Genomic DNA, 51,185 nt, shown 5'->3' with positions numbered 1-51,185 from the left:
GTTTTACCCCTGAATGACGTCACATTTTCAATCTCTATGGTAAAACTTGTTTTGGAGATGAAGTATCAGAATTTCAGGAGCAGGACCTCCAAACATGCTCCTTCCAGTTCTCATCTTTTTTGTTCCCCAGTTCTACAAGCTGTTTGTTCTCATTCACGTGCCCCACCCTCCCTCCACTTATCAATTGTTTAATTTCTTCACTTGTATTTATAACACGGGGATCTGCCAGGCCCGGGAGCCCCTTCGAGGCCTTCCCCAAACCGCAGCTCAGTTCACATCCAAGCCTTTCAGCTTACCTACTAAAACGCTGTCAAACCTAAAGTGAGGACGTGAAGTGTTCAGATGAACAGATATGTTTTAAAGAGCTTGGAGAGCGTATGAGAAGTCTCAGCTTTGCTGTTCATCCTTTCAGCAAATATGTACATTTTCCAAAACCTTTTCCCTGAAGTCATAAAATGCTACATAAGATTACAAATATTTCTTCCCACTGTAGCCGAAAAAGTGCTTTGTTTGCTGTTTTTCAAGAGGACATCCAGAGATAAAACAGAAGTGCGTAACAACCGCTAGAGCAGCCCACTTGAAACTCTGGCCACAAAGTGAACACAGATGGACGCTGGATTGCCATCAAACTCAACCAGACCAGGTGGATTACAGTGAGGCATCAGTAAGTTTGGGGGGAAACGCGGTATCGTTTGGATGTGGTGGAAAAATGGGGGCAAATGTAGCCTCAGAGTTTGCTTGGACGGCGTCGTCGAATGATGTTGAGATGATAATGTGTTTGCTGTATGTTGAAACGCAGTGTGAACTCTGTATGGCGTAAAAACAGGTGTGGATACATTTCCATATGTCACAGTAAACATGTCTGTAAGTACTATAAAATAAAAAGGGGAGGGGCTTAATAGAGAAATCATGTGATAACTAAAGCAGTGAGAACCATCAGCTGTGGGTCCTTTCACTTAAGCCTTTGTGTAACATGTAGCAGCTGTTTTACACCTTCATGCACTTATCATCAGGAAATAAAGGTAAGACACATCCAGAGTGGAATGTTTCCACGTTTGTGTTGCCGAGCTTGACCTCGGGACATTACTCGCAGCTCTTATCTGTGGCATTTGTGCAGAACCCCTCCTCAGACATGCTTTCCCTTTATCACAACAAACAGAAACTTGTCAGTTGTTGCTTACCTCATACGTCTCTTATTTCACCATTAGACATGCTTGAAGGGCATAAATCTTTGGGTTTTTCCAGTGCTGGTATTGGCCCAGTTACCACTACATTGTTTCCTTATGGATCTCTAAGCTTAATTGTTGCAGTCTGATAGGATAAAAGCCAAGCAGTTTAATGTCAAAGACTGTGAAGTAGCTCAGAAGTTGAGAAAGCTCTTTCTTTCTTTCTTTCTTTCTCTTCTCGTTGTCTTGACAGGCTCAAAATATCTTTAGCTGTCAAAATAAATAAAGTTTTCCACTTCAAAGTCTTTTCCTGAAAGTCTCATGTTGAGGAAAAACAGGTTCTGTCGCTCAAATAAACATCTAGAGGAATTTCGAACAGACAGCAGCTGCGGCTCAGACCTTTGACGTTTCTGACTCAAAGTTCAGTTTATAGAAAAACGATAAGAAAGCTCAAACAACTGTTACATTTTCAGTAGTTTTATTGAAAAATGCCTCTTTCGTTTCAGAAATAAATAAGAAAATAAGGCTGTGTGGAATTCACAAAATGTGCAGTTAAAACATGAAAATAGCAATCCTATGTCCATAGTCTTGCAACCAAATTGAAACTGCATCGATAGGAAATGACAACTATATTCTGCCTTAGAAATCCTCAGTAAATATACAGCACAATTATGCAATTCCACCTTTGGTAAGAAAACAAAATATTTAAAAAGAAATGCTGCTTGTTACAAAGAGTCAGAATATCAGCGGGTTTACAAATTGGTCACAATGTCACAGGGGCGATGTTTTTTTAACTGAAACGGCAGTACTTACTGAAAACGACATGGGTAGATGGAAAGTGTTCAAAAACATACACGATGTACATCTCTGGACGGGATTTTACACGATTAGTGCACTGAAGCCCGATTAACACTTGCGGTTATATTACAAGCAGACACTTGGCAAGCACACAGGTTTGTAACATGTACATTTGTATTCATCTTCCTAAAGTTTGTCACATCAAAAAAAATATATATGTTCATTATAGCCAGGGGTATCAAACCCATATAAGTACTAGTTTTGCTCTGGATATCGCTTCATCCTCACTTAAGTGTTCCTGTAAGTTATTCAATAGTAGACTTTCTGACCGCTCCTTAACGTAGCTATGATGCTAGTGTTTCTGTATTGTCCTGTGGTAGCGATCGCTTTCCTCTGGGGTTTCGTGTCTCAAACTCTCCAGCTGGCTCCACAGGTATATTCACTACTTCGGGTTCAGGTGGGTACCGGTTGGCTAGAAACATATTGAGGATGGCCAATCAAAAAACGGGCTGCTTCTGCAACTTTTCACATGCACAATTTTAAATTATATTGCACTGTGGACTTTAAAAAATGCCCTGTGTCAAACTGCTTCTCTCTAAAGTAACAAAAAGAAGTTTTAAAAGCTGTGATGACATTTACAATAAAACCCAACAAGATATTGAATAAAAAAGACATAGTAACATAACCAGCTGATACTATAAAAGACAAATGGAAATAGCAGGAAAGCAACATTTAGCACCATTTTCACCAATGTACACAAAGAGCACGATGATTAAAAAGTACAAATGAAACATGCTTCAGTCTGGACTAGAGCTGTTTAGGGCACTCAGGCGTCATAAACAGGGGTTATGCTGATGTAAGTAAGCAGAGGGTTACAAGGCACGAGCTCAATACAGATGTTAACTTGATTTTTAGTGAAATGTCTCGTTTCATACAATCATTTACAAGGCAAAACATTAGTTTTATTTACACGTGTCACCTCTACATTAACGCTCCTCTATGTTAGTACTTGTTTTGGGTGGTATTTGTACATGCTCCTTCCTCTGTAGAAGTGCTCAGTCTCTGCTTTCTATCTCCCAACGGTTTGTGGTTCAAGATGCAAACAGACCAGCAGGTTGCCATCACCGTAGCTTGTAGCTGTGAGATGATGTTAGTCCGCTCCATTCGTGTTTTTTTTTTTTTTTTTTCTTTTTAAATGTTCAATAATCATGTCCGTGGCGATTTATCCTTACATGCCCCATAGCAAACGGCCAAACATCTCAGAAACGGGACTTCAAAGTGTAAGCAGCACAGTTGACTTAGAATGTTTACTATGCAAAACCTGAAAATAGTTCAAACAAGGTGTGAGTTTTCTGTGGAACAAAGTAAAAAGCATCTCATTTGACCAATAGCTAGAATGCTTTACATGCCAGTTTCAAACCTGGACATTAAATGTATGGAGGTATTTAAATATACAAGTTCCAAATTATTTGACCGCTTCTTCAAAAGTTGCTATTTTTGAAAATTTGTCACACGCAAACCAACAAAGCTCAACAGAGCAGCATGAGTAACTGAAAACGAATCCCAGGGAACAAAACTAATAGTTTTATTCCGATATCAACACTCTGCTGCATTCATACCTCCATCCATTGAATTTGTCCAATGAGCTGCCAGTCTAATAATCGTGCATACACTTGGAGTTTCCTCTGATGTAGCACCATGCAGGACCTACAGCGCATCAAGCGTACCTGTGTAACCTTGTCCGTTGTAAGGAATGCCAACACACTGAGAGGAGTCGCAGTAGCCAGGTGGTCCCGGTGGTCCCCTCACGCCTGGAGTGCCCTGACGACCTGGAGGGCCACGAGGCCCAGCGGAGCCAGAAGGCCCCGGGGATCCGGTTCGTGACTCTCCGGGTGGCCCTGCAAATGGGAGCGAGAAGGCGAGTGAAGCCAACCTGAGCAGGGAGTCTCTACAGCTAAGCACAAAACCCCACTGACATCATCCGCAACCCGTCTGTGGAAACGGTGGGGGTTCACAGGGCAGCAGAACTGTAATTTCAACTTTTCAGTGGCTCAATTAAAGAGAGGGATGCAGTCTGGGCTGTTTGGAATCACCCCGGCCCCATCTGTCTAGACAGCAAAACTCACGGTGGAATTTTCCCCCCTCTTTTTTCTCTCCTTTAAGTGAGCCCATGTGTTGTCAATGAAGCCACTAAAGAAAGCTCATTGTACAACAATCTGACCCCCCCCACTCACACCCACACACATACACAGTGCGTGTGAGTCATCAGCGTGGACTTCCTAGTTGTTTCTCACTTCATTCACAGAAACAGAGATGTCAGTGTTCGGTGTGGGGTAGACATCAATAGGAGGTTCCTGTTGTTGAGGAATCACTTCCCAAGGGAACGGAAACTTTCTCGAGCACTTTTATAAGCCGCACACCAGATCTCATTTTCACCTAAAGAAAACTACAAGCTCATTCAAACTAATGACATTTTCTCTTTTTCTTGAACTGCAACACGGTCTAAAGACGTCCTGGGTGCTGTCTGAACATCACATGTGGAAATTCTTTTTCCATTTACCGTGGATGTCTTTGTAGATGTCTAATATGCACACATCACATAAATCTTTAAGAAAGGAAAGAATTGGGAAAATGTTTGGGGCCTCTCCAAAAAATTTATGTAGCGCAGCTGCCCAAACCAAAGATCCTGAGCCACAGTTACTGTAGGTAAATTTCAGCCTCTTGCTGAAATGTGTCGTTTTAATGGGGCCAGTGGGAGTACTCTGTCCTAGAAAGGTCCACCAAGAAGGTTGGAAAAGGCTGTCACGGCGAAACTGTGTTAGAGTCAGGATCGAGTTGTAAATTTGAACAGTGGGAGAGCAGCAGACTGTCTGCAGCTGCTGGAGAACAATGTTCAACAGAAAACAAGCTTAAAGCAGCTCGTTTTCTTCTCGCTATGGCCTACTTCACTTCAAAAAGATGAATTGTGTTACCTGGTGGTCCACTTGGACCTCTTTGTCCTCTGATACCGGTTCCTGGAGCCCCTCGCTCTCCTTTATCTCCTGGCAAACCTACAGAAACATTCAAGAGGAGAACTCACTTTCAAACAAATGAAAACAAGTTCTCATATCTGGCAAAAAGGAGAAATGTTCAGGGTGTCTATGAAACACAACTGAGGTGACTCTTGATTAAAGTGTTTGCTTGGAATTGTGGATAAACCACAGAGTTGGTATCGCACCTCTTTCTCCTTGATTTCCAGGTAAACCAGGGTTTCCAGTGAAACCAGTTCGGCCAGGCTGTCCGGGCTCTCCGCGGGATCCCGTGTTGCCAGGAGGGCCCGGAGGCCCGGGTGGTCCAGGAGTGTTGCTTCGATATCCGGAAGGAATCTGGTTGAGCAGCATGTCGACTCTGCTCATCTGACCTTCAAACAAAGAGGACGCATCAAAGAGATTTAGGACAGAAATATCATTTAAGATAAATTCCCAGAGTTATATGAAACATTTGACTCACTGTTCACAAGCTGTTCACAAACTTGTCGGGCAATGGAGCGCATCATGTTCTGGGATGCAAAATCTCCCTGGAAAACAAAGATGTTGTCATGAAGCGATTGTTTCCTAAAGCGTTACAAAACAGCGATGAGAAGATGATACGCACCCTCTCTCCTTTCTCTCCTTTAAGGCCAACAGGTCCCTGTTAATGAGAGGAACAACATGAGAACAAGCGTACCACGTCCTGGACCCCTATATTTGTGCCACGTTATTCAGTACGTACTGGACTTCCTGGATCTCCTGGTTTTCCTGGTTTTCCTGTTATTCCTGGAACACCTGGATTTCCAGGATTTCCCTAAAAAAAAAGGAGAATTTTCAGAGAATAGCGGTTTTTATTTGAAATGACTGCACAGTAAATGTAATCGTAACATTTAACTTCTGCTCCCTGTTAATAGCTGCATAACAAGCTTTAGGTAGGGAGCTATACTTTAGCATCTGCAGCGGGTTAGGGGGGTGTAGGGGCACGTGGCACAAGCTGCCAAGAACAGATTGAAACACACACATGCACAGCAGCATGTGCACACACACATGCACACAAACACACTCGCCAGCCGGTGCTAATGGCTCTTGGAGCACTCAGGATGGTATAGTACGTGTGCGTTCTATACTGGCTGGCATGGCGGCTGGATTAAGTGGATTCAGACCTCCTTAAACCACAGAAAAAGGAAATGAGATGCACGCACGAGCCTGGTAACAGTGGAGGAAGCTACAGACTACAGCCTGCTTTTCATGTGCCGTGGAGCCAGAGGAGTAATTGTTGCAGATATATCAGGAAATAAAGCACACTCCACTGAATATTTATTTGGCTCCTTTCAACACAAACAATTCCACACTCACCATGGGTCCTGGTGGGCCTCTGGGTCCAGATGGTCCCTCCTTTCCTGGTGGCCCCTAAGCAGAAACAACATACAATCACACATGGATAACAACACACTGGAGACCCCTGCAATACATCAGCCTGTGTGTGTGTTTTTACATTAGGCTTATAGGCAGTGGCTCAATGGTTCTGGCTGACGTAAGTGAGAACATGGAGGCAACATCAAACATGGGGCTGTGTATAAGTGGCTGATCGCATGTAAAACATGTGCTTGAGTATTTCTAGGCTTTGAACACAGTGTGAATACAACGCATGTCCAAAGATCGATCTTACCCGCGCTCCGCTCGGTCCAACGGGGCCCAGAGGACCGCGCTGTCCAGCAGGACCCTGGGAAAAAGGCAGACACACTTCATCAAATGTGAATGATCAAGAACAGGACGTTTATAGAGCTCCCCAGTGGCCCCGCTGACCTAGAATTAACAGAAAAATCCTGCATTTTCCTCAGTGTCGAGCCAAAAACAGTACATATTTTGGTAGGAAAACCTCTCTCTTGTCTCTTGACGTAGGACATCTTGTAGAAATGTACATTGGCTGTTATAATAAGCTGTATTACGTAAGCAACGATCACAATGCTGCCAACAAGCTCTGGGACTTTCTCTCATGTCTGAATTTGCTTATTCAAGGACCAGAATGGCCAATAGTGAGGTTCTCTCCAACTGAACGGTGGGAGTTGGCTGGATGAGCGAAGCGATGATGGCTACGCAATACCAAGCCTCTCAAATCCAGAAAATTCCTAACTATTATATAAAATGGATTTGGCCTAACTTCAGATTTGCTTCTGACAGTCAAAAAAATCCGTGCAACCTCAAAGAACTCCCAAGAGTCTGCTTTTATTTGACCTTCATTTTCATCCACAAGCTCAGCAGGATGTCTTCTGCCATAAGTCAAAGATGCTCAAACTTCAGACAGAGTGTAAGTCTTTACCACGTCCCAATCATCTTCAGTTACAAGGCTGGAGAAGAACATGTTCCATTCCCCATTTCCCCTTTGGTAACATGAGCCTGCACTTCATAATAATTTAACTGCATCAGCGGCCTTCTACCGTTTGTCAATCAGTGGGCTGATCTGAGAGTGTGGGACTCCCTGAGGATGGCATGGTAAACCTCCCACTCTGAGTGTGGTTTTCATCCAGCCATATGGACTAAATCCAGGCTCCAGTAGCAACACCGCTCTCTGTGGATAGTCTCCCGTTTCCTGCTCACAAACCACAAAATAAAGAGAAGTACGTACTTGCAGACCGGGCATGCCTGGGTCTCCGGAATCTCCCTTCGGTCCTGGGCGACCCTGAAGATGGAGGATGAGAAAAGACAAGCTTGCTTTAGTCTTTGGGGTTGTTTTCTTTCGGTGAACCTGTGATTGTGATTGATTTTGTGTTTTCACAAGAATATCTGCAGGTAAAAAAAAATCCTAAGCGAGCCCCCTGGTCTTTCTTCACGTCGAGGGGAGTGTGATGTGTTTTGACATTAGTTATAAATCCAACTCACTGGCAAAATGTAAACTACATCAGCTATTCATCAACTTTCACACAAACTTCACTTATCAGCACATGTGAACGGTAATTTAAAGAAAAAACAGTGATAGTGTGGAAACGTACATCTACTCAGAGGATTTCTTTGGAGCGTGGATGAACTTACTGGTTCTCCAGGCAGAGAGAGTCCGTTAGGGCCTTGTGGACCTGGTGGTCCCATCGAACCTGGAAGTCCTTGCTCACCACGTGGACCCATCGAACCCTAAAGCATTAACCGAAACATACAACGAAATGTTACACAGCCTCTGGCAACCTAAAGCAAACCTTTAACTGCACATATAGACAATGATTGCCTCGGGAAACGAGCCTTTAGGTTACCTAACATAGGCCCCTCTAACTGTAGCTGTGGAAAAACATACAGTCGATAACTGACTTCAGATGTGTGCAATTTGCAATAGCTTGCGAAATACCATGGCATCGCGAAGCATATTTATCACATATCTAACTTTACTTTAGGAGCCTCATAAAATCAAAGCCTACAGTGATGTCAAGTTTAACTTACAGGCTTGCCAGGATCTCCTCTGTCTCCTCGAGGTCCTTTGGTGCCCGGGCTTCCCTAGAAAAGTGAGGAGCCAGAAATCCGAGTGAGTGTAACAACAGGAGCAAGTTCCAAAACCCCTAAAGCCCCAAAGCCAGCGAAATCCTTGCATTGGCTTAGTGAGGTTACCAAGCCCACATATTCCAGACCTCTCCTCAAGACGTCTGTACTGCCGTTTTTCCGACAGGCATTTATCTTTTGACACTTTTCCCCAAGCCCACTTTTTTTTTTTCACATGTGCCACTTGTCTCATCCTCAAATGCTCTTTCCAGAGATTAAAAAAACCATCCTCAGTGTGTTTGAGTACAAATGTGAAGCTGTATGGTCACTGTAACAGAGAACGGTCTGGCTTTATCATCATCATCTCTGAAATATTTCTGTCTTCTGAGAAAACTGCTTTATCAGGTGAAGACACACAGAGGAAGAGGAAGTGAAGGCAGATTAAGGGATGATGGAGGGAGTTTCTGTACCAAAGGTCCAGGAGGTCCCTGGGGGCCGATGCTGTCCTGCGTGCACGTGCAAGAGTGAGGAAGGGATGGACACTTGGCCTCATCTCTCTGAAAAGGACCAAAGTTGAGCAGAAACACACATTATTATTGCATATTTAACACCAACTGACAATCGAAGGCTTGTCTTTGAAATCTGTAGCATACAATTACACAATTAGGCAACAGTATCCCAACAAACTCTGGTCATCGTGAAGCTTCAGGACCAAACGCTGTCCACGTATGGAAATGATTGGTTGATGTGATGTGTTATATAAGACTGCAATCATTGACATGATGGATTAATATGTGATGCAAATTATACAAGAATTACTTGTAATTGCCTAAATGTGCATGCATCCGGTTTTTACCATAATGCATCAAAGTAAATGTGATTTAGTGAGTGCTTGGTGATCTAAAGGAGCGTTTGTTTTCATGTAATCGGGAGGTCATGATGGCAATAGTGCGATTAGCACAATTACACAGGATACAAGGTTCCATTGAGGCCAGCTGAGGCGCTTTCTTTTCAAACAGCACTATAGCGTTTTGCTTAATGACCACATACCGGCAAACGTATACTTTGGGCTGTAAACCCAGGATAGTGTATAGAGTCACAGTGGACCTCTGGAGATGTGTTACAGCTAACAGCAAAGATTAAAGGCTTCAGAGAGAACATGGGAAGCAAATGTGGCAGAATAGCCGAGCAGTGCGCATGTATGTCAGCGGCCTTCTGGCTTGTTTACGACACGATTCTAAATTGTTCTTACTGTTGCAGGCAGGTCGCAGCATCTGTCTCGGCTGATCCAGCTCAAACTGCAGACGATATCGAACATCTGGAGCTGGAACTACACAACAGAAGAAGCGATGCTGTTAACAAATGGCTCCTACGGTGTTAAAAGCCAGACTCATTCGGTGGGAGCAGTTAAAAGTGAATTGTGCATCTATGGACAAGAAGTTTTGGATGTTCTTTCTTTGGAAATTTAAGAGATGATCTTCCAAAAGCGTTTTTCCAAACTTTTGCAGTTTTAATGAGTCCCAGCTCGTTTTTTTGACTTACTGTAGCAGACTGCCTCCTTCCACCTCCAGACTTGACCATCTTGCCAAGCACTTCATAGCCATCCAGTGTGATGTTGTTGGCCTCTTTGATGGGCTTCTCTGCCACCTCTTGGCAGTCAATGTTGAGCTTGACTTTCTCTGGAGAGACGGTGATGTGGAGCTGCAGGAGGGACGGATGAAGAGAGGGCACCATTAACATCTTTGTCTCCTCAGCTGCCAAGTTGGTTGCAACAATTATTTGGCAAATATTTCTAAGAACATTGGCGCTTCTGAAAAGCTGGTTTGGCATTTAAATCTCTTTGGCTGCCGTTTAAATATTAATCTTTTCTTTATAAGAAAGTGAAACCATGAGACTAGAAATGTTTAGTCTTTGAGCTGCTGTTTGATGCCTCCACAGATAAATGGACCGTAAAGTGGGAATATACAACACTGGCATTTCCATGTGGTATTAAAGTGCTAGTCAGTGATTGTATAACAGCACAGAGTGACAAAGTGCCAGTTTCTGAAGTTTCCTATTCAGAGGACCCGGCTCCACATCTTGAAATAATATCTTTTGCGGTGTGCCATCAAAAGTCCTACACTTTCCATAGTTTCCCTTCAGAGTTGCACATTTTCCTCTGCCTATCAGTCAGACAAGCTTTCTTTATGTCAGGAAAAGCAAGCTACCAATTCTTTCTACAAAGCTATACCAACCACAGACTAGGCCATAGTTCTTGGCAATCAATCTTAAAATTATAGTTTACTTCCTTGGAAACAGAACAAACTATCTGGTGAGACCACAAAGAGAGAGGGCTGCCGTTTATCTCCAGGTCCTGGCGTGCATATAATTCGCCACGATGCTCCTGAGGGCTTACCAAAACATGGTTGGATGGTATACTGTACACATTACCTCACTGACCAGTAAGTAAACACAGTAAAAAAAAACAAAAAAACAAAAAACAAAAAACCACAGTGTCACTGGAAATTGAGGCTTCAGGAAAAATAATGACCAGCGCTCCCTCAGCTGATGGTTGCTGTTAAATGATTTTGTCCAAATGCAGCAAAGCGTTGACAGACGAACAACTTTCATTCATCAATTGTTAACACAGAGGGTTTCACTGTGCTCTGCTGTGTCAACACTCCACAGTCACAGCACATATGGTGAGATTTCAAGCTGACACCGTCGCCGCTCCAATGCACATGACATCCGAGATTTATATCATATCACATTTTGTTGCTCTAGGCTCCGTCCTCAGTCTTCCTCCATTTTTTTCCCCCAATCCTGAACCTCAAAAGACTCAAAGCCCTGTTAATAAGCAGGCGTAAGTCTTCTCTATGAAAAAAAAAAACTGAATTATCTTTAACTTTGTCGACTTTTTTGTCAGAAATGAAGATTATAAACAATTTGGCATTGGGCAAAGAGCGGTACACTGGCACCGCCTTCATGAATAAAGACAACGCAAACTAAAATGTACTTTTCACTATTACAACAACTTACATGATCAAACTTTAAGCAGTGAACACGCGATTGGTCATCATGACATATGGAAAAAATCTTTGGTTACCAGCAAGGTTCCCATCAGTCAAATGTGGTGGGGGGGCGGGAATTCCCCAGTGGGGCTAGTGAGTGGTTAGCATCTGCTATAGCCATCTCAGAGAGTGATCCCACATGTTTAAGTAGCAGTTGACCACGACCTCCCCAGCTTGGGTTACTCTTTATTAACTAGCCTGAAGGACACAGAAAATACTCTAGAAGCGAGTCAAAAACCTGATTACAAGACACAAAGTGCTTTCTGTCTAACATTCATGCACATCCAGACTCCACTGAAAGCATCGGGACTGGCTTGCAGACAGAGATTGATTCAGTTCCAGTTAGCAGATGATATCCTCTACCAGCTGATCCAATGAAAGCTGAGGTGTAAGGTTAGAAAGTAAGTCTTCACTAAATCTGTATTCACTCCGTATTTCAGATCTCACTGCGTTTCGCTTTTCTGCACACACACAAAAAACCCAACTATCATTTGTGACAGTCTCATCAGTGGTCACTCTGGCTGAGCCTGCGCACACTCATGCTGAGGTCAGTCTGTAATAGCCACAAAGTGTTGGAAAACCACTGACAACATGTAAACACACTGCACCGCAGCAGTCAGCAGCGGCATTTACTCAGCAGACCAGCAAATAAGCAGCTAGGTAGACCGCTGCAGACTCGCCAGCTCATGCAACAGCAACTATTGCACCACAAACCGACTACTCAGTGCTCACCCAGTCCGAGAGAACGCACATGCACGCGCAATCGCACGCACCGAAGACTCGACCGACTGTGATGCAATTAAAATCCAATCCTGACCCAACATTTTCCAGGGTCGCATTCATTCATGAAGTCACCCTGCAATTAGCTGTGTAGATGCTAAACGGTCAAACTAAAAAGTAATTTGCTGCAGGCTCTGATCTCTGGGCCAGTACATCACGCTGAGCTCTTTCATGTCAGGAAGTGGGGTGGCAAACTTTGATGTTCAGATAAGATGTCTGTATGTCGAAAAGGGTCGTTTACTTCGATGACCTTAGAATAAACGTACAAGTGTACTAAATACGGAGGACGCTGTCTAGAAATAGCAAATGCAATTGGTTGTGACTTGGAGTACACCGAAACCAGCCGCTTTCCCCCCGGTGATCAATTTAGCATCGTAAATCTTTCCAGGTTTGTAAAATATACCGTCTTACTGTGCTGAAACAGAACAGGGGATGTTTTGAAGTCACTGATGCTTTGCACTGGCCACAAAGACAGTCCATGTCTCTATTTACCGCTTTCTGTAGCCCAGAGAAAAAGCATACGATACAAATGGTGTTTATCACAGTAGTAAGCCCGGCATATGTTCCTAATATAGCGGCTAAACCGACGAAGGGAAAGAAACAGCCTGAAACACAATATCGCCGCTGTTGTTGATATTCTGTGTAAGAGGAGAGGTTTTGGCCGATTGTTTGAAGAGTTGATGTTCACGAATCTTTAAATACGTGCCACTTTAGGAGTTCTGGCTTAATTTCTCACAGGAAATCTGGAGCAGATGATGGTCATCAAGACAGTTGCAAACATCTGGATCCTGGAGCCTTAAATCCACCGCTCACTGTCCTTGCAGCGTTCAGCCAATAATGTGTTTCCTTGCTTTCACAATGAGAAAAGTACACATTCCAGCCCAAATCTCCACCGATCGCACAAGCAAATTTCAGCCGATTCATCACGGGGGCTACTGATTTTTATATCTTCAGCGTTAACTTAAACTCGTCCTGAAATTTCAGCTTTTAGTTTGAAAACCGAGAACATTTAGCAGACGGGGAGGTCGGGTGAAAGACGCTTTTTCATGCACCTGCAGGAATGTCTTTTGGGGAATTAAATGAAGATGTTTCGTGTTGTTTGTGGAAAAAATGCAAGCAAGTCAACTGAACCCACATAAAAATTGATACAGCGAGGAGCAGATTGGTTTGGAATTCATCTAACAACTACCAGGAAAGCTTAGAGTCTTGATGTGGTCAGACCGCCATGATTCACTCTAACAGTCTGCAGCAGAATTTCCCTCCAGCCAAAGTTTTTAAAACTTATTTATAGCCTCCACAGCCCATTTGTCATATTCACTGGCCGTGGCTTAAATTAAAGAAATATATATATATATTTGTGTGTAAAAAGGGGCCAGGTCGCCACTTTGAGATTGATAGCAGGAACCTTTTGATACGGCTACATGACCCTGAATGTTTTGTCACATCTTCGCATTAAAAGGTAATTCAGCCAAAAGAAAGGAGGCATAGAAGCCACAGAGTGTGAAAGGATGTAAAAACAGACGTGAAAAGACTGAAAACACAAAAGCCTTCAGAAAGGAGAAGCAGCGCTCAACTCACAAACAAAAGACTCCCAGTCTTTCGCATTAAAGCCAAAATGTCACTTTGCTCCTCTCTTTAAGAATCACGCCCGATGTTTACCTTGTGGAAGCTGCCGTGGAAAACCCGCCTCACTTGCTGCTCGTTAAATGTGGCTCTCTGGATCTCTCCTCGGGTGTCCTTGTTGTAGAACGTGACTGTTTTGCTGGAAGCTGAAAAGAGAAGAGCCTTTGATGAATCCCTGACAGTGTGTTACAGCGCAGTGGCACGCAAAGCACAGACTATAGAGAACACATGCTCGCAGAGAGAGCAGGATAAAGGGAAGGATAAAGGGAAGGCTCGGAGGGATTAGGACAATTCCTGTGGTTATGTGCATGCACATGGTTTGAACAAGGTGCTGTTTTAAGAGTTAAAGAGTTAAAGCTCCCAGCGAAACAACAAAAAAGTCCAATTGTATTTCAAGCAGTATGTCCTGAAGCTTTGCAACTAGCACCTTTAGTGATTTATACAAAAAAACAAAGTACGATTTTAAAGAGTGTACAGCTCAGGGTAAGAATATTCAGCAGGGAGACTTACGGTTGACCGTGACCCCGACTTCAGGGTTGTTGTTTTTGTCGGCAATCTGCCAGATATCAAAAGCTTCAGAGGGCGTGTCGGGCAAGAGGCGGAAGAGCAGGATGATGGTGTAAGAAGGGGGAAGACCATCCGGATGGATCTCCCTGTAATTGTGAAAAATCACACCCTGTGATCAGATGCTGTGCGCTCGTTACTGTAGCAGATTAATAATGATATGCATAACAAATGGTCTACTGTGTGACACAGCCGGCACATGTTTTTCCCATGGCCTTGATTAAATTGTGCACATGTTGAAAGGATTTTCTGTCTTCTTTCAGGTTGAAAGTGTTTCCACTTGTGTGCATAAGACAAATGCTGCACTCACGCACACTAAAGTCGCATCATTATAAACATATTAAGACGACTTTTGGACACTACAGCTGTTGTGCAAGTGTTTAACAACGCCTAAATGGTGCCCAATAAAGAGACAAAGCACTTGACTCAGCGGTGATTTGTTTTCTCCTTGTAAGAAAAAGGTGGGAGGGTGGGGGTCCTGGGGATTAAAACGCTACACCCAAAATGTTCCTGCTAACCCCTCATTCTATGAGCTGCAGCAATAAAGAGGCCTGAGCATCGGGGAGACCTCTGTGACTGCAGAGGCTGCTGAACTTTATTACGAATAATGAAGCGTGCAGGCGATAAGGCCAGTAACCTGCGATTATGCACACCCTCAGCTCTTACTTGGTGGGCTGGTTCAGGAAGGAATCTTTGTGCAGCCTGTAGGCGATGTAGCTGTTAAAGGAGCCCGGCTCCATGGACACACCGTTCATGGCAGCGAAGGTCTTGTCTGTGATATTGAACGCCTCGAGCATCCTGAAGCCTGGAGGGGAAGAACAACGAGAGAAACCTCCTAGTGTACCACATAACAGCATTTAGCAATGTCAACAAACTCTGCAGGGATTATCTGCTGTGTACACTGCATGGTGATGTTGTGTGCTTACCAGGCGTGGTGAATCCATTGATGTAGATCAGAGGGCAAGCTGAGACACAACGAAAAGATACAAGGAGTTGGAAAAACAGATTACGGCAGAAAGAATGTGATTTATATCCCTTTATATATTTCCCCAGGCAAAGGAGCGCGCGACAAAGGGAGAGCTTCCCCTTAACTCCGCCGTTCACTAATCAACCCGTCTAATAAAGTTTTTGTCTGCGCCTGCGAGTGAAACTAAACTTTAGTTGTTGTTTTCTGATACATGAAACTTACTGGAAGTGGCTGTTTCACAAATGAAGGTGATCAGGTTGTCCTGGATTTTGGCAAAAGCGTCGTAGTCGTCTACCACAAACACGTGTCTCTCGCTGGGCTTGCTGCCGATGCTTCTCAGCTCGGTCATATCCACGTCGGCCACTCCGACCACAAACACGCTGTAGCCTGTCGGCACAAAACACAAACACACAAAAACAAACAAAGACCATTGTTAAGTCTGCAACAAAAACCCGCTGCGGGGATTAATACAAGAGTTTATTAAACAGGCCAGAAAGTCTGGTTCAGATGAACTAAATCGACGTTCAGGAGCAAATGCTTCCCCTGTTTTACTTCTTCTATAGCACAAATGCAAACACATGAGCCAGCGATTCATATTTCCACACATACCAGAATGCTGCAGCTTCTCTGCACTCTTCTTGACCTCATCCTGGGAGCGTCCGTCCGTGACGACCACCAGCACCTTCGGGACGTTCCTCCTCATGCCGTTGTCTGAGGTGAACACCTTCTCATAGACGTGCTTCAAAGCAATGCCTGGACGAAGAAGAAAACGGGAGAAGAAGACCATCGAACCTCAAACGTTCACTACAGTCAGAACTTTAAGTTTGCAGCTTTTTTTCCCCAGAGCTTCACCTGTCTTGGTGTTGCCTCCTCTGTAGCGGACGCCCTGCAGAGCTGAGATCACGATGCCTTTGTCGTGGTAGGTGTTCAGTTTGAACTCGGTCCTGGCGTCATCGCTGTACTGCACAAATGAAACCTGTTCACCGAGAACAAAAATAAGAGGATGGTGACGACGGTGAACACAGATATTAGGAAATATGTGCATGATTTATTTTTTTTAAGAAGCCACCGAAACATCAGCTGACCTGCATGCCTTTAGGGCTGATGACATCGAAGGCTGCAGTCATGCTTGTAACAAACTGGAGGACTTTATTGAAGCTGTCGTCTCCAATACTCCAGGAACCATCGATCAGGAAGACCAGGTCGGCCTTGGCACCTTTGCACACTGCGATGCAGGTAAAGCAACGTTAGAGGCTGATCGCGCCTGGACAAAGTAAATACATTGATTAAAGCTATCCTTACCATCTAACGCAGGTGGGACTGTTGCTGGAGGAGGAGGAGTGGGAGCCTTTGTTGGCACTGGGGTGGGTTTAACCACTGCAACGCAAGAAAGAATCGCATGTATGAATTCATCATAGCTGGTAAAATGACATCTTTGTAACATCAAAGAAACAGGAAGTTCCAGCAGCAGCCGTTTCCTTACACGTCCTCTCTTTGATACTGACTCCAGGTCCCTCGAGATTGGGCGTTTGCGTGTACACGGTGGCATTGTAAAGAGTGTCGGGGGTTAAGCCGTCAAAGCAGTAACTGTTCTCTGAGCCTCTGACGGTGATCTCCTGAGCCCCGCTCCTGGAGGCTAAAGGAGAGGAAAGAGGAGAGCGACTTAGCAACTGATTCTAAAACGTTACTGTGACGTGTAACCGGGTGAACTGAACTTACTATCAAAAGGATTGACTTTGAGTCTGTAAGAGGTGGCCGCTCTGTGAGGGGCCCATCGGAGGCAGAAGGAGTCGTAGCCAACGTTGTAGGTGTTCAAGTCCGTCACATTCAGATACACTAAAGACAAGCAAACGCAGCTCATTACAAATCCATCCGATCCAGACATCAACCATCAGGTAGCAGCGTACTTACAGGTGGTGCCTTGACCGACCAAAGGTGCACTGTCACCCGTGTTGTACTGTGCCAACACCTTCAGGTCATAGGTGGTTCCAGGTTTCAGGTTATGGAGCTGGTGGGAGGTTACGTCTCCAACAGACACCTCCATGGACTCATCCGAGCCTGAAAAGCAACATTAATATGACTTACATGTAAGCAATGAGGCTTTTTGTCTAGTAACAACTCATACAACTAGAAAAACAACAACAACGATATATAGTTTTTGATCCAATGCTAAAGCATGTCCGTACCCTCAGGTTGGTAGATAATCTTGTATCCGTTAACCCTGGAGGGGGCGGGGTCCCAGGACACCCTGAAGCGGGTGTACCACTCATCAGAAACACGCAGATTCCTGGGGCCGAGCATTCCCACTGCAGGAAGCAAAGACAGAGCGGCGCAGTCAACACAGGATAAGGTTCACTGTAATGGGATGCACAGGATCTGAGTTTTGGTGATCCATCAGCAGCTGGGTAATTTCTGCATCTGACTTCACTGCTCATAATAACATTGAGTGAAATATTCTAATGTGCGATTAGCGGGATGATAAATTCCAGCACATGAAAGAAAGTTAAAAAAAAAATCATAATAAGAATAATAATCTGCCTGAAGGAGCGGAGCGGCATTACGATACGCAATAGTGTTTCTTTTGTTTGAGAAGCAAAGTTAGGCAAGACTCTGGCCAGCACTACGAGGATACGATCTCCTTCACTGGAGTGCAGGCAGCTTTTCTGCCAAAGGCATTTTGTGCTTTTGGCATTCTTTAAAAGTCAACAATATCACTTATTCCACGTTTGGTATAATGTTCAGTTCCTCAGGAACCTCATTAGTGAATCAATCCGTTCGGATTTTCTGCTCGCCGCTGATCAATAACACTCGCTTATTGAATAAAAACTCTCACAGGGTCGCACAGATGGAACAGCTTGTACCTGTGCGTCCGTCACCATCCACCTCTCCTCCTGCTCCATCAGCATAGATGGCGGTCACTTTGATGTTATACGGCGTGTCCGGGTCCAGGTTCTGCAGGATCACGTTGTTTCGGTTTCCTGGCACTGTAGTCTACAAGCAGAAGAATTGGATGCATAAACAAGTGCCTTTGTTATTTATGGCCACAAAAACATCGCTGTCGAATTATAAATATGCTCACATATCCCTCAATCGGGTCTCCTGTGATCTGGGCGTAGGTGATGCGGTACTCCATGACAGGACCATCTGCATGGTCCCAGCTGACAGAGAGGGTAGTGGTGGTGGGGTCGTATACGCGCAGGTTCCTCGGGGCACTTCGGGGCACTGAGCACAGAAACGGGAAGAAGAATATGGTTTTGCATTTTTGTTGAAAACACCTGCGCGTCTCAGAGCTGCTAACAAAACACACTGGCCCGGGTTCTTACATGTCTTTCCTGCATCCATGATAGCAGGTCCTTCGCCATCGCTGTACAGAGCAACAACTCCCACATTGTAATCAGTGTTTGGAAGCAGCTGCTGCAACAAGGCTGTGGTGGTTGACCCTGGTACCAGAATCTGTGCAGAGACACAAAATAAGTGAGCTTTTATGCACACATGCACCAAAGGGCCAAATCCAACATTCACGCAGCCACAGACTCTGCCCCTCTCGTCTGGCAGCTGCTTGTTTTCTACACCTGCCTTTTACTGAATGGCTCCTTGTTGTCAGCAGCAGTGAAAGGAAGAGCCAAACAGTCCTTTGATGTTTAGAGGTGTGATAGTGGTTTAAAAAAGGACCGAAAGGGGGCTAGGTGGGTGACAGCCAGCACTGATGGAGGTGACAGCTGATCGTGTGTCCTTAGCCTCAGAGCGGTTATCTGGACAGGCTAAGGTCAGCGCTCTGGCCTGGTGGAGATTCAAACATGTTTGTGGGTGTCTGAATCATGCCACAGTGTCTCCTGGTCAAACTTAGGCTTAGGACTCAGCAGCCAATGATGATGAAGCTAAAAAGCTACGTTGGCGTTGGATTTGGTGGTGCTGGCTGAAACAGGCTACATTACCACTGACCCGCATAATTAGCTCTGGCCATGCAAAGGGCACGATCCTGTCCTAAACGTGCTGACCAAAGGGGGGGAAAAGAAAGCTGAGTGCATGTCTTTATCAATACGCTGGAATTTCTATCACCTTCTTAAAGACACTGTCGTTAGCGACCCAGTGAAGAAACTAGTGGTGCAGTCCATCTGGCATGGATGTTGAAGAAAGCTGATGCAAAGAGACGCTTTAAAAGTTTTTATGGATTCTTTGAGCTGCCCAGAAATCTTTAACATATGAAGATGTGGGCACTCTGATGCCAGATGGCACGCAGCACGGAGAGAGCGGGAGCTGCAGCTAAAGAATTTCTGCTTTAATGAACGTGTTTGAAACTCAAGCACTTATTTACACAAAACAATCCAAATGGCAGAAAGTGCACACATGCAAACACGCTCGCACCAATGCGTTTGGTGAGCAGGCCGAGTGCTTTTAAAAGTAATTGCACGGTAAACTGCAAATGCTCCCACTTCCAGCTCCATGTGGTGATCCTCAATATTTGTGCGCATTCTGTATGATTGAAGGCATTAGAAATAAACCTGCTCTCAGTTAGTTTTCTCAAGTATAATCTAATAATATAATTTACGTATCAGCCATTCCCACACAGCAGTTGGAAACTCACTGATTCTGAAGGCTTGGCACCGTTCAGAGGAGAGTAGACCACCCGGTACTGCTGGACTGGACCTGTGGCAGCTTCCCAGCGAACGTTCAAAGTGTTGGTGGTGGGGTTGTAAACCTGGATGTTTCTGACGGGGCTGCGCTCCACTGCAGGGACAGGAATATTGTTTGGTAAGAAGGAATTAAAGAGGGGCAAGAGAACGAGGACGAATGGAAAGGAAAGGCTGACAACTGCAAAAATGGCAATAAATTAAGGCTAAAAAACCAACAATTAAACAAAACCCATAAGAATGAAGCACAAATGCATAGCTGGGGTTCCAGTACTGGTAAACCTTTTCATCTGGAGTATTTACGAGTATCTAAATAACACCTCTGTGAATCTCCTGTAGTCCTGTCATCCTCCCTTTGTCTCAGTTTATAAATCATGGTCTGGACTCATTTTATGGCCAGAACAGGACAACATGAGAACTCTCCAGTAAAACTCCCCCAGCAGCCAACAGAGACGAGTTTAGGATGCTATTTAACAATACAGCTATCAACAGGGCACTTCCTGTCAGTGCCCTGAAGGTTAATGAAAAGGATACAGAAAGGCCTATGTGCAGCTCTGTGTGAAGCTAGACTTCTAAAAAACCAAAGCAGATGTTTGGAGGTTTTGTGCTGCTCTCAATTATAACCCCATAAACGCAGGAGAAAAAAAAAGTAAGCAAGCTTCCGTACTTTAAATGTTTTACAGACCAACGCTTGTTACTTTTAAGATGCTGTGAATGCTCGCCGAGCAGCTTGTTAGCTCAAACGGTTGAATCAGACGAGAGCCGATTCAAGGCCTGACGTTAATGAACATAAATATATGTACACAGGCAGCGTGAGCTTTGACTTGTCCACTGAAAAGCCACTGAACATGATGAACTATTGCTACAGAAGGGAAAATGGGGGTAACAGTAGCTGGCACGGCGCATGACCCCAGCAAAGCAGGCTGAGAGCAATTATACATATAATGCTCTCTATTCATTTCAAAGCCCCTGTTTCTTTTTCCCAGAGAGGAGCCAAATACCCCAGCCCCGCCATTACCCTGACCGCTAGCCTTCACTCAACCTATAAATGGACAATGTTACAGTAAAGAGAGAGGAGACACCATTATAGTGCTGCCAGGCCAGAGGAATTCCTTCCTGCGCAATCACCCCACAAAATGCTGACTAATTCCCAGCAGAGTTCGGTGGTTCAGCTGTGGGAGAAACTGGAAAACCGATGTTCACTCAAACTAAGCTGACTGAGCTCAATGCTGTCATTTATTTTAAGCTTTAAGTTCCAGTTTGCAGGTAAGGTTTAAAGCTCTGTCCCAGCGAGTCAGCTGAATGCTCTCTCTGATGGACCTTTTTCGTACCCGGGACGTCGGGTAATTGCGGGTACCCCGGTTCAGACTTATTCAGGTATTTTTTCACTTCTGGAGAAGGAGATGGGATTTGAGCTGGCTGGATTGCAGATTTTCAGAGGATTTGGATGATATATTTGAAACAAATCAGTTACAACTGGCTGCCTTATTGAAGGTTTCTGACCCAGCAGGCCAGCAGCCGAGGCCACTCGGTTCATTCCGGATAGACGGGAATTGATTCCTGACACTGGAAAATAAATCCCACTGCCACGTCACGGCATCTCATTCACAGGTCTTCTTCTTGGTCTGCGTGGGCTTTTCTATACCCTGATGACACAGAGGTGGCTGTCGCTGCCTAACGACCTCGCGTGGATCTACAGTGGATCTCGTTACCTACAGCAGCAGTTGCATGCGTGCAGTGCTTACATGTTTTGCCGTTCTCAGACATGCGCAGTCCTTCTCCAGCAGCATATATGGGAACCACAGACACAGTGTACACAGTATCAGAATCCAGGTTCTTCAGGACGGTACTGTAGGTACTGCCTGATACCTGCACCTGTGCAGAAATACAACACAGCATACATCATGTCGGGGTAGTTCCACTGGAGATGGCTGAATGTCGCTGTTAATGTCTTGCTTACCATGTCTTCCACTCCTCCAGCTGCAGGCATATAGAAGATCCTGTACTGACGGACGCTACCCTCAGCAGGCTCCCACTGGACGGTCAGGGTGCTGGTGGTGGGGTCAGTTACCCGCAGGTTCCTAACACCACCCAGAGGCTCTGGAATAACATAAAGATATGATAACGTTGCATCCATCAACAAGGCTGAACACCATGTGTGAGCTTTTTTAAACTGAGAGACTTTCCATGAGTGTGATGTATTCACATATCCAAGACTTGGCTGTCATATTTGTTCACAACTCACTGGTCTTTCCGATGCCCTCCAGCGGTCCGCTAGCTCCTTTGGCATAGACTGCCACCACGCTGATGGCGTACTCTGTGTCAGGCGTCAGCTTAGGAAGCAGGACTGTAGTCTTCTTTCCTCCAACCTGGGTCTAGTTAGGGAACAACAAATGAAACATAGTTCACTAGTTTAGTCAATTTCACTTGGCTTTTCAGTCCTTAAAATATTTCTGCATTTCCTGTCTCTTTTGCTGTAGCTTTAAAAACAACTCTGCAGCTCTTTTATGTGCTGAGGAGGAGGTATTTCCTCTGTTTTAGATGGAATAAAGTATCCTCTGCGGGGTTTCTCAGATTGATAACCTGATGGAAATAATTCTACCTGAAAGCTTCCAGCAGGAATGCTCTGAGTGTTTTTGGACAAGGTTAGCATACAGTACAGTGGCCAAGGTAAATATGTCCGCTAATGGTGGAAACAGTCAGATGTCTTGTTGTGACTAATGATGGATTTACTGCAACGCTGTTGGCTTTTGCTATAAGGAGTAAATATTCTTAGAGAGTGTGTGTCTGTTTGCATTTGCTGGATTTGTTTTATCACTGCGTTTTGGGTCAAGACGGCACTTATTATTTTTATTATTTGGCACTGCGGCAGTTTTTTCTTCTTTAAGTACAAAATGTGTGCAGCCCATTTCCAAAAAACACACTTATTTAACTCAGGGTTACTCATGCACGTCGAAATCCGGACACTGAACCAACACGACCTGGGTAAGCGTCCGCTTTTCCATCAGCACAATTACATTTCATCAAGAACCAAAAGAAGAAACCTCACCGAGCCGTATTTTAAACATACAAACAGTTTGATGAACTTCCAGTCTTAGTCACCTAAAATGACAAATTCTGGATGGCACCTGTTAAAAGGTGGCTATAAGGACCAGTGCACGGCAGCACTTTAAACTTGATCTGCAGGATAATATCTGACACCAGTGACCGGACTCTGCCTCTTCAAACATCTCAACTTTTTATGACGTTCAAGTTTGATCTCTTTTAATCTCATAAATAAACGATCAGACGCTTCGCATCAGCGTGAAATCTCGTGTGTAGATATTTGCTCGTCCTCAGGCTTCTGGTTCTCGTTTTAATTCTTGCTCGTGGAAGCTCTGAGAAACGTCTGACAGAAAATTGAAACCAAAAATTCAGCTGTCATCCAGAAAGACTTTTGAAAATTCAGCGAGACGGCCAAAAATGCACGACCAGCGGGAGACAGTCTGCAGCGTCAGGAAATACTGAGGAAAGAGTAGGAAAGGTTTTGTCCACACTAATGCCGCTGTATCCAAACAACAGATTATGAGATTTGACTCGGAATAAACTCAAATAATTGAACACCGATGCCACAGCTGTATAGATTTCTTGGAAGCAAAGTCGCTGTGGAGGAAGAAACAAATCCACCGACTGAGTTAAAGCCATAAACTATAAACCGCAGTTGTCTGGATTATTAAAGCGAGACTGAGAAGGAGATGAAAAGAAAGGAGACACTAGCTAAAATATTAAAGCCTGTCACTGCTGCTAAACACTGACAAACACGAGCTAACTGTTGTGTGACTTACAGTCTGAATCCTGCCTCCAGATGTGGGGACGTAAGAGATCTTGTAGTTCTGGACACGGCCCGTCGGTGGAGTCCACATGGCGTTCAGAGTGGTGGTGGTTTCATTGTACACAACCAGGTTGGTGGGTGCTGGAAGAGGCACTGCACAGTGCAACAGGCAAGCACATATGACAGTTAAAGCTACGCCAACAGCAGTTATATGGTTTCCTTTGAAAGCGTTTCTGATATCACTGAAATATCTTTTAAAGACACAGTCCTTGAGATTATTGGCTGATTTGAGTTCAGATGCCAGTTAATTTTCTGCCTTTTGTTTATGGTTGAAAGAAAATCGAGCAATGAGCGTTAAACAGGACTGCAGCTTTAAAAAAAGAAAAGACAGTCGCTCTTCGTCTTTTCTCAAGCAGGTGTCTCTTGACGGACAATAGATGGAGGAGGATGATGATGATATGATGATGATGATGAATGACAAATGCATGGATGAATGAATGAACATGGATGGATGAATGAATGAACTGATGGTGGCTGATGGAACGGGCTTTGAAAACAGGGATTGAAATCCTTGTTTTGCCAGGCATGCATGGTGGAACTCCATCCAGCCATTTCATGTAACCGAGTAAGGACATGAAGAAGCCGTGGGATGATGGCGCGGACAAACGCAGACAAGCAAACACGTAAGAATAAAACCGGGCTGTGACAGCATCAGCACCACTGGAGCGATGGATGGGTTAAGGGTCTTGCTTGATGATGAAATAACAACGGTTCTGATGACTGGTTGCAACAATAAAACATGCTTTTGTCACTTGAAAGAAAAAGCATCCCTTTGGTTTGCTATGAACACACTTACGTGGGGAACCATTTTGACGGCGCACTATAGAGGCAGAAATAGAAAGGCATAATGGGCAAACCCTTGATCGAACACTTCACACAGCACCAAAATGCAAAATTAACACCAAAAGAAGAGAAACTGTGACAAATAATTTAAGCATACAGTGTTAACTAGAGTTATTACTGAGTCGTCATCACTGTGTGCGTCTTACATGTCCTCTCGGTGCCTAGCAGGTCCTCGCTCTCCGACTCATCCGGGTAGATCGCAGAGATGGACACGTCGTAGGGCGTGTCTGACTCCAAGTTCTCCAGCAGGTGGATCGTCTCATCATTGTTCAGAATGGCCTGATGAGGAAAACACAAAGATAGCTTAGCCAATAAAAACCAAATGTAAGCCATGTAAAATTCATCGTCTGTTTTTTAGATGTTCTCCCTGCCTCCACCGGAGGTCTTTCCTAAGCAACGCCAAACGCCTACTGTGGGACTCATCGTGAAATACCTGCATGATTTATTCCTAATATAAACATCCCGGACATCTGGTTTTCTCTTACGTATTGGGTGTTGGCATCTCCCTTCTTAACCCAGCCAATGCGGTACAGAGCCACGTCAGGCGCTCCATGCTCCCAGTGAGCTACAAAGCTGGTATGCGTGACTTCTGTGAATCGCAGGTTCTTTGGTGCTGGAACCACATCTTTAGAGCGGAGGAAAGAAAATGCAATTATGATCTCCATCTCGGTCAGAAGCAGCAAACGGGGCCGGCGCCATGGTAACGATTCTGACCTGTGATGGCCTCTCCCAGCATCGGCTGTCCGGGACCTTCGTCGTAGACTGGAGTAACAGCTAAAGCGTACTCGGTCTGAGAGATCAGGTTATCCAACTGTCTGCTGGTCACGCGTCCTCCCACTTCCAGCTGTAGAACAATAAAACACAGTTGTTAAATGTTATTATACAGTATCAATAAAGAATATATAGCGCTTAAGAATCACTTTGCGCGTTTGGAAAAGTGTAAGGCTTCGTTCTCAGGGCAGGTTTCCTGGAATTCTGGTGACCTCACTAATCTGCACCTCATAAAACCGGTAGCAGTGTGACCAGCAGGTATAACACTAAAGCAAACAGGAAGAAACTAAACACACGAAATACTTTGTGCTCTTGGTTTCACTCGTTAGCTGAAAGTTAAGATGTTGTTAGTGGCGCCATGTCTCTGTGTTGCATCACATATCTTCAGCTCAGTGTGTTTCCACCTTTAGAGCACCTTAATCTTCACTTCCTGCAGAATGTGCTGCTGTAGCCCAACAACTCCCACATGGGGACATGCAACCATAAAGTATTCCTCCAGTCCCCAGTACCAGAACCAGCCTGTAAGCCTTGCAAAATCACATTCAGGGAGTTTCATAATATTTCTTTAGACTCCAGAAAATCCCCTGATGTCCACTCAAACAGCTGCAATCTCCACAATGTGATAACGGATCAGTCGAGAAATATCCAACAACTGAATCGTCATAAATCCTAATGACTATAACAGACAGGAGGTTCTGCAATAGCAGGAAGGGACTGGTCATAACAGTGGTTGTAATACCATGAAAGGAAAGACGAACTCACTTCTTTTGCATCTCCACTCTCAGGCTTATAGGTGATGAGGTACTTGCGAACGGGACCGGGAGCAGCATCCCAGTCAAGCGTCATGGTGCTGTGAGTAATATCCCGAACCCTCAGTTCTCCCGCAGGTGGCATGGGCACTGCACATGAGTTAAAAGCTCTGTTAGTTTATCAAAAATGACTCTGAATTTGTGCTGAAACATTGAAATGATAGGCTGGTTACGAACATGTGACTCCCTGCTTGGTCAGTGGTTCGCTGGCTGATTCTCCATGGAGGGCAAATAGGGAAAGCGTGTAGGCCGTGTTGGGGAGCAACTTCACCAGCTGGACGTCGGTTGTGTCGCCGCCCACTCTGATCTGGAAGCGGACCAAACCAAACAAACAACACAGGTTGAGAGGGGAAGCAGATGAGGGGGACTCCTCGCTGGCTGGGAAATATGGTGAGGAGAAATACTGGAGCACATCTGCTGCATCTGGGTTTGCCCCACTGGGGTTGACACCTCATGAAGAAATGATGATGATGTTCCCTTGGCAGAGTGAGCTCATGGTTCAGCCACCCCTCTGTGGCTGACAATGTTTCTTTGTATTTTTTCCTGTTGCCTTGCTGCTGAGTGACGAGGCAAACACTGGTGTCTTTGTAAAAAGTTATTTCAATGTGTGACATCTGCACTCAGTCAGAAATGCTGACAGCAGGTCACTTTGTGCTTTTAGCGAGGCGCTGCGTGTGTTTGGTGCTCGTGTATGCGAGCAGGCATTCGTGTTATGAACCTACAAACACATGTGAATGTGTCCATTTCAGTTCTATCCACAGCTGATTGGCTGGATGCCTTCTGGTTTCCCAGAATGGATCTTACCTCCTGCTCTGTAGTGGGCTGCGTAGCATTGATGGCGCTGTAGAGCAGCATGTAGCCTGTGGCTCCCGGTGCCCTTTCCCATCTCACTCTCATGGTGGTGACCTGCTGATCGTAAATCTCCATCCTCCTCACGGCACTCAGGGGAACTGGAAAACCAGGAAACAGCAAATACTTGTTAACCACTGCATTTGTATAGCCACAATTATAATTAATTCTTTGATTGCATAAAGTTTGCATTTACACAATATAATCTTTCTTTCAAATTTGGACCTAAAACCAAATTTAATCTCTTAATTTGCATGTAATCAAGATTTGGTACTTTCATCTTTTTGCAGCCACATATGGTTTCATAAACAAGGTGCGTATATATGTGTATATATATATATATCCTTTGAACCTTTTATTAATGGAGACCACACACGAATTACAGTCTCTGAGTTGCATTACGTTTGTGTTACGCAACCGTGCCGGAGAGATTGCATGATGGCGGCTGACTCAAAGGGCAACTGCTCGTAAAGCAAAGACTCAGGGTTCGTGAGAGCACCAGAGTCTGCTCGAATTGAAACCGTAGCTCTCTCAGAGCCCCATTTATCTGGCTTTCCTAATAGCGCGAAAGGTCTGTTTGAGTTAGACTCTAAATGATAACCACTTAAGAGCGTGCAATAAAATACGGTCACATCTGCAGTTCATCATCACGTACCGATTTAGCTCATTTTTACTAGTGTCATATGCAGCGCTGTTTACAAAGTTAGGTTTGCATTAACGTTGTGTGTGGAGTTTTAGTCACTCAGTCTCTTTCAGTGAGCTGAGGTGGGACATACGTGTGGTCTCTTTTCCATCCAAAGCATCACTGCTCTCCTCTCCCACCACGGAGTAGACGCTGACCAGGTACTGTGTGAGAGGGTTCAGCCTCTGGAGCACCACAGTGGTCTGACTGCCGTCCACGATCACCTAATAACAGACAGGAGGATCAGAGGATTGATGAAGTTTTACTAATGTGCACCAGAACTGTGAATATCTTCACAGACATTTCCAATCAATCCCAGAAAACAATCTGTAAATTTTTACCAGGCTAAAGGTCAGCCTCACTATCTATAAACAAATCCACAATGTTCACTATTCAAGCAAACCCTGGGAGCTGCAGAAAAACAAACTTCTGCATATTTGTTTCAGACTCCAAAAACACATCCACGCCGTGGAGCCGAGACGCTGCCGGCCAGCGGGGCCATCTCTCATTCAAAGTCACGAGATTTTCTTACTAATCTCTGAAACTGAGACGGCTGTTTTTGTTTCCTTGGCCTGTGTCGAGCTGCAGTGTAATCAGACACCCAAACAGCAAGAAGCCAACACAAACAGGTGGCTGGAAATAGAAGTTGTTTCCCAGTAGCATCAGGGCAGCATTAACACTCACATACTGCACTAGAATTACTTGCGTGTGATTGAAGCAGAGCAAGTTTTTTGGTGTTTTTGGCAAATACCTGTTGTGGGGCTCCCGATAAAGTCCTGTACTCCACACGGTACTTTTCTGGTTGGTCGTCGGGGCCGTCCCAGGTGACTCTGAAGGACCGGTGAGTCACCTCTGATGTCACCAGATTAGTGGGTGCATCTGGAGCGCCTCCTGTTAAGATGCAAGCATAGAAAGCTTGAAACCGCTGCGTATAATTAACTCTAAATCACTGATTTAGGGTGAATTATATGTAGTGAAAAACTCTGAAACTGGCCAACTTTCTCATTTCATAGCTTCATAGCTTTTCCACGTATGAGGGAGTAAATGATGCTCATGCAGGGGTCGTTCTTTGCATCTAATGTGGCTTTTTCACGAGGATCCTGGATGCTGTCCACTATAATTATACTGCTTATCAAACACCTTGGACTTCACACACCTGGCCCTTTGACACTGTTACACAGGTTGTCAGAAACTCGGTCCACAATGTCCAGCAGGAAGGAGAAATCGGCCACGTTGTACATGTGAATGTCATTCGGCTCAGAGGCGATGGACCTCAGCTCGTTCTCGTCTGCATTCTTAATACCTAAATAACAATGATATAAAGGTCAAGGGTCAGCAGCAGCTTTTTAGATGCAGGAAAAGCACAAGTTAACTGCACCACTCTTTGCTTACCGATGGCATAGAGCTCAATGCCCTGATTGCGCAAGTTTTGAGAGTTGGCAATGACATCATCCTGCGATTTTCCGTCAGTGATCAAGACGCCAATCTTTCGAGCGCTGGGACGCATCCCGACGTCCTCTTTGAAATTGTTCTGGAGGATGTAGTTCAAAGCCAGACCTGCCACGAAGAAGGCACAGAGTAATGCGAAATGCTCGTTTGCGTCTACAAAAGCAAAAAGATCAGAAACGAAGCGAATCACCTGTCATGGTGTTTCCTCCCTTGTAGGGCAGGTTGGACACAGCATCCAGGAGAGACTCTCGGGTTCGGTGAGCATTCAAGTGCCATTCGGTCTTTGGGTCTCCGCTGTACTGAGCAAGCCCTAAAGAAGCCGCCAAATCTTAGTTAGAGCACCTCAAAGAAAACCTTTGCTGTATTAACAAATACATACTTTATCATTCTTATTTTGATTCAACGCACCGATTTGGACCCGATCAGGGCCGATGTCAAAGACGCCCACCATACGTGCAATGAAGGCACGAATAGTCTTGAAGTTCAGACGTCCGATACTCCAGGAGCCGTCCACCAGAAGCACAATGTCAGCCTGAGCATTGGTCCTACACATCGTATCTGACAGGGCAGAGGTTCACGTGTCACGAAGGATCCCAGGTGAACGTTACAAATGAGTTTCAAATATAATCAAAAATGCTCTAGTGTAATGGTGGAAGAGCTTTCAAGGACGTGTGAGAAGAAAAGGAGGGAGGAAAGAAGAGCTGACGGCAATAAATTTCCACAAAAATCCAAACAATTTCCTGAATGCTTAACAAACAATCTCTACATGCACGCAACAAAGAATTCTGCTCTTTCTTCCATCCCTCTGTGGATAACAATTATTTTCCAGGTGGTATAATTATGATCTTCTTCACTCGGCAGCATGTGGAGGCAGTAATTCTTTCAGTGGTTTTCCCATCCACGGGGTACTCCCAGGAGAATGTGCCCTTTATATTAAAGGCCTCCGCTGAGGAGATTATTGTGCCCTGCAGAGCAGCGAGGAAACATTCACATCCTGTTTTCCAAACACCTGTGTGATGAAAAGGAAGTCATCCGATCCTTTGTACCTAAAAGAGAACTGCAGATGTCGCACTAACTGCTGCTGTCTGCAACTGAAAACAGGTTACATGATTTTACACATTAGAAGTACACACAACATCTCCAATCTGTGGGCAAAAAGCCCAAGAAGTGGTATGTGGAGGTAAAATATGATTTTCTAAAGTCATTTGAAATAGTTTGTAACAATAAAGATCCAGGAATAAGTGCCTTTAATGTGCAGACACTAACTCGGTAGATGTACAAGGAAACGCTGATTATGTCACCTCACCGAGTCTACATCTGCCTCCTTTTTAGGAGAGGACTTGCAGCTAACTGGTCACGCTGACCTTTTCTCGCAGCAAACACAACTTCTTTCCTCGTCTCACACTTGTTGCCTGCCACGCTCTGACTCACTGGATAGTAAAACGTTTTATAAGTGCAAACAGATTATACACGCACGGCTTGTATCTCCGCTGGCTGGACTGGAAATAAAAAGCGGAAGCCCAAAGTGACACGGCGAAGAAAGCAGGGAAAGGGCAGGCAGATGGAGTTGCCATTACATCTGTTATTTCGTGAGACAATTCGCTTTAAAGAAAGGTATTCAGCTTTTATGTGGCTTAGATTTACAGAGGGGTTTTTCCCCAAACAAAAATGTAATATGTGACACACTCTCCGATGTTTGACAGAGAAACAAAACATACTGGAGACACTGACTTAAACAGGACGACAGATACAGTAACAGAATGACTAAGACTTTTTCATTTGTTTTTGCATAGAACGTGCTCTGCGCCTTCTCTTATTCTTACAATGACCGTGTGCAATGTACATCACATATATGTGGGTAATATTACTTGGCGTGTCAAAATTTGGAGGATCAGGTGCGTCAGAGTAGGTGGTGTACTCCTCTCCAGCCAACGGCATGCTCTCCCCTCCTTCAAACATACCGAACACACTCACTGTGTATTTGGTACCAGCTCTGTCAACCCAAAAAACAACTTTCATTACAAAATATGCAGGAGAACATAGTCCAAAGTCCAAACGAGTCTGATAATAAACCGTAAAAACACGAAAAAGTGGGACAAACCTGAGTTCTTCCAGCACCACAGTGTTATCATAGGGACTAACCACAAGTTGCCCCAGGTCGATGTCATCCTCCACTGGGTGGTAAGTGACTTTGTAGCCCCTAACGTCACCGGGAGCATGGTCCCAGGTTACACGGAAACTGGTCTTGGTGGGCTCTGAAGTCTGGAGGTTCCTCGGGCCTTTGTAAGGTGTTACTGGAGGGGAAGGAATACACAGACTGATCGGGGCAGATGTGGAGGGTCTTTAACGACTTTATAATAGCCTGGATTTACAGTGTCATGATGTGTAGTGAACAGCGGGCCAACCTACATGTAGTTCCTTCCCCTTGCCTTGCTTTGCCTTCTCCGGACCGATAAACGGGCACCACAGTGATGTCATAAGTGGTGAGAGGGGTAAGGCGTCTCAGCACAGTGGTGGTAGTGCCACCGGGCACTTTGGCCGCCAGCTGGCGCCCTCCTGCCTGTGGTTTGTAAGTGACGCGGTAGTTGACGACGTTTCCAGGTGCCGGCTGCCATGTCACCTTCATGGACTTCTCCGTCTCCTCTGAGACGACGATCGATCTGCCAGCAGCTGAAACTGCAACGAAGGAACAAATATCAGAGAGAAACGACGGATAGATGGCCCCGGGGGAATAAAATCACCAAGGCTTTCCTGCTGCTAAGGAAACGGCGCAGTCAGCTACCTCGCAGTAGCTTTCATCGGCTCATTTTCCACGCGTCTGAATACAAACCTACTCACTTTAAACAGATGCAAAGTTACATGATTGATTGTGTTTATTAGGAGGTTTTGGGCGCCAAACTTTGATGTCTTGCCGTGACATCTTGAGGAAATTCTTTGTGTGTCTGTTGAGTGCTTCTTACTTTCCCTGCAGGAAGGGCAAGTGTGAATTGTCAGAGGATTTGAAATGGGCTGAGGAAAATATTCAGAGGCCTCTGCATCGGTGGGAGCACGTTTATTAATGGAAAAGGGAAGCACATCCAAGTTAGCTGCGTGTCGCTTCGGCCCAGGGAGGTTCTAGATAGGATGGTTGTATTTGGTGGGTATGCCCCCTCTCCTGCTTGCCAGAATCAATAAACAATAATAGCGTTTGGAAATCTTTTTCCTTGAAATCTTTTTTTACTAACTCTTGAACTAAAATCCTCCCAACTGGTGCAGGTTTCTGCTCAATATGCATGAGTGAGGCCTATCTGCTCTGGATCTCCCATGAGAGTGCGTGCAGGTGTCCTGGACATGACATGACCTCTGCACACATATATAACATACATGCACAGCCTCGAAGACGTGCGTGTGAAGTCTCCAGATTCGTTACTGCTCAGGCGAATGGCATCAGCTATGACGTTATCTCTGAGCTCAACAGAATGAACTGAGCAGTAAGCGCTGATGACAGCTCCCTTTTTCTACAGCTTACAAAATACCACTTTCAACACTATTTTTTCCTGGACCACTTTTAAGCCTGCGTCACTGACCCAGAAAGCTCAGTGATGATGCTCCTGGACCGTATTTGGAGTTTAACAGATGCAAGAAGCCCTAAGGCTTTGTTTGTGTTTTAGGTGGGGGGAAATATCTGAAGGTCCCTTTCTGTGGTTTTATGGCTGTACGGTGACATCACACATACTTAGCTTCACACTTTCTAGGCATGACCGAGATGAAGTCTTCAGACTTCACACAGAAAGCCTATGAAGAAAGCGAAACAGACCAAGAAAAAAGAAGAGTAACTTACCATCTGTGGTTTCTTCTCCAACCAATGCCTGGCCCGTTCCATGGCCGTAGACGGCAAACACAGACACCTCGTAGCGTGTCTCTGGGGTGAGACCCTGCAAAACTGTGGTGGTGCTGCTTCCTGGTATTACTGCTTCCCCAGACTCCGTAGTGAACAGAGACTTGTACGTGACCCTGTACTGACGAACGTTACCCGGGGCCGCGGTCCAAGACACGGCAAAACTGGTGTCTGTGACGTCACTGGTCACCAAGTCTCTGGGTGAGCCGAGCTCTGGGGGATGGATTCAAAGGCAGAAGTAGATCAGACATAGAAGTTTGTTTTGAGTTGGTTCAGTACTTTATATTTGGGCTGAGATGCTGTTAGTACTGCTAATGCAGACATATAAAGATCTGAGGAAAGGGACGGAATGAACAATGGCAGTGATAAACCACCAGACATCACTCATCTGTCTCCACCTTAACCCCTGAGGATGTGTTTGAGCACCCACAGTTTTCTCCCTTCATAATAAGAGACGGTTGGAAAAACTTCTGCAGAACTAATCACATATCCTCAGCACCTCTCCTGACAGCTCTTTAATTTTCCATTGAAGCAGAGGAAACCCGATCCAGAAATGTGCGCTCGCTACAATTGCAGATGCTGTGCTCGCCGTTTTTCTCCTTCACTCTCTTTTCCTAGGAGACTGTCATGAGAGGAGAAAGCTGCAGAAAAGGCAGGGAAGGGAACTTTGCGGTGGCGTCTCGCAACGCGCGGCCAGCGCACGCCTGGCTGAGAGGGACGCTCGTGTTGAGACGGCTCTTCAATCTGGCCGCCATATAGAGGAGCTGGATATCTCACAGGAGGATGAGGATGAGCTGCCACGCACAGCCTCCCACACAACCTCCGGGATCCTGATCCTCATTCAAACACCTAACCCACTGCGGGCGAGCAGAGCAGAGCTGACCAGCTGGGTGGTCCCACTCAAACCTCATCTATCAAACCTCACCAAATGAGATTTAATAAAAGCAAAAATGCAGTTGAAAAGAATGTAATGGAACAGAAAAGTCCTAGAAATGAAATGCATGATGATTTCAGGCCCTGCGACTCATCCAGTCTGGCTGAATTGGAAAGCGAACGGAAGTAACGGCACCGGGCATGCCTGCCAAGCAGAAATCTGCACCTTGAGAGCAAAGAGAGGAGGCACTTGTCAAGCGCAACGGCCACGGCCACAAATTAATGAAGAGTTCCAGATTTATGGATACCATGAAAACAGCGTGGGCCGCTTATAAATACCCAGATTGTTCCATCAAAAGAATTATCTTTGCCAAGCAGATGAACTTGACTGACTTTACCGGCTGTGCGTGAACCAACGGTGGAGAAAAAAAAAAATAAAAAAAAAAAATCACAACATAATGGTTTCTGCAGACAGCGGCTCACTTTTCATCAGCACTTGCAGACAAGCTATAGAGAAGGGGAAACACATGCTCCAGTCCAAGCAAAACCTCTACAGCAATGCAAAAAAACAAGTTTCACTTCTTTTCTGCACAGTTTGTAGTTCAGTGCTTGGTTACAAAACACATGTTTAGATCTTGTTGCATTGTTTACAGTGCCACCTATCAAAATAGAACAATTATAGCCGCCTCTATATAACACCCCACCCGCCTCCTGAGCATCCTACCCATCAAGGCGAGGAACTCTCAAATTAAGATCTGGAACGAGGGTGGCTCACAAAATAACAGTAAGGCCTCACCCATGTCTAGAAAACCGCATATGACACAACCGAAGATCATCTGAGAGATTTCCTGCAGGGCATGTGCCGACATAACCTTCACATCTGCAGCCAACGACGTCTAAAGCTCGAAAATATAAATGACTGCAGACGGCACTTGAAAGAAATCAGTCGTGCCAGCAGGCAAGAGAAATTCAGAGGAAACACGACTAACCTGCCAGCACTGTCCTAATCATTTTACGCAGCTACATAGACTCAGGTGGGTCACTGTATATATTACCTGACTAGACTGAGCACGCTTGCTTTCTCTGCAAACTCCTTCAAAATCACATCGGGAAATACATTGTGCCATCTCAGCACTGGCAGCCGGGTTCAAGCTTCCTTCGCTTTATTGCTCTTGGTCAGCTAAGACGTACACGTGGGCCACGAAGATCAAGCCTTCAGTGTCTGTCAGCCAGGGTTGCCTGTCCCTAGTCTTTTTACCTCAAAGGACCTTTTACAGTGGTGGAAAAAAATATGTGGCACGCCAAAGAGTCTGGCACTGCACAAAATTCATTAAAGGGATAGGTTAGAGGAAACCGAGCCAAAGCGCTACAACCTCACCTGGTGCCGAGCTTTTGTGCAAGTCAAAGCTCGAAAGTCCTTCATGGCATAAACACATCAGAGGTGTCATGCAGGTAGTTAAGCATTTGATAAATGAGGGGTTGAACGTTTGACCTCTTAGGGAAGAAACAGCCCTTTATCCCACCAGGTCACCCTGAGGCATTGTGGTTCACATTTTCAAGTACCCTGTTTTCCCTCTGCCTTTCTCTCTGCCCCTGCCTGTCCTTTGCCCCACCCTGGAGGAAGATGAACAGACGGCTCTCCCTGAGACGAGACAGACAGCTCACCCAGCTTTCAGGGTCCTCTTAGGTAACATCTTCCACATGCCGACTAACACTCCCACTCCTTAAGTAAATAGTTAGTGTATAATATCCACATTTAACACATTGATGTAAGCATTCTGTGTCACACCTTCTCTCTGCTCCCACTCGTTTCAGGATGATTTAATTCTGCTCTGCTCAAGGCTTCTGTATTGTCTACCATCCTCTGTTGGCCGTGAGAGAGGCCTTTGTGCGAGCCACTTTCTTCCAGTTCTTGCCTACATGGACTTCACAGAGTGGGTCACTCAAAAAGAGTGGCACACAATGAGATCAGTGTTTAGGCATGCTGATATCATGACAGCTTAATAAAAAATGCCTAAACAGAGTGCTTTGTCATGGAGCTTTTTCCTGTGGGGGTGTGGGGCTGACTGCACAGATTTGACCTGTGGAGACGGCTTTAATCCAGACTGGGCTCTCCAGTCAGTGTGGGAACAGCAAGAAATAAAGACGAGACCACTTTTCATCCACATTTTTATGGTCACCGAAATTTACACAAAAATGCTTTGTTGAAGATGTAAATTCAAGACGGAAATTTAGTTAATTTTTTGCACTCGAGTCTTCTTATTCAACCTGCACTGGGAAGCCTATTAAAAGCAGATATATCCAGCACGCAGGACCTCGCCAGTGGTTTCAATGTAACAACATAATTGTAAAGACCAAGAAATGTACTCTTTAATATGTCCAAGGGCTTAAACTGCTTTCAGAGAAGACTCTGATTCAAATGAGGCACAACTTAGATGTGATGAAAAACAGCCACCGTGCCATTTTCATCTTGGCACTCGACAAGATGAAGAAAACACAGTCCCACTTTTTCTATTACTGCAAAATTCATTCTCTGATCTTTAACTACCCAAAAAGGACTCATAAGTGAAATTGGCCAAGTCTACTTTCTTTTTTGCCCTTTTATTAACAGTTTGGCCAAAACAACAGCAGACTTTATCTCTTCACACATTATTGAGATTCAAATTATTGTCTGTTTAAACCACAATTTGGGCCAGAACAGCTAGCTCCCCAATAAAACTGAATGCACAACTAATAAAATTCCTGATTTTATAAACAGAATTTGCAATCAGTAGCAATTACTGACAGAGAGACAGCCCCGCTGAGCGACTAACACAATCATTCGTGTGTCATAGAGATGCAAAGGTCTCAGCAGGCGAGCATATGCCTCTCAAAGTCAGTTCCAAGTCATTCCATAGGTTTACAAGCATTCCACACCCACTCATTTCCATCTTACTGCCTTCATGGGTGGCAAAGTCACCCCGAGCTAGGAGTCCAGCCCGTTCTCACTCCTGAGGCGTAATATGCTGATGCTTTGTCAAGTCCTGAGGCGTTCCTGAGGAACACGAAAGGTGACCGCCCGCGTTCTTATGCTACGCGCCGGGTTACGGATGAAATCCAGTAGAATGACACTCCCGCGGTATTCCAGCCCTAACCTTAACCCTAACCAGCACTTTAATGACGTTTTAAACAGATTTAAGTAAAATGAACATACATGTGTAGATTGATTCCAAACGGTTCTCATGTTTCCTCATTTTTCAGATCTCGTAACATAGAGACGTGTTGGGTGCTCGGAAGCGTAATATATCGATGATTTGGCACGTAGCGTGAAATATTACACTTTAGGAGTGAGGACGTGTCGGGGAGTCTGTGGTAAAAGAACGCTTACACATTCCATATTTTTCACACCAACCTTCCAAACTACTACACAACTTTCACTTTATTGGTGCAGGGACCTTTAGAGGACAGGAAACAAGTTCCCAAATGCGTGTAGTTTCACAATAGGGGGCCTGTTAAGCTGGAAATACTAAGCACATCTAAAAAGCATGCTGCAAACACTGGAAATAAACATGATCCGACTGTGCTTCAAAGGCTTTAAAGTACCAATATGGCAGCGTCTCTTACCTTCTAAGGTGGTTCCGGTGCCCAGGAGAGGATCGCCCAAACCAGAAGAATAGCGAGCGCTGACAAACAGCTCATACTCAGTGGCTGGCTGGAGGTTCTTCAGTACAGCCTGGGTGGTGTCTCCTTTGACAGAGATCTCCTTCCTCTCACCTCCCTCAGCAGGTTTGAAGGCAATGCGGTATTGAAGAACATTGCCAGGAGCAGCCCTCCACGCCAGTTTCATCGTAGATATTGTTTCATCGAAGACACGCAGGTCACGGGGAGAGCCGCGGACTGAAAACAGATCAAAATGCATCATTTCTCAAAATTCACATTTCTCAAAACTTCAGTTTGACAATAGTGTCAGCAGTTGTCCTCGCTCACCCTCCTTGGTGGTTCCATCCACCTGCATCTCGCTTCCAAGGCCGGAGGCGTACTCAGCAGACACAGACACACGGTAGGTAGTGATGGGGAAGAGCTCCTGGAGGACTATGGTGGTCTCTGGGCCAAGGGTCTGAGCCTCCAGTATCTCTCCTGTGCCGCTCAGCGGGACGTAGGACAGGCGGTATCTGATCACTGAACCCGGCGCGGCTTGCCACGACACCTTGAAACTGTTGGTTGTTTCTTCTGTCACTCGTAGATTTCTTACAGCTCCTTGTTCTGAGAAGAAAAACGCAACTCTTAGATGCTCAGTGTTTTTATTTTGATTACATTCTGTTAAATTCAGGTAAATCTCTTACCTTCGAGAGTCGTCTCTTCACCCGTCAAAGGGAAACTGTCTCCTTTATCATACTGAGCAAAGACATTGACTTCATAGGTGGTGAGGGGATAAAGATGGGGAAGGACAGCTGTGTTGGTATCGCCGGGCAAAGCCAGGGAAATGTAGTCTCCGGTGACATCTTCCGCCTTGCGGAAACGTAGCAGGTAAGACAAGACATTGGCAAGAGGAGGTACCCAGGTGGCACGGAAGCTTCGGGAGGTAATTTCAGAAAAGCGCAAATCGCTCGGTGGAAGCAAACCTGAAAATCAAAGAGGTAGTCAGGTAGTTAGAGCCTCACCTGCACGTGACTTTTATAAAGCTACTGTAGTTTAACAAATATGGATTTCAAAAGTTGAGATCTTGAAGCACTGGACAGCACACTGGCTGATTGTCGAGTGTTTTGGGCTGCAGCTCTCGGTATCACTCGAGCTCATTCAAGAGGCACGTCCGTGGTTTTTGTGGTATGTTTATTGGCAACTCTGATGAAATGATTCAATTTTGCCATGTCTGACAGCAATTTACAAAATATGTTTCTCTGTTTAGCTTTTCCATGACTGCTCTGGCTATTTGCCACTACGTCAGCGGCTAAAAATGCAGTCACATTTCAGGGTCTAATATCCTGTGGACCAGTGTGAAGGTGCTAACACATGGAAACCATCAGAAAGAAAAGTAAATCTAAGCTCCAGATCATAGTAAAGGAGTTGATCTTCTTCTACTTACTTCTCTTTTTGATGTTGAGCAGCTCCTGTTCAATCCTCAGACAGATGGACTGAGTCAGCTCCTTAGAGATCCTCTGAAAAGCATCAAAGTCCTCCACCTCATACACATGGGTGTCAGCCGGTGGATTAGCGATGGCCTCCAGCTCTGATCTCACCGCATCCTTCACGCCAACAGCAAATATTTCCACATCAATATTCCTCAGTTTGGTGGCCGCATCCCTAAAAGAGTCTGACGACTTTCCGTCTGTGATCAGGACCATGACGCGGGGGACGTTCTGTCTCGCTCCACGAGCTGGGACGAAGATCTTCTCCCTGACGTAAGTCATGGCCCTGCCGGTGTTAGTGGAACCGCCGCGGTAGGGGAAGGTGCGCACAGCTCTGACGACAGCGTTAATGTCATGGTGAGTGTTGAGGGCAAACTCGGTGTATGTGTCGCGACTGTACTGGACCAAGCTAATCTGGATTTTGTTTGGTCCGATGTCAAAGGAGTTGACCAGAACCTCCAGGAAGGCACGGACTTTTGCAAAGTTTTGTAATCCGATACTGTACGAGCCATCGACCAGCAGGACTACATCGGCCTGCACATCCACTCCCAGTGAGCACTCTTGAAAAAGACAGGAAACCAAGTCACATGACTGCCTGTGATTCATTCACGAGTACATCAAACTTAAAAGCTGACCACACGTGACAGCAAACCACCTCACCTGTTGACACCTTGACAGGCTGCGTCTTCTCCAGTTCAACGATGGGTTCACTGGGAGTCAGACCTTTGAGTGCGTACAGGCTGATTTCATACTCGGTCTCGGGGGAAAGGTCACGGACGTTGACGGATGTCTGTCCAGCCCCAATGTACAGCTCTTGGCGTTTCATGCCGGGCAGCATGGGATTTAGGGTTAGCTTGTAGCCCGTGATATCACCCAGAGACGGGGCCCACGTCACCCTCATTGACTTGGATGAAACTTCTGTGACCTCCAAGTTGGAGGCTGGCTCCACCACTGTGGGAGGCATCAAAGTAAACAAGATGCTGCACATCAGTATACTGTAACAGCATTTTAGATGAATCCTGCATGGGCATGTATTAAATATCACTTGACTCACTCTCCTCTCCGCTGACCAGAATGTTCAGCTGCTCGTCAACACCGGAGCACACTTGTGTTATGATCTCTTTCTGGACCTCCTGGATCATGTCAAAGTTGGGCACATTGTACACGTGTTTGCTGTGAGGCGTGGAGGCTATTTCCCTGAGCTCATCCTCATCTGCTCCTTTGATACCTGTGAAGGAAAAACAGTAACTCATGTGTTAGGACTGTCTGCTTTACAGATGTGATTTAGGGCATTGCTTATGTTAGGCAATACAACAGTTTGACTTTTACTGGGGCAAAACTGCATCTTAAAACGAGCCATCGATGGAAAATCAAATGGTTTCTGAGAACAGGCAGACTTTCACATGGGAAAGCACAAATCAGAAAGGAAAAAAAACACTGAATAATAAACCATACCTAGGACAAATATTTCCACTCCAATGTTCCTAAGTCTTCTAGCATGCGCCTCCACTGGGTCTTGGGATTTTCCATCAGTGATGATCATGGCTACCTTTGGAAAAGCTTTCCTGGATCCAGCTGCCTCAGTGAAAATGTTTCTCACCAGGTACTCTATGGCATCGCCTTTAAAAAGAAGTTCATGTGTATTTTTAAGTCCTCGCTCGCAATCAGGTTAAAAAACGCGATTCAAAGCCTCCTGATAAACATCGTACCTGTCATGGTATTTCCTCCTTTATACGGAAGTGAGTTGATAGCTTGGAGCAGGTCTCCTCTCCTGGTGTAACGAGTGAGGGGGAACTCTGTACGAGTGTCTGAGCTGTACTGAACCACCGCCACCCGGGTTTTGTCCTCGCCAATGTCAAAGGCCCCTGCCAGCGAGCCGATAAAGCTCCGGATGTGTTTGAAGTTTTCTCTTCCTACACTCCAAGAGCCGTCCACCAGGAAAACCAAGTCGGCTATCGCACTGACCGAACACTCTGAGGACAGACGGCGGACAGGAAAGACCGTCAATCAGGAGAACAGTCGATGAGAGAATGAATAAACACACTTTAACTGATTCGTATTAGGAATGGATTGGCTTTCAACCTTTGGTGAACGATGGGGTTAAAATCTCAGAAAGCAGAAAACTACATTCTTTACATCTCACGGTGATATTTTAAATCATGGCATTTCTTCTGTCCGTCTGAATAAAATAAAATCTTTGACAGGTAGTTGGACGACTGAGAGATGTGCATTCTTGCATCAAAGGAACTCTGAGCCATTGCCAAAAGTGGGCTGGTGCAGTTATTCCAGCAGACTGAGGCAAAAATGTGCCTTTGTAGACTAAATATTCAGCAGAAGTTCCACTGGTAATATCTACTTTTAAACACTGAGATCCTCAAGCTTTTAAATCACAGATGCAACAGAACATTTAAGTTGAAATGCTAATTGGCAGGGCTTATGTGGATGGACTTTAATCCTCGCTCCCTGCACTCTCATTGACTCTAAATGCGATTCCTCCTGTCTCACATGAAACATTCAGAAAAAGGCATCTTCAGTCAAAATGCTCTGACTTAATGTTTCAGAGGATCTGCACTCATGGTTGCAGTTTCCAATCATCATATGAGGGAAAAGTGAGCACGTCTGCCCATCAGTCACCACGGACAGTTTGAATAAGCTGAGGAAAGTTTGCAATGGCGACGCTTGATCAAAGCTGAACTCGTACCTCAGACCTGCCTCCTGCTCCTTTCCCCTCCAAAATCGTTCTCCTTAAGGGTTGAAGCTGAGAGCTCAAGGGAGCTTTTCTCTTGCAGCTTCAAGCCTTCCTTTACTTTTTTTTTTCTTCTTAATTCTAACCAGGCTGCTGGTTAGAATTAAAGGAACCAATGTGCCTTTCCACTCGCTGCCAAAACCCTGTCTGTCTACCCAGTTAGAACCCAGTAAGATGCCTGACCAAATTATTCCATGGGAAAAATATTATGATGACAGTCAAAAAGGAAAAAATACATTTTAAAAGTTCGGAAAGCCCTGCGAAGGGTCGGGTGTGTTTGGATTTTGGCCGACACTGCAGTAAGCATACTCACTGATTGCATCTGCCTGTGGCCTCCTGACTCGTCCGCTGCTGTTACTGGACTGGACTGAAACACAGGAAACACTCGGTGAGTTAGCGCCGCACATTGAAGCCTCACTGTGTACTTTTTCACAGCGGAAAAAGGCAAGAAAATCAACACATCATAAAAGCAGCTCCGTACGCACACAAACGCTGCATTAACTACAAACAGCGAGCAATTCAAGAGTCGGTAAACAGATGTGATTTTTCCCTTTCCTAGATTTTTTATGGCTGGATGGAAATGCTATTACTTGACTTTTACTAGCATATTATATGATTAAATTCTCTCCGTGTTGCCGAGGAAGTAAATGCTTTGTATCAGTGAACATAATTCAGAGGTTTCAATAGCCAGCAAGGAAAAGTGATTTCCTGATGTCCTGAATTCACATCAGGACACAATAAGAACATTATAGAGCGGAAAAACATACACTTACTTTTTAAAAACCTGTTTTCCACTGAAAAATATGTTTATAAAGCATAATCAACTCACTGGTCAGTTGTCCAAAGATGGGGATGCTCTCCTCTGAGCCATAATAGGAGCTTATTGACACAGAGTAGTCCAAGTCAGGGGTCAGGTCAGTGAGCGATGTCATAGTGGCAGATGCATCTAGGGTAAAGTCTCTGGTCGGTTCATCTATGAGGAGCAAAGCAGGAAGTTAGAAAGCTGCTGGGGTTTCAAAGCGTTTGTAGTGTCAGCACACCAACACACGCACTGACCTCCATCCGGCACTTGCACTTGTATTTTGAAGCCCTCTATCGTTGCCGAGGGTCTCATCCACGACATTTCCACTGTATTCTCATTTAGAATGTGAAATTTCAAGTTTGAGGGCGGCTCCACTGCAAATAAGAGACGAAGCGCTGTTAAAACACAAGACGCGTGTGACCGTGGGCGTATTTCTGATCAAATGAAATAAAAGGGCATCTTTGATTAAACATTCACATTAATCCCAACGACAAACACTTCGTGGCTGAAGCGGACTTGTTCGTTGTTGGGGCCAAACACACAACACGTCCCTCTGTGAGGGTGACAGGTGAGCAACACGTGACAATGGAAAAGTGTGAGAAGCCATTTTGGAGCAAAATGGCGCTTGTTTGAGTTGCCCAGCCGAGACGGCCCGGCAACTCAAGCACTGGCATACACGTCAGTCTGTGCACGAATCCACGCAAACGCCACTAAAGTGCAGACACTGAGTGAACCATCCAACACATGCTAAGTGCAGTTACAACGCATGCCCCACATATTAAACTGCCTTTATGATGGAGCCGAGCTCAGAGTAACAAACACAACAGTGACTTCATTCTTAAGTTACCGATTATACAATGGAATCAACGATGCCATGTAGCTGTTGGAGTGACAAAATGAACACCATATGTTATATACACAACGTATATAAACATATCTGAGGGACAAAAAAAATACTTTGTTGTTTATTTGCTTACGACTCTTTACAAAAGCGTGTGGCACACATCCATTGCAAACCTTTCAAAAAGAATACACAATTCGTCACCGGCGACTCTTGTGTACTTTTTCAGCAGCAGCATAAATGCACAAGAAGGTGTGAGAGAACAAGACTTCCTCAGACAACCAAATGTGCTTTTACAGAGAAAGGTGTACATGTAAAATAAATACGAGAAGACATATACAGTGTGAGAAGACCGCAGGCCTTTACATGGAGCTGACTTGATGACAACATCATGCAGTGTGTACATGAGAAAGTTGTTTGACTCAACAACTTTGACCGGCTGGACATTAGTTTCCATGTACAGAGACAGAGATGACAAACATATTTTAGAATGATATTCTTTCTTACGTCTTTAGGCTGCAGGCAGGCAGAGTGTTAACGTTTGAGTACGTGAGTACCACGCATGCATTAAAGCCACATCAGAGTATTTCAGGAACTAGCAGCAAACTTCTGACTGCGCTTCTGTCAACCAGGTTAACCACTGTTAGAGTCGGGTCACGGTATGGGTGTTAGTTCATATTTTGTGAGCTCATCTTTCAGTTACTTCTCATGTAATCATGCAGCTCTGAAAGTCTTTTCACTCAGTAAATTAGTGTCAACAACACAAAACTCGAGCAATTAATCAAATTAAATTGTCGTGAGGTTAATGAGGTTAGCGCAACCAATCTTACGTGGTCCTCTGGTGCGGGTCCTCGTTTATCCGTGTAGTGGCGGGGACGCGAACATGCATGAGATGCCACGGCATGCAGTACTGGGTGCATGCTTCATAAGAATATCATTGTAAAATATACTATGAGGAGGAAGCCATAGCTTGGGACACACTGAGTGCACAGGCAGATGACAAAGAGGAGCCCACCAAATATTTAAAAAGTGGCATTGGAGGATCACCAACCTGGCATCTCAACTCAAGGAGCCCCGGTGGACCATGTTGCCCCTGATTTCTCCACGAGTACTCATCTCCAACACCAAAACGGTACGGGTGTATAGTGTGTGTTGGTACTTGGGTGTGGATGAGTTGGGGAGGGGTAGTGAGTAGCACAGCGTGGACGATGAGTGGAAAATTCAGCTGCAGGATGCGCCTGCCGCTCCCACGTTTGTTCATGGCGAGCTTGTCTGAGCATCTTGTTTTGATTTGCTACAATTCCTTTCACCGCATGTCTGTCTGCTCTAAAAAAAATGTAGCTGAGGAACCAATGTGGTTTTGTCAAAATAATCGCGGGTAGGTTATTTGGACTTTGCGGTTGTGTTTGTTATATGGACGTCTGTCCCATCAGCTCATAATAAAGGACACTTCTGTCTTCCAGGGGCCAGAATCTGGCTCCCGTTGTGTTACCTCAGTCTCCAGCAGTCAGCCAGCCAACCAGCTATCCTGACCTGAGCTGCTGCCAATAGGAGAGACCAAGAGGAGGAAAGAACACTGACTCTCCCAAAGAGGCAGGACAGATGCCAAAGTAATTCCACAGCCTGTGCTGACATTAAACATTACTGCATATTAACTTTCCATATGTCCTGCAACTCAGCATTTTCACAAATGCCCGCAAAGAAGCTCGAGAAAGGCTCTTTGTCTTTGAGCTGTCTGAGGATTAATTGGCTATTCTCCTATTTCATCTTTCCACTCGGTTAGCGGAGATACCCGAGCGCAGACTCCTCTGCCGTGCGAGAGCAGGATTTCATACCCCCTCTCTATGTGTCATTATTTTGGACTGAGATGTTTGAATATTTAATTACATTAAGTCATTTTCTGTCAGAACTACTCCTGCTACAACCGATTCCTAACCGTTGATGACGTTTTACATCATGTCACATGTGGAGCAAAATCATTTAGTTTCTACTGAAACTGTAACGTAGAAGCGTGAAATCAGTGTTGGGAAGGAAAAAGCCAGACACTCGAGTTTTAATCACTTGCATTTTTCTTGCACAGATCCACTTCTGTCCACTAAATGACTCTGCTCCAGTACTGATGCACTTTTCACATTTCTATTTATTATTAAAACTGAAATGACTGTATTCTACTTTATCTTTTGTGCTTTTGCTGTCATGCACAATAATCTAATGTTTTAACAGCTGTTAGAACCACTGCAAAAGAAATTTGCATATGTTTTAGGATCTTTCTGCACCTTTAGTGTAATGATGATAACATTTATGTAAGCCAGATTAATCGGAGCGTAACTACCTGGTTTGGGCCATCTTCCCATTTTTGCGTTGGAAAAAGTGTAAAACTGAAATAGCAAAAACTGTGCTAAAACATTTATAGGGAAACATTAACCACAAAATGCCTTTTGTTACACTTGTAGTCTGTGCCTCGCTGTTTAATACATTCAGTTAGAAACTGGAAATTAAATAAACTTTCGTGTGCACGGTTTCTCACATGTGCCAAATGTGGACGAGAAACTTGCTCGTGCATTATTGGTTTAAAACTCCTAAATTACAGTTTAATTCCAAGTGAGTGGGATCTGGATTTGGAGTTCACATCAAAGCAAACAATGAGTCCTGATAGATACATTGGGAAAATATGCCACTACTGAGGAATAAAAGCATGACAGACATCAAGGAATCAGTCACATAGTCAACATATCATACATATGAAATAAGATTAACTTTATTCAGTCAGTACAAACAGTTCATGTTTGGTTGTGATGAATCGCTCACATTAATTCCAGTAGCTTCAATAAGGAGTGGAGATAAGAGGTAAATATAGAAAAGGAGGAGATAATGACTGGACAGAGTTGAATAGTGTGTGTGGGGAGAGTGAGGCCAGATGCTTTGTATTTACCTTGAGCATCTATGGAGGACAACAGGGCCGCCAGGAAGGCAGCCGTGGCCAGAGACAGCCCTATCTTCATGTTTGGCTCTAAAGGGTCAGCAGCGCATCAAAAAGTCTGCAGACAACAACAAAAAAGGACATTTGCACATCTCAGCTCACTTTTACACTGTGGTGTAAAGGCATCAGCTTTACACCTAACGTAGAGCTGCGTCTAAAGCGTGACCTGAGAGCCTTTACAATTAGACAGCGTGCACGCAGTTCTCCCTGGATCGTGTTTCTTTGAATATAAATCTAGATAAATAACTTTAATTAGTCAGTCATCGCTTTCAGTCCCGACACAAAAAACTGCTGGATCCACCTAGACTCCTTTACACAACCAACCACACCTTGCTGCCTTCAGTTGACTCCCATGGCCTGAGGGAGCACTTTTCTTACCACTGAATGAAGCTCTGCAGTTATTCAGTAATAAGAGAATGAAAGAAATATCCAACACATGCAATTCAGTTTTGATTTTCCAGTGCATAAACTGGAAAATGGATGCGTTTCTGGTTGTTTGCTGACTTTGGCAGCTTGCTGTGCGGATCATTACATCCAGCATAGACTCGCTGGTTCTCATTCACATAACACCTACGGGATGAAGACTGGATGATTAATTTTAAATCATGCTTTTTATTTGTTTTTGTTTCTAATGTCTCTGTAAAGCACTTTGAATCACCTTGTTGTTGAATTGTGCTATACAAATAAACTTGCCTTGCCTTGGAGGACCTCATAGTATCACTAAGTCTGTGATATCACGGGCTACTCTGTGATGATTCATTTTCATGTATATGAAAATATATTACTCCTCTATCCTTCCCTAAATCTTCACTATGATCCTAAGGGTTCCCTTGGGAAAAGAGAAAAAAAAAATCACAGAAGCAAAAAATTGTTTTTAATACATTCATTTCCTGTTGCAGATTTACTTGGATGTGATTAATTTGCATTTTTGACATTATTTTATTATTATAGACTCATGAGTCGCCCTCACACGGGACACTTCAGGCTGAACTCGAGTTCTTTAAACTTAACCGCAGGCTGTGCGCTCCGCCTGGTGCACATGTGAGGACACTGCAGCCCTGGATCCAATCGGATATCTTGGATCATATAAAACACAAATATTAGGCTAAATCTAAGTTACTACAGGCTTACCTGCCTCTCGCGGTGGCTGCATTTAAATCTGTTCAGCTCAACAACAAAAAAAAAATCGAGCTCTTATCTTAAATCTTCTAATCTCAGATCAACAACTCATTTCAAACTTCTATAATTTGCTTTAAGTGCATTCAGCTTGGTTTGGTGATCAAAGCGCATTCAATTGAAAAAGTGTGAATAAAAAATTTAAATATCGTAGCAAAATTTTGTGAGGAAAAATAAAAGTTGATCTTTATAACGTAATTGTTAGAAATAAAAGTTTGTCTACTCACCTACTGAAGTTCCCCCAAAATTCTGAACGGACCAAACGTGAGCGCAGCCCGCTTGAAGCCTCCCCCCTCAGGAAAGTAAGAAATTTCAGGAGCTGCTCCTGGACCCCCTTTCCTCTCTCTCTAGCTACTGGAAGCTCCACCAGCAGATGTCCAAGAAAGGAAAGCCTCTTTCCAAGTGGGAAGAATCTTTCCACCATCGGCTACTTAATAAGGGGGGAGTTCCCAGCTCTCAATTTACCATCATATGGGCTTCTTACGAAAGCTCCGTCCTTCACTTGATGTATGTCCCCCGCTAAGACCGACCGGGTGTTCGGAAATTACATTTTTCCCAGCATTCGTTCGGTCTGGCGACGAGTTTCCAGCGCCAATTGTGACTTCACAGCAGGGGCACCTTTGGCCAGAGCGCACTGAGGGGAACTTTCTTATTTGCGCAATGAGCAACTTTATCCAGCTTATTTACACAGATGTCAGCTGAAATTAAAACTTCACCTTTTCATTTATAAACATAATGCCCCATAATGCGCTCAAGATGCTTAAAGAAACAAAAGCGAAATCACATCAGTCCGTTTGTCTTTCAAGTTTATTTAAACTATAAAGGACTGAGTTTAGTTGGCTTTTATTGGGGAAGCCCTGGATTTTGAGCAGCAGCTGCTCCTGAAACTGAGAGTCGAAGGTTTATGGCGCCCTCTAGTGGTCATACTAGAGATAGACAGCAGATACAGGCTTGGGAAAGAAGTCTAAAACAAGGGTGTCAAACTCCAGGCCTCGAAGGCCGGTTTTAGATCTCACCCTGGGTCAACACACCTGAATCTAATGATTAGGTCATCAGCAGCCCTCTGGAGTGTCACTACCCGATCCGTACCGGAAACCCGATCGGTACCCCGCATGCGCAAATCTTACGTCACTTCCTCTCTTTGCGACATTCAATATATTTGAATGATGCGGTTAGCGCCCAGTTAGCTCTCTTTTCGACTGCCCGGGACATTTAAACAATGGATAATCCGTATACAAAGAAATTCATGCTTTTCTCCTCAACAGAGAGTGTCCCCCGATTGAGCAACAGCGCCGTAAAATAAGAAGAATGGCGCCTAATTACAGAGTTAATAATGCAGACTTTGTAATATCTCACGTGTAGATTCATCAGCCAGATGAAGTGTTTACTGACAATTGACAGTGATAGCGCACATCATCATCACTATTCCAACAATCCTCTCCTCACAGACAAGCATAAACACACTCGACTATCGCTAAATCAGATTTAACACACGTTTGTAATGACGATAAATCAGTTTATAATAGGGTTTATTCGCTCGGTCAGCAGGTGGCGGTATCCTCGTACACTGGGGAGTAAACTGCCATTAAACGAACAGAAGAAGAAGAAAACATCTGCACATGCGCGGTACGGATCGGGTAGACCCGATTTGTACGGTCAGACTTTACACATGCGCAGTAAGGATCGGAGAGTCCTGATCCGTAACTTTCTTTTTATTTTTCATTTTTGTCTACATTGTACTGAAATGCTTCATTATTGCAAACATTTTAAGATATACTTGTTATTCTTAACATCTTAACAGATACTCTAACCCATAACTATCGTAAAACGCTACGACCGGAAGTAGAAACCTTTCGCGCATGCGGGGTACCGGAAGTAGAAACCTTTCGCGCATGCGGGGTACGGATCGGGTTTCCGGTACGGATCGGGTAGTGACATGGAGAACTTCAAGACATGCCGAGGAGGTCATTTAGCCATTTAAATCAGCTGTGTTGGATCAAGGACACATCTAAAACCTGCAGGACACCGGGAAATTCTTGGGATATTTTCCCATAGAATAAATGATTTTGTAGGTTTTAATTAAAAATACCAACATTCCTTTAAAAAGAGAGTGACTGTGATTTATCTGCACAATAAATAAGCAGTGATCTCAAGCATCTGATACTGAACTTTTACAGAGTTACACCATGAGACAAACACCCAGGAGGGTGCTATAACAGTGATCAGTGATCAGACAAGAGACAAGAGGATGCAAAGGGGTCTGCATGGGATCCTACGGCCATGTTGGTGTAATTAACTGGGAATGCTTTTTATTGATCTTGTTTCACTGTGGCTTCCTGGGCATCACAGCACTAACAGCTCAACATATCCACTCCTTGTGAGGAGATCAAACAAGAATTACAGATGTAACCGAGATACAACACAAGTTAATAATCTAGACTTTAAACAGCCTCGATGATGCATCGTCAAATTACAGGCATTTATCTTTAGAAGACAGTTTGGGTTAAAACGCTGGGGTCGGGACGCGGGCGTGTTTTATCCAAAACACAGAGTGAGACATCTGAAATTAGCCTGACTCATCAAATCTCAGACGAGAGCTGACATACCAAACACACTGAGACTTATTGCGGCTCTGTGGAGCGGAGCGTCCTTTGACCCACCCTTCAGATGATTATGGGCATGCTGTTGTCCTCCTGATCAAAGAGGGGGAGGAATGAAAGCACATTATTGCTTCAAAGGCTTCAGTTTCTGTGTTCATGCATCTAAAAAAAACAAAGAAATAATATAAAAATGATTTGAGCAAATTTCTCCCAACAAGAATGTCTAAAGTTTGCTTGCAAAGAGCTCGACTGTGGTTAACCACAGCAATCAAATGATGTGCTGGAACAGTGTTTGTTTTGGGCTCCAGATTTCTAGTATTATGGAAGATCAGCAAAACCTGGCACACTCTGAATGTTGACTTTGCAAGATTTTTTACTTGCAGCACACAAGAATAACTACTAAAGCCCAGCTCCCCTACAGGCGGAGATCTTTCAATAATGCAGCAGGTATCTCACAGATCTTTATCCTCCAGGCTACAAAAACGTCAAGGTTCTGTCTCCAGAACCTGCAAATCCAAAGAGACCCTTTCATTTTACTGTAACTCACTGAGAAATACAGCCTGTTATCCTGTACCTCCATCTAAAGATTCACATAAAGTAAAAACAATATTTCAAGCAAACATTTGCTTGTAATTTACTTATAATAAGCTTTAAGACGCCACACTGCTGGAGGAGTCTTGCAGAGGTGGGACCAAGTCATTGTTTTGCAAGTCTCAAGTAAGTCTCAAGTCTTTATCCTCAAGTCTCAAGTAAGTCTCAAGTCTTTATCCTCAAGTCTCAAGTCAAGTCTCAAGTAATGTCAGGCAAGTCAGAGTCGAGTCTCAAGTCACTGGTGTAAAAGTCCGAGTAAAGTCACAAGTCT

The 51,185-nt window shown here is 44.6% G+C and overlaps 1 protein-coding gene across 3 annotated transcripts; it reads right to left on the bottom strand.

Annotated features, from left to right (window-relative positions):
* Window positions 1-1,696: 1,696 nt before the first annotated feature.
* On the bottom strand, window positions 1,697-48,436 carry col12a1a (collagen, type XII, alpha 1a). 3 transcript variants are annotated; one of them, XM_005738996.1, is made up of 66 exons: window positions 47,951-48,436; window positions 46,500-46,605; window positions 42,981-43,100; window positions 42,754-42,897; window positions 42,238-42,291; window positions 40,888-41,151; window positions 40,634-40,798; window positions 40,233-40,406; window positions 39,839-40,129; window positions 39,136-39,738; window positions 38,396-38,674; window positions 38,040-38,315; window positions 37,677-37,949; window positions 33,144-33,413; window positions 31,733-31,999; window positions 31,425-31,617; window positions 31,192-31,316; window positions 29,732-29,881; window positions 29,514-29,633; window positions 29,267-29,431; window positions 29,031-29,177; window positions 28,626-28,765; window positions 27,969-28,098; window positions 27,148-27,293; window positions 26,521-26,650; window positions 26,297-26,433; window positions 25,478-25,607; window positions 25,249-25,388; window positions 24,910-25,042; window positions 24,717-24,740; window positions 23,874-24,013; window positions 22,295-22,424; window positions 22,010-22,149; window positions 21,795-21,924; window positions 20,004-20,146; window positions 18,742-18,871; window positions 18,498-18,640; window positions 18,280-18,409; window positions 17,605-17,724; window positions 17,330-17,476; window positions 17,138-17,254; window positions 16,902-17,054; window positions 16,721-16,795; window positions 16,504-16,643; window positions 16,271-16,394; window positions 16,028-16,171; window positions 15,641-15,805; window positions 15,378-15,416; window positions 15,118-15,256; window positions 14,398-14,540; window positions 13,924-14,033; window positions 9,977-10,135; window positions 9,687-9,764; window positions 8,905-8,991; window positions 8,399-8,452; window positions 8,003-8,098; window positions 7,599-7,652; window positions 6,642-6,695; window positions 6,329-6,382; window positions 5,715-5,786; window positions 5,598-5,633; window positions 5,454-5,520; window positions 5,182-5,364; window positions 4,937-5,014; window positions 3,692-3,862; window positions 1,697-2,436 (listed from the first exon to the last, which is right to left on the bottom strand). In XM_005738996.1, exons 2-66 carry the CDS (start codon window positions 46,567-46,569, stop codon window positions 2,309-2,311), a joined length of 9,333 nt encoding a protein of 3,110 aa, XP_005739053.1. In that variant the 5' UTR covers window positions 46,570-46,605; window positions 47,951-48,436; the 3' UTR covers window positions 1,697-2,308. The 3 variants fall into 3 exon arrangements, with proteins under 3 accessions (XP_005739053.1, XP_005739054.1, XP_005739055.1); XM_005738998.2 differs by having other exon boundaries at window positions 2,366-3,285; XM_005738997.1 differs by lacking the exon at window positions 24,717-24,740 and having other exon boundaries at window positions 47,951-48,435.
* Between the last annotated feature and the right edge of the window lie 2,749 nt (window positions 48,437-51,185).

This window comes from Pundamilia nyererei, unplaced genomic scaffold (assembly GCF_000239375.1).
Source record: "Pundamilia nyererei isolate P.nyererei 1_Seehausen unplaced genomic scaffold, PunNye1.0 scaffold00088, whole genome shotgun sequence".
Taxonomy (NCBI): domain Eukaryota; kingdom Metazoa; phylum Chordata; class Actinopteri; order Cichliformes; family Cichlidae; genus Pundamilia; species Pundamilia nyererei.
Note: the sequence above shows the minus strand (reverse complement) of the source record. Positions and strands in the feature narration are given on the sequence as shown.

Excerpts from the sequence above, each read along its gene's own strand:
- col12a1a (XM_005738996.1), bottom strand. The coding sequence starts at position 46,569 with ATGAAGATAGGGCTGTCTCTGGCCACGGCTGCCTTCCTGGCGGCCCTG. Across the intron at positions 18,641-18,741 it reads CATGGATGCAGGAAAGACAT|TGCCCCGAAGTGCCCCGAGG; the intron begins GTAAGAACCCGG and ends TTCTGTGCTCAG. Across the intron at positions 15,417-15,640 it reads TTGTGAAACAGCCACTTCCA|CTTGCCCTCTGATCTACATC; the intron begins GTAAGTTTCATG and ends GTTGTGTCTCAG.